Source organism: Bidens hawaiensis, unplaced genomic scaffold, assembly GCF_021521415.1.
Source record: "Bidens hawaiensis isolate Kalapana, Puna unplaced genomic scaffold, B.hawaiensis_p1.1 tig00028040_1, whole genome shotgun sequence".
Taxonomy (NCBI): domain Eukaryota; kingdom Viridiplantae; phylum Streptophyta; class Magnoliopsida; order Asterales; family Asteraceae; genus Bidens; species Bidens hawaiensis.
In genome coordinates, this window is record NW_027494556.1 from 207,230 (window position 1) to 279,318 (window position 72,089).

Genomic DNA, 72,089 nt, shown 5'->3' on the forward strand with positions numbered 1-72,089 from the left:
CTTCAGTTTCTTTAGTAGAAACTTTGATTGGAACTGTCTGACTAATCTCAACATTCGCAAATTGTTGATCACTAGGATCATAAGTATAGTTATTGTTATACGGTGGTGGAACTTCAGAAATCCAATTCCTCCTTTGTTAACCAGGGAACGTTGAACACTTATGATGTGATCTAGCATTGCTGAAGAATTTCTAAATTGTTCAATTTTCCTGTTTAGTTCCACCACTTTACCTGGTAATCAACTATCTGTTTATCTTTTTCAGCAATTAGTTTGGTCTTTTCTTCTAACATTTCATAACTAAGATCAATTACTTGTATTTTTTCAGCTAGACTGGCTTTAAGACTTCTGATATCCTTTTCACTAGCTTTTATTTTTACCGAGTAACTATTTTCTTTAGTTTTAGAGTAGTGATGTTCTTCTTTCAGGTTTTTAAATTGAGTATCCAAACTAACAAACTGATCAGTTCATGTTTTTAATTGTTCAGACAGATTTTCACATTGTTCACAATGAAGTTCAGAACTTACCTCAGAGAGCTGATCGTTCACTTCTGCCATGTATGCCTGATCTTCTCCCGTCTCTCTCTCACTTCCTCCAGTTTCGATGTTTACCAAATTAGCCTGTTCGAACACTTCCTCAACTTGTATATTCCAATTGTATCCACCATTCTGTCGAGATACCATAGCCCTATTTTCACTACCACCCCATTCTGTTGTGCAGGCCCGTTCTGACTTCGTTCGACTCTCTCATTTGTACATTCCTTAGCAAAGTGTCCATTTTGTTGACAGTTGTAACATCGAACCTTTGATTTATCAAACCCTGGTCTTTCTCCAATGAACTTTCTACCCGTTTTCTTCATGAATCTCTTTACCCTTCTTACTATCATAGCCATCTGCCACTGCAGATCCATCTCTTCTAAATCATCAGCATCGATCTGATCATAGTCTTCATCCAAAGTTGCAGGGTCTACTATTTTACCTTTGATATAGTTCTCATAAGATGAAATGAAAGATGCATAGAGGGCAAACTGTTGTTCAGCAGATTTCACACTCATAGGCATCTGTGAGTAGTTATTGTTTGGAGCATTGGATGAGAAATTTCCAGTTGTAGTTTGAGGCTTTGAGGAATTACTCCCTCCTGCTACTAAACATACGTCACCATCCATATTGAGAATCACATGACCATCTGGAGTGGAGTTTGATTCCCCCTTAGAGTAGTAGGCAGTGGATTCTAATTTTGAACTTGAGTTCGGAGTGACTTTAGCACCATACATTCCCGGATCCTGAACCTGATCAGTTGGTGTCTCCTTTCGAACCATGTTAAGTTCAAAATTTTGTAACTTATTGACCACTGTTTCAAAATCAATCTTGTCAAAATCTTTATCTTCTCTCATCAGTATAGTGTACATTTCCCATTTCGGTGGAAGTGCATCAAGAAGTTTCTCTACTACCTCTTCTTCCTTGTATTCAATGGAGTAATTATTTAGTTCGGTCATCAAATGATAATATCGTGTGATGATATCATCAAGTGATTCATTTTTTAAATACTTGAATACAGAGAATTGGGTATTTAGCAGCTTTGTCTTGGAAGTACGTATCCCCACATTACCTTCATATCTATTTTCTAGTGCTTCCCATAGCTCTCTAGTAGTTTTGTATTTCTTGAAGGTATGAAGAATCTCTTGTGGAAGAGCCATTGTTATAACTGCATGAGCTTTACTCTCTGCCTCATACATTTTCTTTTTGTCCTCTTCCATCTTACTGTACTTCTTAATCTGTTCACGACCTTTAAACATGGATGTTGGTGGAATGTACCCGTCTTGAATGCAAACCCACATCTTAGCATCTTGATACTTCACATACTGTTCAAACCGATCTTTCCATGCAAAGAAATCGGTACCCTTAAGCAGTTTTGGAGCTTTAGTTGCTGAACCGGCTTCAACCTCCATCTTTACCAGTTCTGTGATGTTTATTGAAGTCATAGTTGAAAGAAACAACACTCAATTTTTTTTTTAAATTAACCTTCTGTGAACAGTGAGCAAATAGCGAAGTTGATATAACTTCGCTTGAAACTTAAGTTCGCTGAACAACTTCGCTAGCCTACAACTTCGCATGCTTCTTAACTTCACCAATCACTTAACTTCGCAGCTAATCAACTTCGCTAAACCTATATCTTCGCTTAAACCCTACGTTTTGTGTTGGGTCAAGAGTTTGACCCAAATGAGGAGATTTGACCTAAATGAAGATTATGGAAGATTGGAATCTTCTCAACCTCCTCAGAAAGTGCAAAGTATTGAATCCGAGCACACCTTGGGAGCCGAGCATGCTTTTACTTAGCCGGGTATGAGATTTTGCTTCCCAGGCCAGGTTTACTTCAATTAGTCTTCTTAAGTGGATATCCGGGCAAGGTATACTAATTTAGTGCATTCCCGAGTAAGGATCACTGATTTGGTATCTCCGAGCAAGGTTCACTTTGTCAAGCAGGTTTATTCTTCAAGACCAAGTATTTTACTCTTCTGAGTAAGGTTTGGTCAACCAAGTCCATGAAGCCAAGTGATTGGAAGACCGGGCAAGGTATTCTTTAATAATTAAGGTCCGAGCAAGCTTGATGTATAAATGAAATATATCTCTAAGTAACATCAGGCAAGGTTCAACTCAAGCAAGGAACTATACTCCCGAGTACGCTTTGCTAATAAGTTATATATGGAAAAAAGTTGAATTGGATCATCGAAGAACAAGGTTGCTCGTAAGGGATTGTCGGGCAAAGTCTGGCAAAGTCAAGAAGACTGAAGTCTACTCGGTGAATATTTTACTTGGTAAAATATTCTTTAAGTAAAGTCTACCCGAAAACTGATCCCGAGTACACTTCTATGTTTACCAAGTCTGAAGGAAGGCCGAGTACACTGCGTACTCGGAGACTGAAGATTAATGAAAAGCCTACCCGGAAGACTTGTTTTATACTTAGTTTATTTTGAATATGTAATTTGAATATGTATTATCGGATAGGGTTTCTAGAAGGAATGACAGCTGTCCTATGTTGGCAGGCCTATAAATAGAATGTTTAGGGCACGCCGCCAGAGGCAGAGAGAGGCATTGAGAGGCAGAGAGAGGCAGAGGGAGGCAGAACACACAATACGGATAAGACTGGGTCATTTATTGAGATAATATTGTGTGATGGCTGTCTTAGGATTCATAGAAAACCCTAAATCGATTATCCTTTTGTATGATTAACATTATATAAATGGAAATCTTTTGAGTGAATCTTGAGTGTGCCTTCTACCTGTGATTATTTATTGCAACCGTATGTTTGTTATTGATTCCGCCTTTAACAAACGGATATCTTTCTAAATATAGAACCCGTCATTAACTCTCTTGTCAACACGATTAATCTGTGTGAGTTATGACTTGATTGATTAAGATCCAGCTGAAATCCAAGGGACCGACAAGTGGTATCAAAGCTTGTTTACTGCTATTTTAGAAAGATTGTTGCTGATTGAAGATTTGAAGAAGAATGACGTAAGCAGACCACTGTTTGATTGATTTGTGACGTCAGCAACTCTGTTTTTCATTTTTTCTTCCAGATCTACAATCTACCGGTGTTTTCTCTTCCTTATTTCAATTAAAGTTCTAATCTTTATATCTAAATCTTGTTCTAATCACATCAGACACATCAGATCTAAGCATTCTGTTTTCAGATCTGATTATTTTGAAACTCTTTTTAAAGAAACTGATTTTTGATTTCTCAAAATGTCTGGATATGAGGAACAAGAGGTGTCTACTAAAAAGATACCTAGGTTATATGGACAGGAAAACTTTATCAAATGGAAGGTAATTTTTGAAGCAGCCGTATGCTACAATGATATTGACATGTGGAACTCCATCAAGAGTGGTCCACAAACTGCTGTTGAAGAAGGTGCAAATGCTACTGCAACTACTGGTGTAAGGGAAAAAATGAGAAAGGTGGATGACAAAGCCTTAGCTATGATTAAGCTAGGTTTGTCTTGGGAGATTCTGACCAAGGTGGCTCATCACACAACAGCCAAGCAAATGTATGATGCCATTCTTGAAATGTATGAAGGGAATACTGAACTAAAGAACATAAAGAAGCAAAGATTGAAGCAACAGTTGGAAAGGTTCAAGTATAGAGATGGAGAAAGGTTGAAATCAATACTAGAAAGATTTCTTAGTATTGTGAATGAGTTGAGAACAACTGATTATGTAATGACTGACTTTGATTTGAATACAAAGTTACTCAACTCAATGCCTAAAGAATGGTATACTGCTTGCAAATTCATCCTTCAGAAGCAAAATTTCAATGAATTGAAATTGGATGATGTAGTATGCTTTCTTCAGGCTGCTGAACTTGAAAATGATGAGTTGAGAAGAAAGGTTAAGGAGGTTATGGATGAGAATGTTGTGGTGAGAAGAAGGAATAAAGAGGTAACAAATGAAAATGTGATGTTATTGAAAAAGATTAACTGAGGCTGAAATAAAGATTCAAACCCTGGTGCAGGAGGTTGAGAAGACTTCAGCTGCCCCAAAACAGGGGGAGACTATGAATGATACTGATGTGGGCATGACTGATGTTGTAAGTATTGATAATGTTGATGCTTTGAAGATGATCATGAATAATTATGATGATAGTGATGAGAATGAAGGGGAAGTGAGTGGAGAAGAAACCAATAATGCTGAAAATGAAAAGTCAAATGATGAAGAGGTTGTGCTTACAGAAGAATTAACTGAGATTGTAGATGAGGAAATGAGTGTTGAGAATGCTGATATGAATGCTGATACTAAGGAACTGGTAAACACTGAGCCTGAAGATGATCAAGAAGTTAGTTCCAAGAGGGTAGAGCATGACTCAGAACTAGAAGCACTAAATGATGAAATTGATAATTTCCCTCCAATAAGTCCTCCTGAAACTGAAGAAGAATTAAAGAAGAGGATGGATAAGGGAAAGGATATATTAACAGAAGAAGAGCCTCTTAAGGCATATCCTGAAAAGGATGTTTTATTCAGAGATGATGCTGCTGCTGCCTTAGAAGAACAAGAAAGAATTATCAAAGAGTCAATGGAAAGGGAGAAAATTGCCCAATCCTTAACTCATGAAGAATTAGCAGAGCAGGAGATCTTGATCAATGAAGCCAATGTAGCAAAAGAAATACTTGAAGATGTCGCCGATCAAGAGGTTATAGAAGAACTGATTAAGATGAGCAGAATTGAGGAAGTAGACAACTCTTTGGCATTGGTAGTCAGCATGTTTCAACCTAAAAGTCAAACATCTGAAACTGCTACTGAACCAGCCGTCTTGAATACTAGTATGATTAATGAAGAGAAAATTGGTGAGTCAATTGCCTCAATGTCTGCCAAGAAATGGGCTGAACAGGTGAAAGAGGATATGAGGAAGAACCCTACTGACAACTGGTCAGAAAGCATAAAAATACCTGAAACTCAAGATCCAAGATTTGCCAAGATATATCAGAGAAGAAAAAGGGCAGCTGAACAAACTGAGCAAGAAAAGACTGCTAAGAAGGGAAAGTGGGATGAGAAAAATTAGTATTTTGTTGAGACCCCTGATAATGAAGCAAGTCCCATAAGGGCAACACCTTTGCAAAGTCTAAGACCTGATGAATATAGGCAAGGTGTCTCTGATGTGCCAACTAGGGATGAACCAGATCATCCTGCCTCTGATGAACCAAGAATAGATGCCATGAATGATCTATCTGAGGAGAAGGATGGATCTGAGGAGTCTGATGATGAAGATGATGATAATCCTGATAAGGATGAAAGGAGAGTTGGTACAAGCACAAATGTTATGTCCCCACAAGTTGAAATAACTGATGTACACAGGGCAAACATTAAGCTGAGTATGTTGGAAGCCAAAAGGCTGATGGAACAAAAGAGTAGAGATGCCAAGAAATACAAAGATTATCTGAGAAGACATGGTTACTCTGAGAAAGATTTGGCACATTTCTCTGTTGACAAATTGCAAGATTTGTACAATAGTGAAAGAGAGAAAGTTGTAGAGAGGTGTGTTAAAGAAAATGAGGAACTTGAGCTAGAAGAATTGAAAAGAAAATTTAATGGAATGTGTGGATACTTATTGGAAAAAGGCATGAAGCCTGAAATTGTTAAGAATTTGGACAAACGGTTAGTTGTGGATCAGTATAACAAAAGGAAAAGAAAAGAAAAATCTAAAAGGGTCCAAGCTGAGAGCTCAATTCAGACTGAAACACCTAATGAGCCACCAAAGAAGAGAAGAAGAATCAGGACTGTAAGAGAGAAAGAGAAAGAACAAGAGAAAACTGATGAAACTCCTATCCCCCCAGCCAGAACAGCCTGAACAAGAATCTGATGAAGAACAGTTTTTACCTTGGGAGAATGAAGAAATGATAAACATTCTCAGGAACATAATGATAAATCAAAGAGGCATGACTGCAGCTAATTTCAATGCCTTGGAGAAAGTTGATTTGAAAACTTTATTCTATATCCAGAAGGCAGAATGGAAGAAGGCAATAAGAGAGGGTGAAAATACAAGATACTATGCAGATGGCAGGTTTGTACCTGCTAGATCGGCAAACACCCCTCGCATGGCCAAAATGTTGAATGAGCTGCATAAGGCAGGCTGCAATGTTGATGAACTTGGTGGTCTTCCTACTGAAATGGTAGAGGCTGTTTATGTTAATAAATTTAACTTGGGTCCTCAGAAGCCCAGAAAGTCTATTCCTCTCAGACCTCCATTTCATCAAAGATTTCCTAGAGGAAGAGGTCAAGGTGGAAGAGGAGAATCAAGTGGCTCTGCACAACAAAGATCATATGGACCACAGTCTGGTGGGGATCTACCAAGAGAGATTTACTATGATTTTGTCACTGACTCTCTAAGAGTTATTATGGAGAGCAGACAGCTAAGGGGAAATAGTAGTGAGAAGTGACTTTCGTGAGTTTAATGAACAACAGTTGAGAAGGATGGCCACACTCCATTTGAATGACTACAGAAACAGGGACAGATCTGCAGGTAGACAAATGAATGATTTATCAAAGTACCTGCATGAAGAAGCTGATAAAGGATTCAAGTTTTTAAAAGAAAAGAGAAGTTGGAGAATGATACAACTCCACAGATCAAAAAGGTCAGAGAAGTTAAAGAGAATGGACAGAGCTGAGCTGAACTACCAAATGTATGTCCGAGATGAAAACCCACTGTCCAACATGAATACGTGTATAAATTTGGGAAGAAGAATGAGAAGGCCAAACTACACAGTACAGAAGAATGGTGTCATTGCTGAGGTGGAGTACAAAGAAGACACTGGTCATTATCTGCTGAGGAACTCCGATGGAAAAGTCTTGGCCATAATCAAAAAGGATGCAGATTTGACATGCTTACACAATGATGATCTCATAGATATAAGAGACTTGGTGATACCAGAAGAACACACTCACTACCAAGTGCTCAATATCTTCAGAGAAAGAGCTGCATCAGTAATACAGCTAAGAAGACAAGCAGCCTACAATGAAAGGAAAAGACAGAAAAGATAGAATAGGCTTTGCTTTGTAATGTCTTCGGACACTTTTGAATATGTAATTTTGTTTATGTAATTTGATTATGAAATTTGACTTTTAATTTAATGTGTATTTTGCTGAGTGTAAGTAACCATAGAGTGTTTTGGGCCAGCTGAGGTGTTCCAATCTAGGGGGAGATTGTTGGGTCAAGAGTTTGACCCAAATGAGGAGATTTGACCTAAATGAAGATTATGGAAGATTGGAATCTTCTCAACCTCCTCAGAAACTGCTAAGTATTGAATCCGAGCACACCTTGAGAGCCGAGCAAGCTTTTACTTAGCCGGGTATGAGATTTTGCCTCCCAGGCAAGGGTTACTTCAATTAGTCTTCTTAAGTGGATATTCGGGCAAGGTATACTAATTTAGTGCATTCCCGAGTAAGGATCACTGATTTGGTATCTCCGAGCAAGGTTCACTTTGTCAAGCAGGTTTGTTCTTCAAGACCAAGTATTTTACTCTTCCGAGTAAGGTTTGGTCAACCAAGTCCATGAAGCCAAGTGATTGGAAGACCGGGCAAGGTATTCATTAATAATTAAGGTCCGAGCAAGCTTGATGTATAAATGGAATATATCTCTAAGTAACATCAGTCAAGGTTCAACTCAAGTAAGGAACTGTACTCCCGAGTACGCTTTGCTAATAAGTTATTTATGGCAAAAAGTTGAATTGGATCATCGAAGAACAAGGTTGCTCGTAAGGGATTGTCGGGCAAAGTATGGCAAAGTCAAGAAGACTGAAGTCTACTCGGTGAATATTTTACTTGGTAAAATATTCTTTAAGTAAAGTCTACCCGGAAACTGATCCCGAGTACACTTCTATGTTTACCAAGTCTGAAGGAAGGCCGAGTACACTGCGTACTCGGAGACTGAAGATTAATGAAAATCCCCGGAATACTTGTTTTACACTTAGTTTATTTTGAATATGTAATCTGAATATGTATTATCGGATAGGGTTTCTAGAAGAATGACAGCTGTCCTAGGTTGGCAAGCCTATAAATAGAATGTTTAGGGCACGCCGCCAGAGGCAGAGAGAGGTGGAGAGAGGCAGAGAGAGGCAGAGGGAGGCAGAACACACAATACGGATAAGACTGACTCATTTATTAAGAGAATATTGTGTGACAGCTGTCTTAGGATTCCTAGAAAACCCAAAATCGATTATCCTTTTATATGATTAACATTATATAAATGGAAATCTTTTGAGTGAATTTTGAGTGTGCCTTCTACCTGTGATTATTTTATTGCAACCGTATGTTTGTTATTGATTCCGCCTTTAACAAACGGATATCTTTCTAAATATAGCAACCCGTCATTAACTCTCTTGTCAACACGATTAATCTGTGTGAGTTATGACTTGATTGATTAAGATCCAGCTGAAATCCAAGGGACCGACATTTTGTGGTGGCAACTTCGCTTGACGAACAATGAGGTTTTGAAGGATTTGTTAGGTTGATTGTGAATGATGTGAGGGTGTTTAGAGGGAGTATTTGATGGGGGAAGATGGGCAAAAGACAAAAACAAGGTATTTCAACGTAAATTCGTTCCGGAATGGTCAAACGGAACGATCTTAACACCCATGTGATAATCCCGAACCACACAATCACGAGCAAATGCTCTGATACCAATTGTAGGTTCCCAGCCTGATCTACACAGGAGTATCTCGTAACACGAGGGTGTGGAATCCCCACGTAATACGATACGAGTGTAAGATAAGCAATATGTTAAATGAGTATGTAAACACACGAGATAATACTTGAAAATTTGATATACTTCTATTGCCAACACATGATGCACAAGATCACCAAAACACTCGTTCTGCCAAAAAACTTAACCTAATATCCGAAGTTGAGGTTTAAATAGACCTCGACAACTTCGCCTACAAGCTTGGCGAAGTTGTCATAACTTCGCTTGGTCCCCAAGTTCGCTTATACATACCAGCGAACTTACATAATCAACAGTATTCGACACGTAACAAACAAACTAAACAATTACAAACACAGGCAAAACACAAGATACTGAACTACTGACATCATGCACCAACAACAATTTATCTCCTTGAATGGTAATGATCTTTCCCGTTGGCGTGCGAATTTCAATAGAAGTTGTATTACATAGGATTCGAGCATGATTGGTTGATAACCAGTCCATTCCTAATATGACATCGAATCCAACCAGATTCACTAGGAGTAAATTTGCTTTAAACTTATGGCCTAGTAAGTTTAGTTTTCTTCTTGAAGTACTTCATGATTATGAATAGAATTTTCATCGCTCGTTTCTACGGTGCAGACTTGATTAAGCTTGATTAATGGTTGCTTTAGAGCTTGGCAAAACTTCGTGTTTATAAAACTTTGATTTGCTCCGGAATCAAACAATACTTTAGTGTAAACATTATTAATTAGAAACGTACCCGCAATGACGTCTGGAATTATTGTTGCTTCTTGTGCAGTGAGCTGAAAAGCTCGTGCATTCTTTTTAGGTCCATATGTGTTCTTTGCCTTATTGTCAGGCACCTTTATCAGCTTTGGAAATTCTGGACGGATGACCAGGTTCTCCAAAGTTGTAGCAAACACGGATTTCTTTTCTTCTATATTCTTCATCCGTATGTCCAGCCATTTTGCAATAATTGCAATACTTAGTTTTCTTAAAAATGCATCTCCCCGAATGCCTTTTTCTGCAAATTCTACAGAAAGGATGAGCATAAGATTGCCCCGTTCCTTTCTTTCATAATTCTTGGGCAATCTTCTGGGCTAGATCTTTCTTTTGTTTTCTTCCTGAGTTTGGATTAATCCGTCTGTCATGGTATTAGCCAACTCAATTGTTTCTTCAATAGTCTGAGGTCTAGCTGACTTTACCAGATCGCGGATGTCACTTACTAATCCCCAAATATAACGAGAAATAAGTATTGGTTCTGGCGAAACTAATGCTGATACCATTCTTGCATATTGGAAGAGTTTTTTCATATACTCACGACACTTCACACCTTCCATCTTGTGGTTTAAGAACATAGTAGCAATCTTTTCTCTTTCATTAGGAGAAAACAATTTTCTTTCTACTATTTCTTTAAATTCTTCCCAGGTCATAGCATAGACTATGTTGCTTCCCTTGGACTAAAGGACGGTGTTCCACCATTCTATTGCTTCATTAATGAAGAGGTTAGAAACATATAATATTTTATCTTCTTCAGCAAATTTACTGATTCTTATGATAGCTTCTGTCTTTTCTAACCAGCGTAGTGCTGCAATAGGTCCTTCATTTCCAGAGAATTCAGTTGGTTTACAGGCCAAGAAATCCTTGTAAGTACAACCCTGAACTTTTAACTTTTTGGGTAATGGGATTCTATTTCCTCCATTCATACTGTTACTAGCCTCAGTGTTAGGCTTTCGCTTATTACTCTCGGTCTTATGCCTAATTATAGAAACGAGTTGCTTAGTGGCATTAGCAATTAAAGGAATTGCTTAAGTGATTTTTTGAGCTATCATATTTTCAATAGCTTTCATATTCAGAAGATTTTCTTGATTGAAAATTTGATGATTATGCTCGTTTTTGTGATTGTGCTTGTTTTCGTGATTGTGCTCGATTTCGCGATTGTGCACATTTTCGCGATGGTGCTCGTTTTCGTGATTGTGCTCGTTCGACATCTGAATTACATATAAGAAAGTGATTATTAATATCGTAATTAAATAATAAGGTAAGCAAGACATTAATAACACATAGGTACAAATAGCACATAGACACCGAATGTCAAAATCGTCGATCTTTGCAACATTACTCTTTTTTATATATATCTGTCACTATAATTTACATCTACATTTCCTTTATTTATTCTATATACATACACACCTTTTTTTACAAAAGAAACTACGATAATGAGCATACAGATATTATATATATGGTTTATATGTAGGGTTCTCGGTCATAGTATTTTCAGGTCAGGTTCTCCCCAATGTTTCTCAGTCTATTGCCAGTATCCATTAATTCCTCCCCGTAATGACGAAGCTATGTCATCATTTCCGGTGTCATAGTGGGGTAGTTTGAAGTTTCGGCCTGGAATACGGGTTTGTCATCATTGTTTGATACTGCCAGTCGTTCATCCACCATTCCTCTAGCTAAGCTTGGATGATAATATCATCAGAGGGAAGTGTAGTATTCGGGTTCTAAGATGGCATGTTCAGGTTGCTAGAGTTTGCTGCACCTATATCATTGAATACTGACTAAAAAATTTCGCACTCACCTAGGCATCTGCTTAGTCGCTCCTGCATTGGTATTGTTGAAGGGGGTTGTGGTTGAGTTGGTTGTGGTTCAGCTGGTGGTTCAAGTTGTGGTGGGGGTTGTGTGACTATGGTTCTTCCTTTCTTACCTCTTCTCATTCCTCTTTGCCAGTCTTTGAGTCTTTTTCTTCTTTTGGGCTTTGGTTTTTCAACAGGTTGTTCCATTGGTTATGCTTGAAAGATCATGGGTTCTAGGTTTTTTCACTAGATTCTCCTTCTTCCATGTCCATAGGGTTCACGGATATGTTTGCGAATGCTTCTACGAGCTCACTTATGCTGTTAATCATAAACAATAAAACAAAGAACTCAAAAAGAAAATAGTATTTATTTTCACGTGTGGTTAAAATCTTATCTGTATGGTTAAAACATAAGTTAATGCATGTATTTTGTAACTCTTAATTTTAAGATTAGATATTATTAAAATACCCATATTGCTTAAACCAGTGGCTCTAATACCACTTCAGCTGTCACAGCCCCCGATCCCTATACCCTGGGAGGAAGCCGTGAACATTAATCGGTGGTATCGGTGTTTATTAAATTATTTTGCAGCGGAATATTTTTATCGGAATCATAGTTAGGAAAAATGATCAGAGTTATAAAAACATCATTATTATTATTATTATTATAAACTGAGAATTTAATTCATTTTGATACAAATATAAACTTTATAGGATTAAACCTTAATTTACAAAACACGTTTGTTTATTCTGGTGGCAAAACACATTTTACATTTACAGCATTAAGATGTTTTTACATTTGCCTGCTTACAAATTACCGCAAGGTACTTGTCACTCGACCATATCTATGACTGTGATCATATTACTTATTCGCTATCCCATGTCCAATAAGTAACGTGTAATATCCCAGTAGGAAAGCCTTGTATATGAAACCCCACAATACCAGTAGTAACCATCCCGTAAGTCTACAGAGACGTAATCACTATAATGTATTTAAAACACCTTAAAAATATATTTGAAAATATTTAGGCTATCTGTCATGAGTTTTATAGGTTTTGAAATTATCATGAAAGTGTCGAAAACAGTTGTTTCACGTAAATGTGAGTTACACAAAAACTCGAATGTCTCACATTGCAAGTTTATAATTAAAGAATGCTTCCTGGTATTAAGCACCTAGGTTAAACATAATGTAGTATATCTAGATTAATATAAAACCAATAATCATAACGATAATCACGAAATTAGAAACTTTACACGATGGCACAATGTCTTACCTTAATAGGCAGAGCTTTTGGATTCGTTATATAAGTTTCTTTCGATCGGATAGGATATCGCTACGATCACCCGGGTATTATACCATCTTCTTAATATATATATATATATATATATATATATATATATATATATATATATCATAAGAAAATTCAGAGAGAATGAAAGATGTTGGACGAAGATCAATGCCCCGTTTCCAACCTATTTATAGCAAATATTGGAGCCCGTCGCGATACGCGAGATCATAAACAAAGGTCACCGCGTATCGCGAAGAATCTTATAGCATTGTCGAGTTAGCCCTAGGCATGCTACGTGGCACGCCACGTCGCATGTTACATGTCTCGTCTGCGTAACCTCCACGTCACGTAACGCGATGTCTTACTTTTGTAAGTTGTCGCATATCGCGACGCTGCAAAAGTTTCTGGATAATTTGCACGTCATCGCGTAACGCGATGAGGCTAATATAAACCTGTTGCGTATCGCAATGGGAGGATTATTAGAAATCTTAATTTTCCACAAAAATACTAAGGCGACCCTTAAGCGGCTCGCGGCGATGCCAGCGAAGTGCAAGTGCGCGCCCATCGCACTTCGCCCGAGCCCGAGCCCGTGCCCGTGCCCGTGTGCATTTGGGTGCTTCGCACCCTTCGCTAGGACCACTGGGTGTGATTTGTCTTATAAGAATATTAACATATGAGTTTTTTTTCTTATAAAGAGCTCACTAGTTTATAATCTAGCGATGTAGGACAAGTACTTACACTCCTATTTATACCATGGTGGAAGCCTCTCCTTTTCTTTCCTCCACCAAAGTGGGATGGAATTTTTTGCATTTATTTCTTTCCTTTTATTATGTGGTTTGTTATATAAACCATCGCGACACGCGATGGACTTCCACACAACTAGAAATTAGGGCGGCTTCGCGATACGCGATGGCCTAACCTATAGGACCATCGCGATACGCGATGACCTCGTTAAGCAACCGGGTACACGTGTCCAACCACTTGTAAACACGTGGTATGTTTTGACAGGCCACGTGTCACTACGTGGCATTCACGCAGAATTGCGGCGTCGCAATACGCAACGGCCGGCTATATACTCTATCGCGTATCGCGATGGAGTGTAAAATCTGCCTATAAATAGTTGGTTACGGGATTGAACCCAATTCATCCCAAAAGCACTTCCATATCACACATACTTAACCTAGGGAATCGAACCCGATTGCTACGGCGAGCCGATGATCTTTTTCCTCGAAATTTGTGTAATTTTTGAAGTTATAAACAAGTTATCAATCGTATAAGCGTGTTAAGATCAAGATCCTACCCGTCAAGTCCACTCTTTTATTCTTAGTATCATTCTGAGTGTTCGCGTTAAGGTAGGGGTTATGTTTAAGATATTTAAGTTATAGCTTAGACATTAAACGAGGTTATGACCTTTAACCTTGGAATATTTTATAACATTCACAAAGAGTTTTCATAAACGTTACTTCTTGTTGAAGTAATATAAACAAAGGTATATTTTGATGGGCATGTAGTAAACTGTAAGGGGGATATCACTAGTAGTGAGTTTCCTGCCTAAGGAAAAGTAATTCGTATAAATCCCAATCAACCGCGAAACCCGTTTACTTACCTAGAGAAACTCACCAATGTGTTAGAACCTATGAAGCCAAAGCATGCTATAACAAGTGTTTTCAATCAAAGACAAAGTATAGGTTAATATCATTCTCAAGGTTAAGCTTATGGTCAAAAAGCTTTATCAAGAAACACAATCCAATCTTTATATGGACCTACTTATGTATAAGCTAATATCATTCTCAATCAAGAAAGGTTTCAAACGCACCGACGGAACAGGTGAATGAACCTTAACAAACAGTCAAAATATATTTACTCTATAAGATGAACGGGTTGTTTGTCTTGAAGAGTCAGTCAACGTTTACATGAGATTACGTGATCTCTAAAACGTTATAATACAAGATAGAAAATAAAAACAACTCAGACCGAATACACATGTCTAGATCAATACATAACTGTCTAGCCTAAACAGTCAAATGCTACGTGGCCACGGACTGACAGTCATAACTAGTTCTCTATTAAGTGTTACGTGGCTCGGGGAACACTTTTGTGTGTAAGGTAGTGGTACAAATCCCAGAAGTAGAAATACTTCTGCTGAGCTTGTGCAAAAAACTATATTTGTATTGTAACTATTATTTAATTATTTTTGTAGTTATACGTGTTCACCAGCACATGACTGGCGTATTTTTCCACCCCAATGCAGGTAATTAAGTACTTATAAGAAGTAGCAAGGATTGAAGTCGTCATGGAGTTAGAAGCGCGTTACAAGATGGCTCAACTTTTTCTAATTAAATCCTTGTAATATAAACATGTATATTGTAAACGAATACTTGGGTATTTAAATCCCAAGAAAGTTTTCAATGTAAATTAATACTTTTAAACAACTTAAAGTCTTCCGCTAAAATCAACCCATAACTCTGATATATTTACAAAAATAGGTACCAACTATTGGTCAAACTTCTAGGCCTTAAGTTGGGGTGTGACACACTTGCTGTTGCTGATGATTGAACAGCCTCATCATCCTCAAGGTCAATGTAAGTACATTGAGTCTCACTGACATGTGTCGCGCTTTCATCTACTTTTTTTATTGACTTCAAAAAGCCATTTTAGAAATTGGATATGAAATAGAACAGTATGTTTGTGAGAGTGAAATGTCACTACAAAAAAGAATGGTATTTTGGACTGAAAATTTAGTCTTTGATGATCCTCAATCAGTATCTATTGATTATCAGACTTATTTGCTAGTCCCTAGCCATTGACGGATGGCTAGTCCTAGATAGTGGCTTTAGTAACTAAAAAACAGTCTACATTATATGGCACCAACATGGACTAATGGTCAGCCCCCAATATATGTAAATTCAGTCCTCAATTTGGCCCCTATTACCATGTCGTTTCAGTCTCTTATATATCTTTTCAATGACTACAAATCAGTGTCGAATATTATAATATTTTAGTCCCTAATGTATAACCATAGAGACTGAAAATCATTTTTCTAAACACGACTATATTGTCCCTAATACACTACATTGGGTTTGTGTTAATTGGACTCTAACTAATTTTCAAATAAGCCCTTATTCGCTCACTTGACCCTGTTGTGGATAAAGTCCCTGCTCTCGAGCCGCTTTTCCAAACATTCCCCTCCAACAGTCAATAGTCAAGTGCGAGCCCGCTCGTGCTAGCCCGTCAACGCCCCCGTAGCTAGATAGTGTTATGGTGTTCACGAATGATGTGGCAACAAGAAGGAGATAGTGACCGTCTTCATTGCTCGACAATGGAGGGTAATTTTTTTTTTTTTTGGATAGTACATTTTTAAGAAAAAACAAAATTTTACGCTTATTGAAAATTGATCCATTGCCAAATTTAAAATATCGAGATCACAAACAAATTTTATGGGTGGATTATGACAACTTTTATCGTGATTCTTCCTGGAGGGTTATCCCAGGCCCGGGCCGTATAACAAATAATAGTGCGGAGTATCTTTTGCCTTATCTATACTATATATAATACACTAAATAAGGGTAAATTAAGACACTCATTTTTAAGTAATTTACAACACTTAAAGCATGAGATACATGTGTTAGTAAGAGTAAATATGTCTTTTTACACAATCCATCCAACTTACAAGTTTGGTCCTCATGTTTAACCATATTATGTTTTTAATTTAACTTGTAAACTAACTTCCCACCCATGATTTTTAAACGACTATAGCATTTTCATACGTTAATATTTTTATAAACAAAGTGCACCATAAAAACGAGCATTTTATTCTTTTTAATTTGGATATGATATTGTTGTAATTTTTTTTTTCATTTTAAATAAATTAATATGTTACGTGTGGGTGTTCAGTGTCGGTTTTGATGATTTTTAAGTTAAACTTGTGAGTCCAACCGTTAATACTGATTTTTTGTCGTCCAAAACCAAACTCAACCATTGAAAGTTGAAACTGAATCGTTACTAACGGCCTGGTTCCAGTTTGATTTTACAGTTTAAACTTTAATAATAAATTTAGTTTAAAATAATTAATAATTTAAAGGTATCATCAATTTTAACTAAAAACCAACATAATATGATACTTGAGATGATTATAAATAAAAAATGATAATTTTAGCCACATAAATGATAAATATTAATGGAAGATCTAGGACGTGAAATAACAACAACAAAGATTACAAAGTGAATCATATTGCAATTAGGTTAATTTACATTTTTTTTCTGGTTTCATATGGTCGGTTGCCGATATAAACCGCGAACCAACCGTTCACTACGTTTTGAAAATTTTGAAACCGACCAACAAAACGAAAGTAAAAAAGAAAAAGAAAAATAAGTCAAACCAATGACCGATTTAAACGATTTCAAGGTTTTAACCGAACCATAAACATTTATATTTGTACGTGATTAACAGGTTCAAACACCCGCTGCATCGCGCGGGCACCCGTCTAGTTCGTTAATTATAAACGATAAAGAAAAATGATTCTTTTATACATAAAAGGCGTTTAAAATTGAATATCAATTCGTAACGGATTCGTTTTGTTTTAACAAAAATTGTCAGTCTTGATTTTTAGTATATAATATATTTTCTCGAAATGGTTGGACATGATCCATTATTGAAGATTGAATATCAATTCCTAGTTATTCCGTTTGAAAAACACGTCGAAGACATAATATCACTCCTGAATAAGTTTGTGAAAAAATATCTATGAGGCTAATTTCCAACAACTAATGTTTCTCATCGAATGATAAATATGTGTAAAACATAATATGAGACTGAAAACTAAACCCGTAATTTCTTTTACCAAAAGACAGTCAAGACTGAATATTAGTCCACAATTCAGCTTGTTTAGTAAGTATGAAGGACTAATATTGAGTCCTTGATGCATTCCCTCTATATTAGAGATGAAATTTAGTCTTCAAGAAATTTGCATCACTTTTTATTATACAATGAACGTATTTGAGACTGATATTTAGTAGCCAATAAGTTTTCCATTAAAAAGCTTTATGACGTACATACATTTGCAACTTAGTTTTAGTCTCCAATAAGGTGTCTTAATATAGCGACTGATTATTAGACATTAGTCATTAAAATATAATGCGTCAAAACTAGTCCCCAATGCTACCAGCAACTGAAAAATCAGTCCCGGATACTATTTTTTTAAGACTAAAACATTAGTCCCTAATACTATAGTCTCTACTTATCACTTTTTTTGTAGTGTGTAACAATATGTTTGGATGAAACTAGAGATGACACTGGAGGGATTTTATACATGTTATTGGATGTTAAAATATGCATGTTATAGACTGTAATTGGTATGAAATTGAAGAGACGCAGACGCAGATTGGTTTGGAGCGACGTTCCAATATTCCCGCCAAATAAGGAGCGCGCAAATTAGATTGATTTTCAGAACCCCGCCAATTGATTTGGTCCGGTGTACCATCAATTCCGATACTCGATTTCTTGTTCAATTGGAGCGACGACCATCAATTTCTAATTCGCGAATTATGGTTTAATTGGATCGAAGGTATCAGAAATTGGGAACACGATTTCTAGGGCGGCTGGAACGAGAACTAATTCGAATTGTACCAATACGAAATTTGTAGGGGTGTTGTAGCGATTCATGTGACTATGCTACATATCACAATTCACACAAATATTTTTAGTAAACCATTGAGGAAGGTATTTTGGGGTTACTTCACCGCACCGTCACAAGATCAAAAGAGGCTGTATTTCTTAGTGAATTATATCAATGGCGTTCCACGCCCCATGTCACAGGTCCTTTTGTTAACTTATGATGAGTTACTCCCTGCTCTATTGATGCAAATCATTTGCTTAACATCCAAATAACTCAACAAAGAACATGAGTAAAAGAAGGAATTTTTCGAAATGGTGTATATTTACAAAAAAATTGGAAAACGGGGAAAGTCAAAAAAAAGAGGTAAACGGTGTATCATTTCCTGCCACCAGAGGATTAGGAACAATGCGGATTAAGATCCACCATTGGCAGGCGAGGTTCAATCATTGGGGCATATTCCTTCCACGCCAATGGAGGATTAAGAGTAGCAACTTACAAACCCCGTTTGTGTTCCGTTATAAAACTTAGCTGACGCCTAAACTTAGCCAACTTGTCCTCAAAGCTGCCATTTGCCATCCATCTGCCATCTGCCATCTAAATGCATGCATAAATCCTTTCAAAGCTTTAACTTGTCCTCAAAGTTGCACCATCTTACAAGTTAATACCACTTTTCGCACGCCTCCTGCCAAACACCATCAATATATTAAAGACGACTCAGAATCCAGCCAACCACCTCAAAGCTGCCAAACACCTTCAATATATTAAAGCTGCAACATTTCACATGCCATCTGCCACAGTCAAACCCGTGAATGCTGATTTTAAACCTGCACAATTGTAGGTCTCGTGAATGGTGATTTTAAACCTGCACAATTGTAGGGTTTGGAGGAAGAAGACGAGTTCGAAAAAAAAAATTTCTTCCTAATCCTCTGGTGGCAGGAGAGGAGTAGAGTTTTACTTTTGGTTCCTAATCCTCTGGTGGCAGGAGAGGAGTAGGGCTTTTTTTTAATTTTTGTTCCTAATCCTCTAGTGAAGGTAGAGGATTAGGGTTTAATTTTTTTTTTCCCTTTTAGCTTCTAAGTATTTAAATAAAATCCAAATGGTATTCTAACGCACGTCGCTGGTAGCCCAGCTGGTAAGTACATTAGTTATAAAAAGGGAGGTCCCGGGTTCAAACCCCTCCCAACCCGTTTTTTGGTAGCATTTTTTTTAAATCAATTTCCATCATTCACTACATGTGTAGGTAAGAAGGTAAAAAGGTGACAACATCTAAGCTGCCACCACATGCATTATTGATTCAACATTATTAATTTTTTTACCTACCCAACTATTAATATTTTACATACTTATTAATATTTTACCTACCCAACTATTAATATTTTGTTTTTTACCTACTTATTAATATATTACCTACCCAACTAAACCTAATTGATTTTTACCTTCTTACCTACACATGCCTTCAAAGCTACCAAAGCTGTATAATAAATAATCTCAAAGACCCGTGAACAAATTTTTTTTTCCTAATCCTATATTGTGGAAAGAGGATAGGGTTTTTAAAAAATTCAAATTTGTTCCTTTGTTGTCATCAGAGGATTACGTTTTCAAAGTGGTGTATAAATAGTGAGCGCAGTTTATAAATTACTTGGTAAATCACAATCGACTCTAATGGATCCTAACGTTGTGTATGCTAGCAGTCCAACAAGAGTCATTCCCAAGGAGTTATGTTACCTTTGTGGTGCTCCTACTTTCTACCGTATGATTTGTGATACGTGGATCCTACATTGTGTAAGTGTTTATGTATTTATTATCTTAATCAAATATGTATTTTGATTGAGTAACTAAATATCTGTTTTCTTAGTGTCATTGTGAGCTTCCTCAGCCTAAAGCAAAAGTACACCCTCCCACACAACCCCCCTCACCGGAGTTAACTTTTGACCAGTTGAATCCAGATTTGTTAGAAGACCCAGATGTGTTGAAGAGTATTTATGAAAAGGAAGGGAAAAAAGAAGTTGAACCGGAGTACCACCATGACCCGTATCCTAGAGAGCACTCATCGGATTCGGAGTGGTCAAATGATGATTGCCATTGGAAGTAATCTATGTTTTATTATAGTTGTTATGTGTTTTTTAATAAAGATGTTATGTGTTTCATGCATTTGTTTTTAATCAACTTGTTTCTTAAGTATTGTATGATTAATTATAGTTTGTTTCATTCTAACACTTAAAAAATCTAGACTTATAACTCATAAAAGTTGCTTTATGATAAGTGAGAAAACTTTTATGCCTAACCTGAAACGTACACCCTATTTTAAGTTTGTCATATATGAGACTTAAATGATCCAATGACCACCTTCATGTGTACTTTTATTTAAAATTTATAAACTCACACCCACCAAACGTAGAGAAAGGAATGTTAACCTGGTGGTCAAATTAGAATGCAAAAAAATGCCTAAAATGCTAATCACTGTTGATCTAGATAAATTTAACAAACTATCAACAAATCTTATTGAATACACCATTATGATATTAATAATGTAATAGATCTCGTGTTACATCAGAGTGAGAAATGGATCATTTTTGTACTTTGATTAAGACAAGACATGCATGGTGGTGGACCCTAAAATTTTGTTGATAGTTTATTAAATAAGTGGCAGCCTAAAATTTTCCAAAATAGCATATTTACTTAAAAGAAAAGACATGCATGGTGTGGACCCTCTCCCTCTGGTTATACACAGATTAATGAAAACAAAAACTATTTCCCATAAAATTATATATATATATATTTATATAAAGGACATTAGTAAACATACATGCATGGTGGTAGACCCTCTCCCTATAGTTATAAATAACTTACTTATACTAAATACTGTATATATATCACCCCCACCTTCATTCTCAAACCCACACTTCTACAATCTCACACTCAAACTGTAAGGCCCCGAACCCGGTGGCCCTACTTTCGTGTCGGATTTACTCATAAACACAGTCCTTCAAATCAGAGTTTATTAAAACTTTCCGCGGAATATAAAACATCAATCATTTGTTACAAAACATTAAATCTTTTCTTTGATACCATAACACAAAACTTTATATTTAAAACATCTTTACTTCTTTCTTCAGATGCCAGCCGTTCAATCCATGCCGTGTGTCATCCTCATGCTAACTCTATAATCAGCTCACCTGCGTGCATACTAAAAGTCAGCTACGCTGAGTGAGTTCTAGTTAATCAGGCAACATACAATTTTATTCTCATATATTTCTTAACGTATCCGAAGACACATATTTCTACCTTAACCTCGTATAAATATCCATAGGAGGATCATCACGTAATATCTATTAAAAGAACCTTTACCATTACCATACTATATAGAATTTCCATAGGAGGAACACTCTGTATACTTTCCATAGAAGGAACACCTTGCTATCCATACTAAATAGGATTTCCATAGGAGGAACACTCTGTATACTTTCCATAGAAGGAACACTTTACTATCCATAGAAGGAACACTATACTTTCCATAGAAGGAACACTATACTTTCCATTGAAGGAACCCTATACTTTCCATAGAAGGAACACTATACTTTCCATAAAAGGAACATTATACTTTCCATATAAGGAACTCTATATATATCCATATAAGGAACACTATCTATAAGTTGTTATTTATTATCCATGTAAGGAGCTAATCACTTCCCTCGACGATACGTGCAATATCCGAAGATCGTTCACGTACCGTCAAGCAATCAATCGTATCTATCACATATACCATACACGACATACACATGAAATTATATCCTTTCGTTCGTACTTTCTTACTTTCTTTTGTATTAACTTACTTTCATATCTTATGTTATAAAGAGCATTACGCCCTACATTCCTCGAGTATTATTAGGGCTCGGTACCCTCTTTCCTCGAGTATTATTAGGGCTCGGTACCCTCTTTCCTCGAGTATTATTAGGGCTCGGTACCCTCCTTCCTCGAATATTAGTAGGGTTCGGTTCCCTAGTTCTCGAATATTAGTAGGGTTCGATTCCCTCTTCGTTACCATACAACCATACATTATCATTTCTTTCTTCTATTATTTCTATCATGTTCATACACATAAACATACATAACATACTTACCTTATACATAGCGTTACAACCTGACAGTACGTGCAATATCCGAAGATCGTTCACGTACCATCAAGCAATCATTCATATATTTCACATTATCCATATAAGGCATACACTTATCTCTTAGGATAAGTGTATTAACAAACATATTGAGTATGCACACAGCCCCGAAAACGTAACACATAAATGGGGCTAGAAACTCACCTGGACACGGTAAGTTCACCGTTAATCGTAATCCCTTTCTTCAGCTGTGCACGGCTGACTGTATAACAAGTACACGTATCAAACAACTATCACTACTCATATCATCTTTCCAGTCTTAACTACTACCCACAACGAACGGGGGTCCGGGGGGGCAGCGCCCCTGGCAGCGGGGTCTAGGGGCGGCAGCCCCTAGCAGGGTCCAAGGGGCAGAGCCCCTGGCTGGGGTCGAGCTGCCAGGTCAGCTTGGAAAAATTTTATTTCCATTAACTGTCTTAACACATTTTTCATTAGGTTTTAATTTATTTTCTAAACGAACTTCACTTTAGGCGAAGTTAAACCTCGGGCGAACTTGGCTTCAGGCGAAGTTAAACCTCGGGCGAACTTGGCTTCAGGCGAAGTTATCCTTAGGCGAACTTGGCTTCAGGCGAAGTTATCCTTAGGCGAACTTGGCTTCAGGCGAAGTTATCCTTAGGCGAACTTGGCCGTAGGCGAAGTTATCCTTAGGCGAAGTTACGCTTGAAGGCGAAGTTCATCAGGCGAACTTAATCTTGCAGGCGAAGTTATCGTGCTGCAGATCTGTTTGCCCATAAATCCTTCGTTTCTTAGCCAAATAACTCGATTTTGGTTCCCACGGAATCGTATGATCGGCGCCTACAAATCCCAACCATCAAATCGGCCTAAAATCGACGTTTTAGGGGTCCGATTTGGGCAGTTTGGGTTTCGGGTCCGGTTAACCCATCCTATCCTAACAATTTTCAATAATATTAGCTTTGTTGGATTTGTTCTTACCTTACCAACTCAGATCTATCAACAAAATCTCGGGTCTCGGCTTCGAATCTTGATCGGTTAGAATGTGTGTGTTTTGAGTGTGTGAAGAAATAGATGTAAATGAAGATATTTTTGGGATTTTGGGGGTATTTATATCCCTGAAATCCCATTCTCATTTAACCCATCTCAATTAATCCAAATCCATAACCAACGTCCATTACCCGACACTAGCCCGACCCATACCAACTCCTACTCTTTTATTTATTTCCTGATAACCCGAGTAAACTTTCCCTCTATTATTAAGTAATATAATTAATATTACTTTGGAAATTTCGGGATGTTACACAAACCTACACTAAATTTCACAAACCATATCCAACACCTCAAACCCACACCCAAATTCACCCAAGAAAATGAATTCGAACTTGCATCTCAACCCGGGGCCAAGCGATGATACTCTCTTGTACCTAGGAGCCGAACACCGGGCCCGAAAGTTGTTCCTAAATCCATGAGAGAGGGAGATTTCTACATTGGATTTTAAACGGGGGGATGGTACATTTTGGGTGCGAGCCATGGAAGGTGGCATACGACTAGAGGGTAGAGTTTTGTAGAATATTGATTCACTTGGATTTGGCGATATTGTTTGTTGTGGTTATAGGAAAGTTGACCAAGCGTTGGTAGAAGCTCTGGTTGAAAGGTGGCGCCCCGAAACGAACACGTTTCACCTGCCATTTGGCGAGGCGACTGTCACCTTGGAGGATGTTAACGTTCTATGGGGGTTACCCATAGAGGGTGAGGCGTTAGCGGGGTTCGAGGAATCGTCCGACTACAACGAACGGAGGCACATGTGCTATACTTATTTGGGTTTTAATACAAAAGAATCTGATTATAAAAATCAATTTTTAAAACTCAAATGTATAGTAGATTTTATGTTAGAAAACCCAATATACGAAGATTCTACTGATATAGAATGTATGCAGCGTGCCCGTTGTATCTGCCTAATAGTTGCTTCTACTAACATGTTAGCATATACAAATAATGTGTACGCCTCATTACATTTACTATCTCATTTAAAAGACCCTCAAGTTAGTGGGCGACTTAGTTGGGGTTCTGCTGTCCTAGCGTGTTAGTATAGAGAACTCTACAAGGTAACCAAACCCCAAAAAATGGTAGTTGGCAGCCCAATGTCACTGCTACAAGTATGGGCATGGACACGGATTCGAACAATGAGCCCCACAATTGTCGATCAACAAATCAATTGGAGACATCCATATGGAGCAAGGTATTAAAAGATTTTATAATTTTTTATAATGTTTGGTTGTAATAAATTTTCGGTTGACGGTTTAATATTTTGAATCACTTTTTATAATATTGGGTTGCATTAAATATGTCACAAATTAGTTGAACCATTTTCTTTTGGTCACAAACATAAATTTTATTTTGTGATTATTAAGAAAAAAACTAAAAACAAATTAAAAAATTGTAAATCAAATAAATTATGTATTGACCCAAGACAAACCGTAAATTTCGACAAAATTTATGTGATAAAACAAATTATGAAAAAATCAAACAAATTATGTATTGACCCAAGACAAAAGTCAACGGAAAAAAAAATTATTTTTAACTTAAATTGAAAAGCATGCAATTAGTTTTATAGAAAAATTTAATTATCAAAAAGGTATCTTTGAATTTTACTAAAAGAAAATGGTTAAACTAATTTGTGTCATATTTTATACAACTTTTGTAACAAATCAAAAGGATTATATAACTTTATATTTTTTAAGAACATCATACTTTACAAATAATTCTAAAAAATTGTTAAATGATAATTTAACTGTGATGTTCTAACGTTATATTTGGTTCACTAAATCGAAGATTATATAACTTAATATTTAGATGTGGTAATTGATATTTAATTTTGACTCTATTTTTGTCAAAATTCCATATTTTGTTTGAATTGACATTTAAGTAACTGTTCAATATACAAAGGGCGTGTTGATTCGAGTGAAGAAACCATTACATGAAAATAATAATTACGCACACTTTTATTTTATTTTATTTTATTTTATTTTATTTTATTTTGAATATCCTATTGATAGATATTTAATCTCGATTTATTATTGTATTTTTGAAGGTAGACGGAGCATCAAATGAGTAACATGGAGACTCCTTCACACGTGCTGAAGGCCCACCGGACAACTCTACAAAATCTACGACAGGACGATGTATTTTTTTCGTTTACCATATAGGTTTTTTATAGAGATTGTAAATACTAAATATTAATAATATTTTTGTTTTAACAGTTTGATTGGATGCTTTATCGGGACGTGATGATTAGACTCCCGCAAATGTGTCTATCAGGCATAAACAGTTGGAGGTCATCATGTTGTCTAATTTATTGGAATGTTATTGAGTATCATCTGGTGGAACGGGTGATGAGACAGTTCAGATTTCTTCAGGAGATCCCTAACCCTATCCCTTTCTCACGTGAAGAGCTCCGGAGACTCCGTAAGATAGCACAGAAAGGGAGGTTGGGCACAGACTGGTATGTCGAAAATTGGAACCAAAGACGCCAAAATGTGGTGCAAGGTATACCGACCATCACGGCTACGACAATCCAAACTTACAATGAATGGTTCCATCAACATACTGTGTTATACAAAAGGACCCGAGGCACGACCCCGGTGTTGCACATAGTGGGTTCGATGATCACGGTGGAACGGCAAGATACTTGGTTAGTATAATTACTAATGTAAAATTAAACTTAATAAATAAGTAATGCGTTTGGGTTTTAATTAATTTTTCATTTTTTAGGTGGATGGAATAGGCCACATTAGTCAAGAAGCCATCAGAATGCAGAGTATGGGCTATGAAAATTTTTCAGGGTCCAAAACATTGCTTCTCAACTAATTCAATCTGTTAATCATGTGGATCAGCCATCCAACATACAGACTACTGAACCGGATTTGAGACACGATAACACGCTCCCCGAACATGCTCCGCGCCCTAGGGGCGGCGTGGTCGGCCTAGACCTCGAGCAAACGCTGAACCCACATCCGCATAGGAATTAAAAATCAATTCAGCATGTGATTATTTGTATTTTTATTTATTTTGTGTAAAACATTTAATAATTCACCATGTGGATTGAACGTAGATGCTTTTCTGTGTATAATATTATCTATATATTATATGTCCAGGTGAGTCTTCAAGTCCAACGTAAATACATTCTACAACTTACAACTCACCATTTTGCCTATATTAAAGAGTGTGTTAATTGTAAATAGTTTTTAAAATGTGTTTCTATTTTACTCACTTAATTGACTCCTTAATTTTCACAAAGTAATCTTTAATTATTGTTATTTTTTATATAGTGCATATCTATGGGTAAAATAAAGCATTTGAATGATGTATTTTATTTTTATTAGTAAGGCGATATTTTTATAAACGAGATTATGTTAGTGTTGACCATCAATTGCTCTACGTTATACTTCTTTTTTCAAATTTATCAACAAGGTGTATCTTAAATTATAGTGGTTGTAATAAATTACTCTTATTATAGTAGTATGCCCTAGAGACAAACTTTGTTTATAAACAACCAACATGGTGTGGAATAGTGAAAAGGTAATCAATCTTTTGGAATATTGAAAACTAAGTTATACTTAACACATAAAATAAAACAAACAGAAACTAGAATACATGATAAAAGACACAATAATTAATGTTGTCGATTCGGACAATTGTTGATCCTGTGACCTGTTGATTTACAACCAGAACACCTACGACCCGTCGTTTCTTCAGCGTAACTAGCGTCCATCTCGTTGTACATCCTCCTAGCACGCCGTCTTCCCCTTAAGATGGTTATCTTCGATGGGTCCTCTTGAATTCGCCAGCCGGCGTACAACCAATCTTCTTTATGAGGCACCGGAAAATACTGGTAACTGTATTGGGCACGGTAGGTTTGTGTGTAATACCTCGGATCAACCATTTGTCTTTCATTTCCACTGATGTGGTGGCATACTGCGATTGCATGGCTACACGGGAAACGATAAATTTGCCACTTACCACACGTGCAGGTTCGTTCTTGAAATTCTACCGTGTACGGACTGAAGCCAGATTTGTCTGATATTTGTAGGGATGACTCCACCTGGTACCGTCCATGACGTGCTGAATAAGGAAACACTCGGTGTTGTCAATCCCTGATTCACGATTATGTAGACTGTCCACATGCGGTGAGGATAGTCTGTTGAACAGTTATACGCGGTTGTGTAGTGTATGGCGTATTGCTCAACTTCTCTTTTAAAGGTGTGTTCAATTAACGCCTTTATTGGGAGCATCCTAGCACCACGTAACACATTGTTCATGCTTTCCGATATGTTTGTGGTGAGGTTACCCCATCGTCTATTCCCACTGTCAAACAGGACTATCCATTTTTTTTATCTATGGCACGGAGGTACAGCCACGCTTCTTTATTTGTTGCCTTACGCTCATCCATCAGGCGATCATACTTTCTTCATTGTGTTGTGCATCCGATCTCCCAACACATCCTTTTCAAGCTCACACTCTTGAACTTCGCCAAGAAATTGCTTCTTACATGCCTTAGACAAAATCGATGGTAGGCGTGGGGTTCCTTCCATGATTCTAAATTATCCATGGCGTGTTTTATGCCCGCATTCCTGTCAGAAATTACACACAGCTTTGCCTTGCGGGGTCTTCAACGTTGTCAGCAAATTGTTGAAGAAACCACTTCCAGCTCTCGTTTGTTTCCTCATCCACCAACGCGTACGCAATCGGCAAGATCATGTTGTTTACGTTTTTGGAAATCTCCATCAATATTTTTCCCTTGTAAGTGCCCCTAAGATGGGTGGCATCTATAGAGATCACAGGAATGCAAAAACTAAAGGCTTCAATACTTGGACGGAATGCCCAAAATACATACTTGAATACTGAGCAGTCACTTGGACTATAGGGATGATGTAACCACTGGACAACGGTACCGGGGTTTGCTTGTTGTAGTGCCATTATGTAGCTTAGTAATTCATGGAAGTTTTCATCCCAGCTACCGTATATGTTTTCGATGGCTTTTTTCCTGGCAGCCCAAGCTTTGCCGTAAGTGATATCAACATTCAGTTTCTCTTGGATCAGGATTGAATTTGTTTCACAGTATACGATAAATTTGCAAGAACTTGTTGTTGGATGTGGGCTGCTACAACTTTTGATCTCAGGGCTCGGTTATTGTTGCAAGAAACAGTGGTGAAACACGAGTGGCCGGTGTCCATGTTGTCATTTTGAAACAATTGGAATCTTTTAATTTTCTTGCCATGCATGTCCAAATACATGGTTGAGAGGCATCATGCTGGTTGTTTGTTTGTTTGATACTTTTACATTTTGCTGTGAAAACTTTGGGGTCGGGTTTCTGCCATAAATATCTCTCTGTTGTGGTTGATATTCCACATTCTAACGGCGTAATCAGCTTGGGCTTTTGAAGTGAAATACATATTTAAACGTATTTCTGGATCTTTTTCGTCCCAAAGATCCATTTCATCTTCCGCAAAATTATCCATGGAAATATAGTCTTCATCCATTCCTCTACCAACAACATTAAGGTTGGGAAAATGGGTAAGTCCCTGACTTTGTTGTTGCGGCAAAGGAGGGAGTGGCTCATCATCCTCCGATTCATATTCTGAAACAGATGGTTCACTCTCTGATGTGTCTTCAACTTCTTCAGCAAGAGAGTCTTACAAGAAAAAAAATTAATTTATTACTTTTACAACATCTTTTTGACAAAAAAAATAATTAAAAGGGATGTAAAAAAGGAAGTATAAAAACCTTCATCGTGGTCTTCAATGATTGAGGAACTACCATGCTCATGTTGTTGCAAATATGGAATTACCGTCGTCCACGCCACATGAATTTTACAGGTGTAACCAGGAACAAGGTAAGCTAGTTGGTATATTAATAACATATCACTTTCTTGGTGAATATGTGCGGTATAAGAACCTCCATTGAAGTCGTAGTAGAGTGTTAACTCTAGAAAACAACATTGACGGTTAATTTGAACACATCTACATATGTTGTCAACCAACTCGGAATAATTAATCTGTTGAGAAACTAAGAAGGTAGTGCTATGAGTTCCTGGAGCACCCATAACAACCCCTTGTGTGTATGACACTTCACCACCATAATATAACTGCACGACAAAGGTGTTGAATGGCAAAGAAGAAGCCATTTGATGCGTGAATGAGCAAGTTGTAAGAGGAAGTTGAATCAGAAAGTGGTTGGATTGTGGTCTATTTAATTGAATGAGGGTATTTATAATTGAAGGTGGTTTCCCTGGTCTCAATTAGGGTTTGAATGAAAACCACAATCCTCTATTGCCAACAGAGGATTAGGAACAAATTTGAATTTTTTTTAAACCCTAATCCCTCATTGGCAGCAGAGGATTAGGAAGAATTTTTTGTAAAAACCCTAATCTGCCAGAAAACCCTACTTGCAGCTTTGAATGCATCTGATGCTTAGCGCACTCACGGGTCTTGACTACACTCACGGGTCAGCTTTGAAACACACTATTGAAGGTGTTTGGCATGAGCTTTTAATGTTGCATGTGAAATGTTGCTGCTTTGAAGGACATGTTGCAGCTTTGAAGGCATGCACTATATTTATGCATGCAAACATTAAAGTTAGATGGCATATGGCAGCTCCTTGTATTTATGCATGTGTAGGTAAAACATTAAAGTTAGTTGGGTATTTGATGTACATAGAAATATACATCTTTTTGGCATCAAATAATCTCTAAAAACTGCAATTTCTATCAAATAACATAGCATAAAAGACTACTTATTATAATAAAACATAATTTCAGGTAAAACCAAGCCCCAAACGAAGAAACAAGCAAAAAGACGAAGAAAAACAGAAGAAAACACAAGAAAACAAAGAAAAATGCCCCCATGTCTCAAGAAACACGCCCCCATGCTTCCAACACAAGAAAAGACAAAATCTGGAAACAAAAGCACGGGGCCGTGCTCATCATGCACAGGGCCGTGGACGAGAACACAGAAAAGACAAAGAAGAATTGAGCACATGTCACTAAAAACCACGGGGCCGTGCCTACCAACTACGGGGCCGTTGCCACCTCACAGAAAAGACAAACAAATCTGGCACATGTCATAAAAATGCACGGGGGCGTGCTCATCAAAGCACGGGGCCGTGCCTCACTATCCAAATTGCCTATAAATAGTGGCTCATGTTGCACTCATTTGGTGTGCCTTGAAAAGAATTATATCCGGTTTTCACTTATAAAAACACACACTAACACTCACATAGAAGACTTAGTGAAGAGTTTGAAGGCTTGGAGGTCATCACCATCAACCATCATCATCATCCTTCATTATCACCATTAAGAAGGAAGATTCATCTACATTTGGTTAGATTGTTCCAAGTTTAATCATGTATTTGTTATCATCATTCATCTTAATGTTCATCATCATGCTCATTATGAGCTAAACTCCTTTTACCATCTAAAATCTATGAAGAAGCTTTATTTTACTTGATGATTAATCAAAACATGTGGTGTAGTCTAGTAAAGTACATGGTTATATTGCAATTATCTTTTGATGAGAAATGTTTCACCATATTATATCACTAATTCAAAGTTGGTGGTTGTCAATCCAATTGGCAATCGTTCATGATCGATTCATGTTCTTGAGAGATAGAAATACTTTGATACATTATCGAAACATGGATCCTTATATTGTACTTAGAAATGATGAGATATAAGTTATGATGTATTTTTCTAAGTCTTGGTAATCCGAAAATAGCTTTGCTCAGAATATCATTTTAGCTAAAGAAATCATATGTTAATTGAATGTGTAATTATAACCTACATAAATCAACCCAGGGGAGGTTGTGTGACTAAACTACAACCACCCGAAGTTGTTAGAATTGGTATTTGAGAAATCAGAGTCAATCCTAATCTTTCTACTTTACGAAACTACTTTCCAACTTAAATTGACATCATTGAGGTGGCGTGACATTAGGAAAGGGTGGACTTTAAAATGCGCACGTTACCTCCTTAGTGCCAAATATGCTCACTTAAGGTTTAAGGAGTTATCTATCATATATTTCTACGGAAAGTTTATCACATGTTTAAATATTAATTATCAATGCTAAAATGGAGTGGATTCTTGATCTTAGATGGTAACCTTCGCATAATTGAACAACTCGTTTAGAATCTCTTGTCTTGGTCACCTATATATTATATATAAGTATTTATATTTTATAAAAAGTTCAAAAATTAACCCCAAAACGATTAAAACCTCTGATTAAAGTAAAACAACGATCTATCATTAGAAATATTTGTGTCCACGGATCGATACTTGGTTCTTACCAATACTATTCTACATATACGATAGGTACACTTGCCTATTTTGTGTGTGTTTAGTCTTTGTAGAAATCACTTTTATAAATTTAAAACACGATCTTGTGCAAAATCAAATCATTCCATCCATCATATTTTATACCACACGCACGCACGCATCAGTATTATTAGTAGGTAAAAAACAAAATTTAGTTAGGTGGGTATTAGTAACGTCGTTAGTAGATGAGTGGTATTAATTTGTAAGAGATAAATACATCTTGTTTCAAACGATACATTACCCACTTTCAACTATAAATACATACTTCATATTTAACATTTTCACATCAACCCTACCATCTTTCAAACACTTAATTTTCTTTCAAATGGCGCACCGAAGAGACAAAGAAGAAAATGAAGAATTTTTTTCCTCACAATCAGTTTCCAAATCGGCAAGATGGACTGATAATGTTTGGAGGCGTTTAACGAGGCCTTGTGCAATAACTTCGGCATCTTTTTCATATGTTCCCGAAAACCCCCACCCTCACGAAAAAAAGAATTTTGCAGTTTCTAATCCAGCGAAAACAAGTTGGTCAAAATATGTAGTTGAGTTTTATATTAACGGAGACGCCCCATTTTGCTATACAAAGTTTTTACCCATGAAAAAACTCAATCGAAGTTTCTGGGGTACTTTGTTAGGGTACGAGTCCAATGGTTCCCTTTCTGAAACGGTAAAATTCTAGAATTTTATATACTTTTATATAAAGTTTTATATACTTTTAGATATATGCTTCATTAAATGACTAACTAATATTTTTGATAAATATGTTTTTAGCACATCGAAGCGTGGACAACAAGATTGATGATCGTTCGATACGCAAAGTTAAGGACTAATCCAGATTTAAGATTACGTTGGACGGTGTTGCCCTCGTGTTTTTATGACGAAATGCAAAACGAAGACTCTATAGTTTCAATAGAGCTAGCCGAAAAAAAAGACCCATATCCACGATTTTGGGAGGTTGACCAAGTGTATATTCCGTTTTCGTTTCATTCTGGTGGAGATTGGTTACTTGTCCGTATAGATCTGCGAACGATGGAAATTACCCAATACTAGACAGATAAAAGGTGGAGAAATTAAAAACTTCAAAGCACTAAAATGGAGATGTTATCATTGTTTTTCTCATGGTTTCTTGATCGTATACGTTACTAGAGAAACTCGAATATTTCATACGAGAAAAAAGAAATGGTTATCGGTTTAAGTGAAATTAACGTGCCTCAAGACAAGGGTAACACTTCTAATTCAGGGGTTCTGGTTGGTATGATGATGGAAATGTTGGTTAAAAAGAAGCCCTTAGTGATTGAAAATGACGTTGATGAGGTATGTGTTAACTACCGACGTCAGATGACTCTTGAATTATATAAGTGGCGCGTGGAACCCGACCTTGTTTAGCGTTTGTTGTATTGTCATCATATTGTACCTCTGTTTACTTTATGTTATCTAGATTTTGTTGTAAGTCATGTCATTTTCCTTGGTTACTTGTAATATTAATCTTCAATTTATATCATGTTATCATGTTGGTTAAAGTTAAAAACACCCCTAATTCATTGGGTTGTATGATACAAGATTTATAGTTATTGAAATATCAATATGAAATACACATATTTATCTAAAAGTGACACCTATAATATTTAATTTAAATTCTATTAATTTGAAGGTGAGGGATCGGATGACCCACCGTATCTTTAAATTTATGTCAAGAAATAACTTTTAGCATCAACATTAAAGTCCATGTATAAATAAGTGAATGATGGAAATTGATTTAAAAAAAATGCTACCAAAAAACAGGCTGGGAGGGGTTTGAACCAGGGACCTCCCGTTTTATAACTAATGTACTTACAAGCTGGGCTACCAACGACGTGCGTTAGAATACATTTGGATTTTATTTAAATACTTAGAAGCTGAAAGGGGAAAAAATTAAACCCTAATCCTCTACCTCCACTAGAGGATTAGGAACAAAAACTAAAAAAAAAAGCCCTACTCCTCTCCCGCCACCAAAGGATTAGGAACAAAAAGTAAAACCCTACTCCTCTCCTGCCACCAAAGGATTAGGAAGAAATTGTTTTTTTTTTCAAACTCGTCTTCTTCCTCCAAACCCTACAATTGTGCAGGTTTAAAATCACCATTCACGAGACCTACAATTGTGCAGGTTTAAAATCAGCATTCACGGGTTTGACTGTGGCAGATGGCATGTGAAATGTTGCAGCTTTAATATATTGAAGGTGTTTGGCAGCTTTGAGGTGGTTGGCTGGATTCTGAGTCGTCTTTAATATATTGATGGTGTTTGGCAGAGGGCATGTGAAAAGTGGTATTAACTTGTAAGATGGTGCAGCTTTGAGGACAAGTTAAAGCTTTGAATGGATTTATGCATGCATTTAGATGACAGATGGATGGCAAATGGCAGCTTTGAGGATAAGTTGGCTAAGTTTAGGCGTCGGCTAAGTTTTATAACGGAACACAAACGGAGTTTGTAAGTTGTTGCTCTTAATCCTCCATTGGCGTGGAAGGAATAGGCCCCAATGATTGAACCTCGCCTGCCAATGGAGGATCCTAACCCGCATTGTTCCTAATTCTCTGGTGGCAGGAAAGAATACACCGTTTACCTTTTTTTTTGACTTTTTCCGTTTTCCATTTTTTTTTTAAATATACACCATTTTAAAAAAAAATTCAGAAGCCATTTTCTTCTTCGTTAAGAAAACATGATGCATGTAATAATAATAATATCGTGAGAGGGCCCAAGCTGAATCTGGGTTTTGTTTTATATGAAAAGGAAAGTAGTCAGCCTATTTTGTTTAGTTTTAAACATTTATAATACATAAAAAAAGACCAACCAACGAGAGGCTACGCCGGTGACTGAGTATGAGTATGGCTTCCTTCTCCTCCCTGAGCCTTCTGACCAGATCGTTCCTCCGTCCAGCAGCTTCTTCGCTTCACAACATCAACCGTCTGCAGCATCACTACCCCTATTCTTCTTCTTCTTCTTCTTCTTCTTCTTCTTCTTCTTCGTCCACCCCAAAATCATGTACTGCTACTTTTCTTTTCTTCTTCACCTATTTATCTACTCACCTTAATTAAGTTACCATCCATCTCTCTCTTCACTCAATGTTTAACTATTTTATGTATATTCTTCGCCTATGCTTATTTCTCATTTGATACTTAATTCGTCTCCTTTGCTTCACATTTATTTTCATTAATTACTAAGGTTTCAATTTGAAATTACGCCCTTAATGTTTCATTATATTGCAATTTCAGATGCACTCTGCTTAATTAACTCTTAATAGGTTTTCAACTGCCAATTATGCCTTCAATATTTTTATTACATTTATTTCTTCCCTTTTAAATGCAAATTTCTTCCGATTGTATCTTGATTCGATATCGTTTCATTATAAACAACACTACCCGTCTCTAACACGCCCCTGTATAATTCATCTACTAAATGTACTACCATCTTAAACCAATGCTTATTATTTTACCATTTCAGTTACATTTATTTAACCTATGATCTTGTATGTTAACTCCTGATTATACATAGCCTATTTTGTTATTTCTGGTCAATATTTTCATTATATACAGCTGTACATGTGCTTTGACTAATTGACTGATCACACATGTATTTTGATTATTTGTGGATTTCAGTTGCATTTGATGAGTCACTTGTCAAGACTCAAAAGGAAACCATGGCAGGAATTCCTTCCATGTTTTTCAGCATGATGACTGGAAATATGCCCGGACTGAAAGAGAGTGATGAGCGCATGTGTGTATCCTTACATATGCCCGGAGTCAAAAAGGAAGACTACAATGCAATTATTACTGAAGACAACCAGTTGTTCGTCAAATGCAAAACGCATGATCGTCAACATGTCTACATGGGGGGTTTGAAGTTACCTGACAATTTTGACAGGACCCGTGCTTTCTACCATGACTGGGAACAAAACGGAACCTTTAAGTTGACCCTTCCGTTAGTCAAAAGGACCAACATCCTCACTAACGATCTCATGGATACGTTCTTTAACACCAACGGCTGTACTACCTTTTATTATGGTACTAATGTCTATGCCTATATATCTTATTATAATCTGTTAAAAAATAAAATTCTTTCTTTGACAGTAATTGGTTCATTTCAGCTATGATGGATCGATCAATTGAAGAAGAGGATATTCATGTAGCAATGGCCTTGAGGGCGAAAATGAAGTCCTTCACGCTGTATGAAAAGGAGACTCTTGAAAGCATATACATTGAAGGGAGTACACCTGGATTGGAGAAGATGGAGGTGACTAGTGAAGCTGTGTGTGTATCCTTAAACATGCCCGGGTGGGGTTCGAGATTGAGGACGTGGGGTGCCATTTTGTTGAATACAACACTTTGATGATTAAAGGGAAAAAGAAGAAGGGGGGCTGTATTGAGCATTTTATGACGGGCATAAGGACACCCGAGGGCTTTCACGGGGAGGATCATATGATCAAGAGAGAGATGGAAGATGAAGTGTATAAGGTAACTCTACCTCATGTTGATGTGATCAGTGAAGAGGCCAAAAAGATGACTGGCGCGTTCTTTTTGGAAGTACGTCGCTATAATTAACGGATATGGTTCCTAGCTATGGGCTAATGCTAATGATAGTTCTAAATCTAACTACTTAGTTGGAAAATCAAACTGGTCCTAATTAAACTTAGTTTGTGATCTATTTGTAAGGTTTATTTGGATCTTGGTATTTTGTGTTTTGCACTAATGGATGGTCTATATATCTATGTAAGAAGTGGCTTGCTAATTTGATCTTAATTGAACCAACTTACCGACTCTTGAGAAGTTGTCATATTCATCCATGCCAAGTGCATAGGCTTCCACATAACGGTGAAGTTTTGTTGTGGATTTTAGATTTCTGGTGGTGTTAGTTGATAGTTAAATATCAGTGTCAGTTGCGTGTTCTGAGTTAATGCGTTTGTTCCTCTTTAAAATCTGTGCATCCCTTAATTATGCATCAACTGTATTTTGCATGATATGAACATTGTAACTGGTTTGAGATTTGCCCATTTTCGTAAGAAGCCACTTTTGTTGTGTTTTGGTCTGACTCAACTATTTATCCATTAGTTTTCTAGGTAACAGGTAAGCCCATACTGTTGATGGTACAACTTTGACATTTTAGGTCAAAAAGACTAATATGCTTAAGGTTGCATATGTTATGCCGTCTTTATTGCTGACAGTTACTTCGGTTCTGTATGTTTCGTTTCCACTGTTACCGCGGCAATCATCATAAACCGATACATGATTGAGAAGATCGACACATTCGTCTCAAGGTAAACATTTAGATATTTCTATTTTGGAAAAACGTAATAGACAACCTGTTTGTCTTGATTCCTCCTTTCTAAACCCATGGCATGCAAAGATTTTTATAGCTACTTTACATGAATTGGTTTTATATAATATACCCAGCAAAGTTTTATAACTTTTATCAATATGTATTATAAACTTAATTTGAGAATTAATTCATATAATAATTAATTTTTGACAAAAGATGTACCCTAAATGGCCTCTCATGCTCACTAAAGCACTTGTGCTTCCTTCGCGCCCCTTAACGCTCACACAGTTGGGGTGTTCCACGCACGCCCAACAAGTTGATCTAGCTCCACACTACATGACACATGTTCTTTTGTTGATTCGAGAGGCTTACTCCCTACTCTATTGATGCAAATCATTTGCTTAACATCCATTGTAGACGAAGTACCCAAAGAACACGAGTCAAAGAAGACAGTTTTCTTCTTCATTAGAGAACACGATGCTTATAGGCCAACGATGTTACGATTTACAAGTGGAAATCAAGAACTACAATCGAACACGCCCAAATAAAATACCAACTCACGATTTGTGTTCAAGGAGCTTTTCTGGTATTATTACTTAGACTCACGAAAACCAAGATACATAGAAAACAAAAAAGAACTAGAGGGTTTATATAGACCCATACAAACACAATTCTAAATCAACACAAAGTGTTGAATTTGACTTTCAAACGAAAATAACTTTATCCAAAAACTAATAAAACAAATAAACTTAAACTTATTCTCCAAGTAAGCATAAATACCCCTTGGACTTTTATGATCTCCTCCTTCCACCCCTCGAGATCGGACCGTACCTCCCTATCCAACATTGCACATTTTTAACACTCCCTCTCAATGTTGGTGTTCTTCATGTTCATTGCCTTACGGAATCCTTTGAGCTTCACACTCGGCAAACTTTTTGTAAAAACATCGGCTACTTGCTCATGAGTAGTAACATACTTCAAATCGATCTTGCCTTCTAATACCTTCTCTCGGATGAAGTGGTAGTTGAAGAGGTAGGTCCCAGCAGAGCCCAGTTGGACCCGCAAGACTCACCTTAAAGAGGGACGTCTGCGCAAGGACCAACTGCTTCCGCAGGACCCACCATGCTCAGAGAAGACCTTACGCGCAGTACGCCAGCTGTTCCCGCAGGGAAAGCCTCCCAATGGTGAAGTACCCCGCTTGTTCCCGCAGCTGCGGATACAAGCCATCAGGGAAGACTACCCGCACTGATAGCAAGGCTACACGCACAAGGCACTAACTCGATACTTCAGTAATGTCACCTGAAGGAATGAGCAAGGCGGGAATAGTCCCGCCCAAATGAGCCAGTCCGTATGCTTCTGGAAGATCTTTTGTACTATACCTGCCAAGGTATGGGCAAAATAGACGATCTGACCAAAACAGCCCATGAACCAATCACAGGGTGACAGCTCACCGACAACAGTACGAGGAGGAGCACCCTCTAGTACTGTTTGTCACTATTAGCCGCTGCCTACTCACCAACCCTCACTGTGGGATGTGCGTAGCCTACAGTTGGTGGAACAGTGCATAGCCGGCAGTAAAGGAACAGTATATAGCCGGCCTTGTCACTATCGGCCGCAGCCTATCCACCAACCAGCATGGCTTGTGCGTAGCCCACTGTTGGTAGAACATGGATACTATTCAGCCGGCTGTACCTTCTTGGAAACCTACCTTCGGCTATAAATACTCCAACACCTTGGAATGATAAGGACATCATCGGATATCTCATTATCTTATCTTCTATAGAAATCTCTTAATATACACTTATATTCAGAGCAATCTAGTCTGATTCTCACGCCGGAGGGTGGTCACAAGGAGGAACCCCCCATTCTCAGTGACGAGCTTACGGTGTCTGTTTTGCAGGTCACCTGTAGAACAACTTTCTTTGCTGGACCTCATCCTCGTGGGAAACATCTATTTAACCCCCAGATTGTCCGTAATCTGCCCGGGGGTCGATTAGTGTTTCTTCATTGGCGCCATCCGTGGGTAAAAGCTAGAACTAATTCTTAGTTTTTTCAAAATTTCTAAAGAAATGGTTAACGTTACTCCGGTCCCAAAGCCAGTAAGTGACCAAGAAACCCCGGTAACCACAACCCCAGCAACTGGGGGGAACACCGGCGGTTATACAAATTTTACGAACACTACCCCGGTTACCCAAGCCGGGACAAGTGCAGTAAACAATATTTCACTGGGGTTCACTGATGCCCAGTTGGAGAAACGGATGAGGGTCCCTCGCCAAACACTCGATCAAGTTAAGGCGTGGGCCGAAGCACGTCAGAAAGAGTTCCAAGCTGAGTTGGATGAACGCTTGCGTTCACTTCAACAGGCTGACGAATTCGGCAGTACTCGCCAACATCTCAAACATGAACAGTGAGTGCGAGTACTCGGACGATGAGCGGGAAGAATCCGATACCGACGCAAACCCTCGCCATAAGGCAAAAGGGAAGCGTAAGGAAACGGACTTCCAACCGACAAGGAATTTTGGAGAAACCTTTAAACCAACAAACGCGGGGAGAAACCCACGTGACTTCTCCAAAACCTTTAGACCAACTGCTACAAATGCAGGAAAGTCCAAGTTTGCAAGGGACATTGCGGAAGCAATCGCCCCGAGAAGTGCCAAACAAATGTCCAACATCGGCACTTATGATGGTCTATCCGACCCAGACGATCACTTAAACAGATTCATTGCGGGGGCAACCGTCAGTAACTGGACGGAACCCACGTGGTGTTATATGTTCCAGATGACACTAGTTGGAGCGGCCAGGGCATGGTTTGATCGTTTACCAGTCCACCACATCTATGATTGGGCGGACTTTCAGAACAAGTTCAGCCAACACTTCAGCCAACAGAGGAAATATACTGAAGAACAGTGGACGATCCTCAACTGCGTTAGAGAGGAGGATGAATCTTTACTAGACTTCATCACTCGCTTCAACTCCAAAAAGCTGAGTCTGGGCAACATAAGTGAAGATCTTATTCGCGCCGCTTTCATCCAGGGCGCCGAATACCCAGAGCTTATCCGCACGTTGACGGGTAAGGACGGCATGCCATCCACATGGGATGCCATCATGACGGCGGCCAAGCGCTTTGCCGAGACAGAGAAGCAACTGGGTAGGGATCTTCCCCAGAGTACACACCTCTACACGCAGAGGACCAGAGAAAACAATCTTCGGATCGCCCGGCAGAACAAAAAGAGGAAGCTAGGTATGTGGCAGTCAAGGGTAAACTTTGACACCTCATCCAGCTCTCGCCCTCTTGTTGGCGGAAGGGATAACACACACTCTTCAAGCCGAAAACACCGGTGGACGCCACTCACCAAAAGCGTCACGGAGATATTTGCCACCGAAAAACTACCATGGCCAAAAGCTCCAATGATCCGGCAGCGACCTAATGCGGATCAAAGCAAATCCTGTGACTTCCACGGGACAAAGGGTCATAGTACGGAGGAGTGTACATCCTTGAAGGATATTGTCGAAACATTCGTCAAGGATGGAAGACTTGCACACCTTGTGGCATCAATCAAGAAGGGAGGAAGGAATGATAACCGGTACAGAGGCAACGGACGAAAGCCCGTTGACATCAGCATCAACATGGTTCATGGCAACATCAGAGGAAGAAAAAGGCGAGCGACAGAACCATGCGCGTGGAAGGAAGCTGAGGTGCGCTTCCCGCGAGTGCCAGGAGGACCCAGCAAAGAAGGCCCTATCGTCATCAAAAGCCAGCTGGGGCACTATATCACTTCTCGCACTCTTGCTGATAATGGCGCCTCGTCAACGGTGATGTACAGGCAGTTCTTCGACAAGCTAGATGACGAAGACAAGGAACGCCTGGAAACGGTCTACGCCTCGATGGAAGGGTTAGACGGCAACACAAACACCCCCTGGGTATCCTATCTTTCCCCGTCACTCTTACGGACGGGAATCACTCACGCACAGAAGATGTGGATTTAGTCGTGATGAGGAAGCCACACCACACATACGACATTCTCTTCGGAAGAGACGGGATGGCAAGATTCAACGCCGTGGTATCTTCAGTCCACGGCATGATGGGATGGCCAACAGCTGAGGGTGTAGCGATGATCACCGGCATTCCCCAGGTATGCATCGCATCTGTCTCATCTAAACCCAAACCAAAGATGGCTAAACCAACCATCACCGAACCGGAAAGATGGGCCTTCAATGGCAAATACCCTGACCAGGCCGTTACCATTGGCCCAACAGTTGTTGATCCCACACGCACCTTACTCAAACGCTTACTACAGAAAAACGCTGACATCTTCGCGTGGACACCAGCTAACATGACTGGTGTACCCCGAAGTAAGGCAGAGCATAAGCTCAAGTGCGATCCGGCTGTTACGCCCGTCGTACAAAAGCGCAGAGTAATGGGGCCAGAACAAACTAACGCGTGTAGGACCCAAGTCAAGGAACTCCTTGACGCAGGCATCGTACGCGTTAGCAGATATCAAACATGGGTTGCAAATCCCGTTATTGTACCGAAGAATAACAAACAATGGCGCATGTGCATAGATTTCAAGGACTTAAACAAAGCATGCCCCAAAGATTGTTATCCGTTACCCGAAATTGATCTCAAGGTGGATTCGTTAGCACCGTTTCGCCTTAAATGCTTCCTGGATGCGTATAAGGGGTACCATCAAATCCACATGGCCGTTGATGATCAGGACAAAACCGCTTTTCGGACGCCCGATGGCACATTTTGTTATCAAATGATGCCATTTGGACTTAAGAATGCCGGGTCCACATACCAACGCCTGATGGACAACCAGTTTCATGCCCAAATTGGGAGGAACTTGGAAGTCTACATGGATGACTTGGTCATCAAAAGCCCTGACGCAGAAGCGATGTTGAAAGACATCGAAGAAACCTTCAACACGCTCAGGAAGATAAACATGAAGCTTAACCCGAGCAAGTGTGCCTTTGGAATGGAAGAAGGGAAGTTCTTGGGGGTCATCGTCACTAAAGATGGCTTCAGAGCGAACCCTGAAAAGGTCGAAGCCATTATCAAAATGGAATCACCTACTACCATCAAACAGGCTCAGACACTGAATGGACGACTAGTCGCACTTAATCGCTTTTTGGCAAACCACGCAGATAAGTCGTTTCCTTTCGTGTCAACGTTGAGAAACTGTTTAAAGAAAACGCACTTCCGCTGGACACAAGAAGCGGAAGCAGCTTTTCAGGAGATTCGGTCACGGTTGATCGAACTCCCAACTCTCACAGCACCAAAAGCGGGGGAGGAGTTAATCCTATACCTTTCCGCAACAGATAGAGCAACCGGGGCGTTCCTGCTAGTTGAACGGATAGGCATCCAGATGCCAATCTATTGTCAGCCGTATCCTAACAGACGTAGAAACCCGGTACTCTACCCTCGAAAAATTAGTCTTAGCACTTATACACGCTTCACGCAGGTTAAGACGATATTTCTAGGGTCACCCAATCACCATTCTCTCCAACTTCAAACTTGCAAACGTTCTACGCAAACCCGAGTTATCGGGACGCCTAGCCAAATGGGCAATTGAGTTGGGGGAGTACGCGATAAAGTATAAGCCAAGACCAGCCATAAAAGGACAGGTTTTGGCCGACTTTATTGCTGAAGTGCCTGCATCGCGGGAGAAAGAGTGCCAGGAAGAGGCTCAACCCTCTCCAGCACAAGACATCAATGATGTCTGGCGACTCTACACTGATGGAGCAGCCAGTAACGAGGGTTCAGGCGCAGGGCTGAAACTAACCAACCCAGCAGGCCAAGAATACACTTACGCTATTCGACTGGATTTTCCAAGTACGAATAACGAAGCCGAGTATGAAGCATTCTTGGCCGGGCTGAGAATTGCGCGTAAGATGGGAGTGAAACACTTGGAAGCCCACGTGGATTCCATGTTAGTAGCCAACCAAATCAACGGGACGTACACGGCTGTGAACGACACAATGCCCTGTACCTCGCACAAGCAAAAACCCTTATGCGCGATTTTAACGATTGCAAAGTCATACACGTCAAGCGTAGTGAAAACAAATCTGCGGATGCGTTAAGCAAGCTTGCATCATTAGCCTTCACCCACTTGGGAAAGGACATCCGCATTGAACTCCTCGAGGCACCTTCAGTCCTGCACAAGGAAATTTGTGTCATCCAAACCTGCACAGAAACGTGGATGACACCAATAATAAATTACCTTGCGGCAGGTACACTACCAAAGTCAAAAACACAGGCAAGAAAACTACGCTGTAAAGCACTGAATTATCAACTCATCGATGACATCCTTTACAGACGTAACTTTCTTGGCCCACTCTTAAGATGTGTGGACAACCAAGATGCTGACTACCTCCTAAGGGAAGTACACGAAGGCATCTGTGGAGTACATGCAGGTCCACGCGCTGTTGTAGCTAAGCTAAACAACGCGGGATACTTTTGGCCGGGGATGCATACGGATGCGCTGGCATACATCAGAAAGTGCAGGTCTTGTCAGCTCTACGCACCCAACACGCATCACCCGAAGAATGAACTTGTTCCAGTCACCTCTTCATGGCCATTTCAGAAGTGGGCCATCGATGTGACAGGCCCATTTCCTACAGCAGCAGGAAATGTTCAGTTCCTAGTGGTAGCCATCGACTACTTCACCAAGTGGATAGAAGCATAACCCTTAGCCCAAACAACCGCGAAACATATCAAAAAATTTATTTGGGAATTTATTATTTGTCGTTTTGGACTTCCACAGAATTTGGTGAGCGATAACGGCACCAACTTTGCTGACAAGAAGCTACAAAAGTGGCTGTAATAACTTCAAATCACCCACACTTTTACCTCAGTGGCGCACCCGCAGGGTAATGGTGAGGTAGAAAGAGCAAATAAGAGCATCGTCGAAGGTATAAAGAAAAGACTCTTGGAACACAGATCCGGCTGGGTGGACGAGCTTCCGCACGTCCTTTGGGGAAACAGAACGCTGAAAAAGGCCAGTACGGGAGAAACCCCATTCAGTCTCACTTATGGCACTGAAGCCATGGTCCCGGTCGAAATTGGTTTACCCTCACCAAGGGTCTTAATTCAGCCAGGAGACAATGATGCGGAAAGACGGTTAGACCTTATGTTAACCGAGGAACGCAGAGACTTAGCCGCAGTGCGTGAAGAGAACTACAAGCGACAAATGCAAAAGTACTACAACACGCGGGTAAAACTCTGCAACTTCAATATAGGAGACTACATACTGCGTAACAACGAGGCTTCGAACCAACAACGCCCAGGAAAACTGGCCCCGGTCTGGGAAGGGCCATACATTATCAAAGAAGTTCTGGGAAAGGGCGCATACCGGCTCGAAAGGCTCGATGGCACTCCCATCCCAAGAACATGGAATGGAGCTCAATTACGCAAATGTTATATGTAGATCAATTCCAAACTTGTAAAGAAAATGCATAGAGCCACTTCTAATGGAAATGATTCTCCTTTCACAATGTGTTGATAGCCTTACCTTTATACTTATGAACTTCCCACACTGATGTGCCAGTATTCACCGCATAAATATGGGAAGAAGTAAGTCGTTACGTGTGGAAGGCGGCAAAACCCGCATAAACACAAAACGGTAAAAATTTCAAAAGAAAAGGAAAACCTTCACGCAGGTCAGATGTAGGCAAAGTGTAGCCATCCTACTAAGTGCAAGTGACGGTCTTACCCGCACAATCACGAATGAGGAAGCAAAACTTCAACCTATTATCTACCACGTTCAAAGGTTAACTTATTCTAAACACTTAGAAAATTTCAAAGGAAAAGATGAGGAAAACTTCCACGCAGGTCAGATATAAGTAAAGTTAAGCCATCCTAAGTGTAAGTGACGGTCATAACCGCACAATCATGAAAGAGGAAGCGAAACATAAACTTATAATCTGCCACGTTAAAAAGTTAACTTATCTAAGTACTAAAGAAATTGCTAAGTTAAATCAAAACATGCGTAAAATAAACAAGGCAAGGAATTAGCACATAATCTTTATTCCATCAAAATTCAAATATTACAAAGATTGTTGGGTGCATACCCGCATACAAAAGAAGCTATACAAAAATAAAAATCTACTCTAATGGTGGAAAGGGATCTTCAGGATCAAGCTTCAGGACCACTTCCACTTGGACCCGCACCATCAGTAGAGCGTGGCGGTTCAAGGAAAGCTTTAAGGATAGCTAGCCCATCATCAGCAGCAGCAACTTCGTTCACCTTGTCCACCACCGGATGCGGGAAGGCGGCATACTGGTTCACTGCTTGGTCATAAACAGCTTCAGTATCCACATCATACAAAGGGAAGTTGGAAGGCGGGATGCCTTTCTCAACGAACCCTAGACCAAGTAGGAAGCCGGCCTTTTCCCCATCCTCGTGAGAAGCGTTGAGGGCTGCGCTCATGGCATCGTCGTATGATGTGTCCGTGAAGACTCGATGCACAACCTACAAGAAAAAATACAAGTGTCAGAACCTTTTCTATATGCAAAGAAAATTGTAAAGATATGAAATTACGCATACCTGAGACAACGCTTCTCGAAGAAGCCATTCCTTGGTAACCAGAGCTTCCTGGAGGGCAGCTTGAGCTTGGTTACGGGCGCGTTCGGCTTCACTTTTGTTGAGGTTGGCAAGCAACACTTCTTTAGCCGCAGCCTCTTCAACGCCCTTTAGCTTCCGCTCAGTGTGGTCAAGCACCCCCCTCTGGTCCAAGATCTCTTGGAGCTTCTTGGCGTCTTCCATCGCCAAGGCATCATGAGCTTGTTGGAGCGCCTCTAGTTTGGCTTTAAGTTCCTCATTCTCGAGGCGTAGAGGCTCAGCAACAGCTTCAGCCTTGTGGCCCTTTCAGTTGCGTTCCGAGTAGTTTCCTTAGCCAGCCGAAGCTGTTCGTTAACAGCTTGGGCAGCCTTGGAACGGGCCTCGAGACGGGCCTGAACTTCAACTTCAAGGGCCTTGAAGGCCTTCTCCTTCTCCGCAGCAACGGCGGAGAACATCCTATTCTCCTCCCGGACAGCCCGCGCCTGAGCTATTTTTGGATACGAGCTGCTTTTAACTTGTCGTTTTCACGACAAAGCAGCTCGACGCGCGGCTGCATCCGGGCCAGGAGAACCCGAAGCTCATTGGTTAGCCTACCCTCCTGGTAGCTAGCCATGGCTTCCCCCAACGCACCACTGGGAGCCGCGTGACGAGCCCACTCCACGCACTCCACAGGCGTGCGAAGGGTTGTTCCTCGGCGGATGTTCCATCGTGGAACATACACTTCATTGGAATCCGACACTGCAAAAAATAAAAAGCAGTTAGGAAAAAAAAAAAAAAAAAAAAAAAAAAAAAAACCCTACGCACCTGTAGGGTCGACAACAGGCCGATAGCCGCCAAACCCATCACCTGAACCCAAAGGAAATCCATCCAAGAGGTCAGGCAGATGGGAAGGAGGCAGAGGTTGGCGAGAAGCCCCAAGCATACCTGAAGGATCGGCCGCAGCTGCCGACGTCGGAGGAGGCATGGGGGCCGCCGCTGTAGAAACCAACGGAGGTGAACTCACCGGAGGTGAACTCACAACCGTGGTCGCCGCTGCGGAGAAGACCGCAGAAATAGTCACCGCCGGCTCAGCGAAAGATTCAGTAAATATGGCACTGACAGCCGGCGGAGATGTCATCACAGTTGGAACAGTTGGCTCAACTGGGTGAGCAACTGAACCAACTGAAGCAGGCGCAGTCGCCTGGGTCACCGCCTTAGGTAGGTTGACCAAGCCTACCGTCATGGGTCCGGAGGTGCTCCTCCCTGCTCCACCCTGGAATTCGGTAGCATCCACGCCTGTACAAAGAAGATATAAGTATAATGGCGGAAAGATATGAAGTTAAAAAGTAAAGTTTATACTTACGGGTTTTCTTGAGCCTAAAAGTGCGAGCAGGCGGGGACGAACCCGATGGAGCCGGCCTCTTCACGCCGCTCACCGTCGTTATCCTGGGCTGCTCGGAGGTGATGGTCGTCTCAGCCTCCGGAGCAGTGGTCTTATCACCACCAGGGTTCCCCGCCACCTCCTCGCTCTCGGTCTCTGAATCAGACCGAGGCACCGGATCGGCAGTGGAGGCAACCTTCGCCTTCCCCTTCCCGCTGGCAGCCTTCTTCTTCCGCACCAACGGAGGACCATCTGCGGATTCCTCATCAGAACACAAGATTAGAGGAATTCCAGCAGAGGTTTCAGCATTGAGGGGTCGAGGGTTGAATAACTCCTTACCTGGCCGCCTGGTGCTCAGGATCTCGTGGCCTGGCGGGTAGACCTCCACGAACCGATCCGCCGTCTGTTCAATGATGGGCAACTCGTTCTCATCTAGAGCACGAGTACCCATCCGAGCGGGACTATCAGCCTCCCGCGGATGCAGGAGCGATTGCAAGTCGTTCCCCTCTGAAACAAAAGAAACAGTTAGAAGACAAACCTATATAAACAAAGAAGATAGAGCATTGTAGGTTCCCCGGACGGATCACACGAGATATCCCGATATACACAGGTGCGGAATCCCTGTGTAGATCGTTACGGACGTAGAACACAAACACACGAACACACGAATACGATACGAACAAACACACGTTATATTAATAACTCAACACGTGATATAATCACAGTTACAGACTCTCGACCTCACGTCACTTGACTCACTGATTTACGCTCACTTCAACAACTAAGCCGTAACCTATATAAATACACGACAACTTCGCCTCAGGCGAAGTTGTCCATAACTTCGCTTGGTTAACAAGTTCGCCTAAGCGAACTTGTCAACAACTTCGCTTGGTTAACAAGTTCGCTTAGGCGAACTTGTCAACAACTTCGCTTTAAACAAACAAATACATAAACAATATTACAGACTCGATTACAGACACTAGACATATGAACTACTGACATTTATGCACCAACAAGCATACCGTAAGGGACAGAGTTCAAACCGTATTCGAGGACGATGGGAACCTGTGACGCCTCCTTCCACACCCGGCTCATCCCAAGCATCACCATCCCAGACTCCGCAAAGCGGTATGCCGGAGTCTGGACCCGGGAGATCTTGGCGAACCACTCCGCCTCCTGGTAGTTGAGGGCGTGAAGGGCGGGGAGTGCTCTCCCATTCTTAAAGGTCATCGCAAGGGGGATGACGCGAGCGGAGATATAAAAAAACTCACGCTTCCACGACCGAAGACTGCGCTCGGTAGCGCAGATCTTCAACCCCTTGATCCGATTGACCAAGGTGTACCACCCTTGGATGCACCTCCAAGAATAGAAGGTCATCAAGCGGTCAGCATGGGGCTCCACGCCCAGAATGAGGCACACCCACTCAAAGTGGCGGATCTTGGAGATCGCCATTGGGTGTACCTCCATCAGATGCACGCCGTGCCTCTCCAAGACACGGTATACAAACTTCGTCAATGGGAACCTGAGATTCCCATAAACGAAGAATGCGGCGTACACCCCTATCTTGCCCTGGGGGCATCGTACACCGTCTGGTGTGGCTCCGGAAACTCAGGCTCGAACGACTCGAGCATGAACTTCCGGACGACGTACCGATAGAGGTCAGCCGGAAGAGCACACTGGCACTCGCCAGCTGTACTCTTATCGTCCTTATCAGAAGTGGACGAAGGATTCTCGACGAACACGTCAGACTCCTCGGCAAAAGAAGACATGTTTGGAGGTACAGAAAAACGATTTCAGAAGAATGCTCGACGGAACAGTGAGTATTCGCCGGAAATCGTTTAGAAGATGAAGAGAAGTGAAAGTGTGGATTGCAAAGGACCCTCTCCCCCTTTATATACTCACCGCAATTAATGCGATGAATTTAATGCGGAAGAGAGAGAAATCGCAGGTGCAATGAAACTATGACACGTGGCAATGAGCAAGCTGGCAACAGCTGTTGAAAGGACGCGTGCCATTAATTTCGCGGCCACGCGCCCGAAAAATCGCGCCCACGCGCCTGAAAAAGCGCCTGGAATGACCATATACTGTCACGTCGCCATAACTTCCTGCACGTCCTGACACTGTCAGAAGAAACCGTCGGATGACGTTTCAACAGTTTGGACTGTTCTTATCCTTTCACCAACTCTTCGAATTTCAAAATTTCAAAAAGATTCAAAAGTAAGCGGGAAAATACCCCTTAGCTTGGCAACCAAGTAACTGTAAGACGAGTGCGGGTACAGTGTCAAGGCAAAACCCTTCACATACTTAGCACCCGCAGGGAATTGACGCCAGGAATACCTTGGAAGTAAAGTAACCGTAAGACGAGTGCGGGTACAGTGTCAAGGCAAAACCCTTCACATACTTAGCGCTCCGCAGGGAATTCAAACCAAGAAGGATCTTCTGGGCCATGCTTGCGGAAACGGGAATAACATCCCCGCATAGCGGGAACGTCGAGAACTATATTGTTTGAAACTCCAAGATGGAATTGGCGGTTATAACATAATTGATCACTATGTTCAAAACTTCCAAAACCTCATGGAGAATCCACACAAGTAGGAATCAACGCTCCTGACTTGCGAGGAGGTTACAGACCTACCCGCTTCATACCCAAAGATCAAGCAGAAAAGTCGGGAATTTCTGCGTGACATTAGGAAAACCGCGGGAAGAATCCCCACGGAAAACCTTAAAACTAAAAACCCTTTTCAAAACCCCTTGCTAAAGTCCAAAAGTTCACCTCACTTATTAATAATTCATGAGAAGAACATTGGACTGGGGGGACTTGAAGAGGTAGGTCCCAGCAGAGCCCAGTTGGACCCGCAAGACTCACCTTGAAGAGGGACGTCTGCGCAAGGACCAACTGCTTCCGCAGGACCCACCATGCTCAGAGAAGACCTTACGCGCAGTACGCCAGCTGTTCCCGCAGGGAAAGCCTCCCAATGGTGAAGTACCCCGCTTGTTCCCGCAGCTGCGGATACAAGCCATCAGGGAAGGCTACCCGCACTGATAGCAAAGCTACACGCACAAGGCACTAACTCGATACTTCAGTAATGTCACCTGAAGGAATGAGCAAGGCGGGAATACTCCCGCCCAAATGAGCCAGTCCGTATGCTTCTGGAAGATCTTTTGTACTATACCTGCCAAGGTATGGGCAAAATAGACGATCTGACCAAAACAGCCCATGAACCAATCACAGGGTGACAGCTCACCGACAACAGTACGAGGAGGAGCACCCTCTAGTACTGTTTGTCACTATTAGCCGCTGCCTACTCACCAACCCTCACTGTGGGACGTGCGTAGCCTACAGTTGGTGGAACAGTGCATAGCCGGCAGTAAAGGAACAGTATACAGCCGGCCTTGTCACTATCGGCCGCAGCCTATCCACCAACCAGCATGGCTTGTGCGTAGCCCACTGTTGGTAGAACAGGGATACTATTCAGCCGGCTGTACCTTCTTGGAAACCTACCTTCGGCTATAAATACTCCAACACCTTGGAATGATAAGGACATCATCGGATATCTCATTATCTTATCTTCTCTAGCAATCTCTTAATATACACTTATATTCAGAGCAATCTAGTCTGATTCTCACGCCGGAGGGTGGTCACAAGGAGGAACCCCCCCTTCTCAGTGACGAGCTTACGGTGTCTGTTTTGCAGGTCACCTGAAGAACAACTTTCTTTGCTGGACCTCATCCTCTTGGGAAACATCTATTTAACCCCCAGATTGTCCGTAATCTGCCCGGGGGTCGATTAGTGTTTCTTCAGTAGTGCACTTCAATATGTTTCGACCTTGCATGAAACATCGGATTCTCGGCTAAATGAATTGATGACATATTGTCACAAAACAATACTATCTTCTCTTCCACTAGTTGCTTAAGTTCACCAAGTAATAATTGTAACCAAACCACTTCTTGGGCTGCCATTGCAGCGGCCCGGTACTCCGCCTCGATTGTCGATAATGAGACGGTTGGTTGTCTCTTGCTACACCATGTCACCACTCCTCGTCCAAGCTTAAAAACATAACCCGTAGTCGATCGTCTTGTATCCAAATCGCCCGTGTAGTCGGCGTCACAATAACTCGTTAACTCCAACTTCACATCTTAATCAAATTTAATCCCAAAACCAAGAATTGATTTCACATATCTTAGAACCCTTCTAATCGCATCAAGATGTGGCTTCCTAGGTTGTTGCATGTATCGACTAAGCACTCCGACTTCGAACGATATGTCGGGTCGGGTTAACGTTAAGTAAATTAAGCTTCCTATTATTTGCCGGTACATGGTAGGATCATCTAACTCCTTACCTTTATCGGCGCATAACTTTGACGTGACATCCATCGGTGTATCAATCGGTTTACAATCTAGCATACCGAACCGAGTTAACAAGTCGATGCAATACTTCTGTTGATGTAGAACTATAGCTCCCTCTTCATACTTTAATTCTAAACCCAAAAAATGACTTAATCTTCCAATGTCTTTCATATGAAATCTGACACCCAAATTTCGTTTAAGCTGCTCAATCCCAATTATGTCGTCTCCGGTGATTATTAAATCATCAACATACACCAAAACTACAACCAGTTTAAACCCGTTTGCTTTGACAAATAAACTCGCATCAGCTTTAGACATCTCAAAATCGTTATGCTGCAAGAACTCGCTCATCTTCCCAAACCACGCCCTCGGGGATTGCTTTAAACCGTATATTGCTTTTTGTAACTTGCATCCATAGTCGGGATGCTCGTTGCTTACAAACCCCTCTGGTTGCTCCATATGTATCGTGTGATCGAGAACCCCGTAAAGAACGCATTCTTTACATCCATTTGATGTAGACCCCAATTCTTTCTGGCCGCAACCGAAAACAACCCAAATGGTTGTTAATTTAGCCACGGGACTAAACATGTCTTCGTAATCAATCCCGTATTGCTGGGAGAAACCGCGCACCACTAAGCGGGCCTTATATCGATCAACCGAACCATCCGCTTTTCGTTTAATTTTGAAGACCCACTTACACGTTACGGGTTTTAGGTTAGCGGGTTCCGAAACTAGAACCCATGTCTCGTTTCTTTCCATAGCTTTTATTTCCTCTTGCATGGCATTACACCATTCAACACTTTGCATGCACTGTTATAACTTTCAGGTTCAATATCATTAGCTTCTGTAACCACCACATTTGCATAATACTTTGCATTTGGCATTCTAACTCGAGCAGATCTTCTCTGTACTTTTTGCGGGCTGCTTTCAGAATTATCACTCGATGATTCAACTGACCGGTCTTCCAAGGTTGCTGTGTCAGTCTCGGTTCTGATTGTGGACTATTTTTCGGGCTCGTCTCGTCCACCTCGATTGTTTGACTTTCTTCATTAATAACCAGATTAATTTTTGAACTCTCTAGTTTATCTTTATTAAACTCGGTGTCCGGTAACGCCTCTTTTCCAGCGGACCACCATGACGAGTTCTCGTCAAACACTACGTTACGTGACACGTAGCACCGATTTGTCACCGGATCACAACACCGCCAACCTTTTCGTTCTGAGTCGTACCCAACGAAGATACACCGTATTGCCTTCTTCTCCATCTTGTCTCGTAAATGGTTCGGCACGAATACATAACAAACACATCCAAATACTCGGAAATACGACACGTTCGGTTTTATCTTAAATAACTTTTCATATGGTGATTGGTAATTTTGTTCTTGTTGAGGTAACCGGTTTATAACATACGCCGCCGTACGCATTGCTTCAGCCTATAAACGACCAGGAACATTTTTAGCATGTACAATGCTTCTACACGTTTCGCCTAGATGTCGGTTCTTCCTTTCGGATTCGCCCTTCTGTCGTGGCGTGTTTGGGCACGTTAGTTGTATTCGGATTTTATTTTCTCTCAAGTATTTGTCAAAAACAAACGACAAATACTCCCACCGTTATCCGATCGCAAGCGTTGAACCGTGCACTTCGTTAGCCTCTCGGCCTCTTCCTTGAATAACTTGAACTTCTCGTATACTTCAGATTTTTCCTTCATAAAATCCACCCACACATATCTAGAGAAGTCATCTATGAATGTAACCATGAACTTGAGACCTTTTACAGAGGGCTTTTTCACCGGACCGAACACGTCCAAGTGAATTAATTCTAACGGTTCCTTAGCTTTATAATTTAAGCTTTCATATGGTTGCTCGTGGGCTTTTTCAAACTGACACCCGGCACACACCGATTCTTTCTTTACTTCGACTTCGGTAAGCCTTCGACCAACTCGTTTTTCACCATCAATTCTAGTTTGTCGAACCCAAAGTGGCTTAACCTGGCGTGCCATAAATCCGCAGTTTGACATCCACACGTTTTGTCAATATACGCGGATTCAGCAGATAAAACATAAACGGTGTCAGTTCGTTTTCCTTGCAATATTGGAATGGACGAAGTTTCAAATTTATCAAAAATCCGCACGTTATCTGGTCCGAACAGAACGTACTTACCAGTTGAGGTTATTTGTGGTACGAAGAATATATTCTTCTTCATTCCCGAAACGTGGAAAACATCTTGCATCACGAACTCCTTTTGATTACCATCGGCTGGAAAGTGAACCTCCCCTATATTAGCAATTTGATGCCTCGAGTTATCGGCAATAACAGTTGAAAAACTTGTATTATAAATTCCAGAAAATTAAACGAAAATAAATGAAATAGTAAACCGGGCTTGTGTTTAACACAATTCCCTTAAACAGATTCTCGGTCTGTTCCCAGGGTACTCCGGTTCGAAACAGAATCGGTGCTCTGCCGGACTCGGACACTTGTTTGAAACGAAATTGGAAATAATATTGCTGCAGAGAAGTAGAAGAAGAAATGTGTTTGATTTTGGTGTGTCTACAAATGAAGAATGTCATGGTATTTATAACCAAGAGTTATAACCATATAATCAACTCTTAGTTATGACCATTAAAGAATATTAAATAATAATAATACTCATCTAATGACCGTTATAAAAAAGAATTGAAACTGAAACACAATAATCATAATGATTATGATTATTAATGGTATTGACTAGATTAACATATTTTGAATTTCAAAAACGAATTCAAAAAATCGTCTGATGCGGGCTCGGGTTTTCGGAGTTGCATTCGTGTCCGCGGGACGTGCGGGCACGCACGAGTTCGATGAATTTCTAGTCCAGAAACCCAAATTTGCACCCACCCCCCTGCGCGCGCGTAGAACTTGTGGTAAAACATGTCACAAAGAATGCAAATGGGTGTAAGGGCTATACCTTATAAACCATTAATTATTTTGTTCCCAATCCGATGTGGGACAAACATGTTACCACTTCCTTCATTCACACACTTAAACTTCCAACAATCCCCCACATGAATGGAGGTCGAAACAACATTATTCCAATTAGATTTCAGCAGTTGAATCTTGCATACAATAGGTAGGTGTTATCCTTTGAACCTTTGCTTATAAAGCATACTTATCCCACTGGCTCTAAGTAGACAGTGATGTCTTTCAACTCGTCTGCCGTTTGTGTAGACGACAATATATTTCACACAAGACTCTCCCTGAAAAAGTCAAGTCCTCATAGTTATGTTCATTATGGTCATGAACATGCGCCTGGTTCTGCAAGAGCTATTAAGTATTGTGCCCAACAACACCCTTCGAAGCGACCCCACTTCTCTCTCACATAGGTGATTCACCATGTATTACTACCTTGGTCGAATCATTAAAAGCCATATGCTTAGCCTCACACTTGTCACTTTTAGGAATGAACTAGGAAGGTTACCTTGCCACGTGGTAAACTCCCTCTTAAAATTGTAGGGTTATCCCCCCCCCCACCACAGTGTCAGCACAAATTCATACAAGTAGGTTTTCCTATTGAACTCAACTCTTGGGATCTCCAGTCTGTTGAGTTAGGTTTCCCTATCTTCGTCCGTACAACCGTCATAAGATTGATTTTCGGTCCACTCCATGTGTCTTTCTTGGATATAGCCATGTTCACCATGGTTACCGGTGCTTTGACCCGTCCACCGAACGAATATACATTGCCCGACATGTTCGTTTCAATGAACATGCATTCCCATATCATACCCCTGTACCTACCCAACCCTCACCTCGACCCGAACCACCATATGTCTTTATCTTTCCTGAACTCCCACCTGGTTTTCCAACCGAACCCACACCCCCACCCCCACCATTTATGGATCCCCAACCAACCGAACCCACCTCAACATCCACCACCTCATCTAAAAATGAACCAACATTGTCACCCACCACTTCATCTTCTTCAACTGAACCCAATCTGAGCACAACCCAACAGACCACAACTCCAAGACCCCAGCCTCCCAACTTACGCCCCAATCCTAAGCAAACCACCCGCTATGATCCCGCTGCTTACACTGCTACCACCACCTCCACTTTACCCGTTGAACCTACCTCTTTTACCGTTGCTAACAAGTCTTTAGCATGGCGCCAAGCCATGGCTGACGAGTTGGATGCACTGTATAGGAATCGAACCTGGACATTAGTTCCCCGTGCACCCAATACTAACGTGGTTGATTGTAAATGGGTTTACAGATTGAAAATAGATCAACATGGAAAGATTAGCAGGTACAAGGCACGACTTGTTGCTAAAGGATTTCACCAGCAACATGGGGTTGATTATCATGAAACCTTCAGCCTAGTAATCAAACATGCCACTATTCGGACTGTCTTATCACTTGTCTCTACGACAGTTGGATGTCCAGAACGCTTTCCTACACGGTGATCTTCAAGAGACAGTTTATATGAGGCAACCACCTGGTTTTGTTGATCCAGCCAGGCCAAGTCATGTGTGCTTATTACACAAGTCTTTATAAGCCCCTCTTGCTTGGTTTACAAAACTGTCTACGGCTCTTCGTCAGCTGGGTTTTTACGGGTCCAAAACTGACCCGTATCTATTCATTCTTAACTCGTGTGGAACACTCGTCTATCTTCTCGTGTATGTAGACGATATTATCATCACAGGTAATCACCCTGAGGCTATTAGTGCTGTTATTGATCGTCTTAGTTCTATGTTTGCAATTAAAGATCTGGGTCAATTACATTATTTTTTGGGCATTGAAGTGGTGCATCATGGTTCAGATTTTGTGCTCTCTCAATGCAAATATATTCTTGATATTCTTCACCGAGCAGGTCTTGCGGACTGCAAACCTGTATCTTCTCCTATGAGCACTTCTCATGTCTTATTACCTGATGACAGTCCATTACTTGATGATTCTTCCAGATACATGCAGATAGTAGGTGCTCTTCAATATGCAACCTTATGCATGATCCTACTGAGAATCATTGGGCTGGTGTGAAACGCATACTGCGTTATTTGAAGGGCACCGTTAATCTTGGCTTATTATTTCGTCACGACACAGGGTCTAAGCTACACGCCTTTTCTGACTCTCATTGGGGTACTAATCTTAGAGCATTCTCATATTCTGATTGGGCTGGTTGCCCTGTCGATCGTCGATCTACGGGGGGATTTGCTATCTATCTGGGCTCCAATCTTATTTCATGGTCCGCTCGTAAACAACGAACTGTCTCTCGGTCTTCAACAGAATCTGAATATAAGGATATTGTTGATACTGTAGCAGAACTGATTTGGTTAAAATCTCTCCTTCATGAGCTCGGTCTGGTTACCAAGGCACCAACGCTTTGGTGTGATAATCTTGGTGCAATCTATCTCTCTGCTAATCCACTATTTCATGCACGCACGAAACACGTTGAAGTAGATTACCACTTTGTTCGTGAACAGGTTACTCAAGGAAAGTTGAATGTCAAGTTTATCTCCACTGACGATCAAGTCGCTGATGTATTTACAAAGCCCTTGTCTTCACAAAGATTTGAGTTTCTACGGTCCAAGTTGCAGGTCGTTCCCCGCCCTCAACTTGCGGGGGAATGTTAGACTAAGTTATTTTAGATAGACAAGTTTATTATTATTGAGGGTAACAAATTGTAATTAGTTTATCTATATATAAGGTCTTGTATTCATTCTATAATCATTAATAATAAACGTATTCTGTACCAAGATTTAATTTACATAATAAAACGTCGCTACTACTAAAAGCTACTCGTTGAAACTAGCTAGGACGACATAAAGAAGACAATGAGATTTTTTTTCCATGAATACTACGTACTCACCATGGAAAACCCGAAGCCGTCCATGAGTACCACTCACCCCAAGCCCCACCCCCCACAAAATTAGGGGTACAAATGAATACACATGATCGCATAAAACCTGCAACCGTAATAAAAGAGCATGATGAGGACGAAGAAGACGGCACCAGTAATTTCTTTTTTTAGGATATGCCTGACGTTAATAAACATCGATCAGATAACGAAGCACAGAAGCACCGACTCACGTCGTGTTTGAAAGAATATAAGGAATAGCTATTATATTTTTATTTTTCTTTTATTTTCAAAGATTTAATTAATTAATTAGTTAATTAATTAAAACACAATTAACAGATCAATGACTGCAAGGACTACATACAACCTAAATACATAATTACTATTTTTAACGTAAGTTCGTTTTTTTTTTAGCTATTTTTTTAATTTTTGTGTTTTTTTTTTTACTTTTTTATGATTTTGCTCATTAGAAAGGTTCATATTAGCGTTAAAAAAATACCTCACAAATATCATTCAAATTACCCGAAATTTTCACACATTTCTACTCTCACAACTCTCTACTCTTCATATTAAAAAAAAAAGAACTTCACATTAACATGTACTTTCACACAATGGATCCATTTCAAACTCCGTCAGTTTTGTACATTTTGTCAAGTTCCGAGGAAGAAGTATAGAAACGAGTAGGCGTAACTTTGAATTTTAGACTAGTATGTCCGTTTTAGCGGTTGATGAAAACCAAGACATCGCTTTTTCGTCAAGAAGGTTTTATTGTGTTTTTTAACGTTTTATTATTGATTTAACTTTTTAATATTTTTAATGCTTTCTCATTTATTTAAAAATATGTTGCATATTTTAGTTAGGTATGTGCATAGAGACAACCGTCGAGAGTCTCAATGACAATCCAAAATTCACCCCCGAGATATTTCGAAGAAAATTTTGGATGAAAAATGAACTAACTTTAGGAACATTTGGTTACTGAGGGAAATTTCAAGCTCTTTAAAATGGGCATTGATGCTAGAGAGGAAATCAAAGATTTACAGCACTACAAAAGTGCACATCAACTATATGATAACAACCTTACGGGGATTTTCCTGACTCCTTCGGTAAAAATTTAAATATAATTGAGAGGACATCATGTGAAAGACTATGACACTTTTGTAATGGTATTATTAGTTTGTATTCAAAAGAATATCATTCCAAAGATGTTTAACTTATATACGTCGCACAAGAGGAACAACATAAGAGGAACAACATGGTTTTCAGACGTGAACGTCCACGTTCATGGGGAGAAGATATGTTTTCGATGTCTTTGTCATCCATCGAGATGGTGGAAATAAGAGACCAGATGATCGAAAAAAAAGAAGAAAAGACAAATTTGTCCGACAAAAAGGAATGTTGGTGGTGGTTCAACCAAGGTCGGGAAGAGCGGCAACCAAAGAAATTCTAGGGTAAAGAACGACCACTTTGACACCACTAAAGTAATCAAACGTGTTAATGAACCTAGATTTAAAGTCTATAATACAAACATAACACGATACATATGATAAGACATTCTAACAGCAAGGAGATATTTGTACTCTATATACGTACGACACAATATTTATATCACATAGTCTAACGCATTGAAGTCTTACTTATGATAAATAATTTGGGCGTGTATGCCAATGCATCTGATGGCCATGTGTAAATATTCTATATTGGTGTACTAATTGTACACTTTTAGTTGGTTTACTGTACGAGCAATAATACTTCATACGTGCTTGTTGTGTTACATGTCATGGGACATTAATACAACTATTTTGGACTTGTATGAGCACGAGATGGAGCCCCGAGGTGATTGGCACGCAACACAGAGCATGATAGCTGAATAAAATAATATTTATTGTTGTTGAATCCTGTCACACTACATGATGGACAAATATCTGAAGTTTTATTATTTTCGTCCATTGCGCTACGCGATGTAGATGTCTTGAGGCTATCACGATATGTGATGAACATAAAAGCAGGGAAAAACGGGTTTTGACCGATATCTCCGAGTTGACAAACCCTAGTTCATTATCATCTACACAATAGTTTCTAGTTGATTTCGGACGATCTTGAAAGCTTCCAATCATATCTCCATCACTCTTCATACTATTTTACTCAAGAATCGGAGACCCGATGATTACCATTCGCGAATACTCTTACACCCCTGGTATGACTCAAAAGGACTAGCCACACATGGCAATCATCGGGTCTCCGATTCTTGAGTACAATAGCATGAAGAGTGATGTATATATGATTGGAAGCCTTCATGATCGTACAAATTTGTCCAGAAATTGTTGTGTGTACATCAAAATGAACTAGGATTTGTCAAATAAGAGATATAGATCAAAACCCATTTTTTCTCGTCTTTTATGTCCGTCGCGCATCGTCACGGCCTCAGGACATATCCATCGAGTAGCACGATGAACAAAAATAATAAGACTTCAAATCTTTGTTCGCCGCGTATTGCCCGGATCCCCTTTCATCCCGTCAAGTATCGCGATGGGCTTCAACAACAACAAATATTATTTTAGTCAACTCTCCTGCTCCGTGTTGTGTGCCAGGGGCTCCATCTCGTGCATATACAAGTCCAAAATAGCTGCATTAAGAGTATTCTCATCCCATCCACCATTTTTAATCCTATAATTTAACTAAAATACATACTTTTTAAAATTTAATACTCATTTTAAAAAATCTATCACAACCCATCCATCATCTTTATTCTTATCTTACTCACAAACAATTATTTTATTATATATCTAGTTTTTATACACTTACAAAAATTTAAAGAATGATGAATAGTAACTTTTAATATGTAAAGAGTTGGTGTATCAATTTTCATAATTTAGGGTTGGATTAAACAAATGGTGGATAGGATGGAGTTAGTTTTTAGCATAATTTTTTAGAATTTAAAGATTGAGGAGAAAATGATGGATGGGATGAGAATGCTCTAATATCCCATGACTTGTATAAAAAATAAAGACATATGAAATACCATTGTTCATTAATAAACGAGCAAAAATATACAATTAATACACAAATATATAATATTTACACTCGACCATCTACATCAGAAATGCAATTTATCATTATTTTGAATATGCATAATTCTAAATGTGCTATATAAAAACTTTAGAATTTTGGTATACAAAAACTAAATGTAAGTTTTTACTTAGACTAGAGTCTCTTGTTATTATATAAAGTTATATAACAAGATAAATTAAATACTTAACTAATTTGTAAATTCATATATGAAAATATATTTAATTAAATGATTTAAATCCATCTCCAAATCACTTCACACTTTCACAGTACTGGCCTGCTTCTAAAGTTGCGTACATTGTGTTGACCCTAGATGGCTTCTGTTTACACGCCATGCCTTACACTCCATCACTCTGCAAATCGTCTGCTTAGCATCCACAGCAGGCGCCAGTACTCCGAGAACATGAGTCATAGAAGACCGTATTCATCTACGTCTGAGAACACAACTTCAAAATGTACTTGTTTTCTTCTCAGCCTATGATATCTATTTTATGATCTTGTATGTTAATTATATGGATGTTTTCTTTATGCAATGTGGAACATTTTTGGTTACTAATATGTTTTGATTATATGTTTTGGGTTTCAGTTACATTTGATGAATCATTCCTAAAGGCTCAAACGGAGACTATGGCCGGAGTTCCTTCAATGTTTTTCACTGTGGTGACTGCAAATGTGCCTGGACTGATGGAGAGTGATTGAGGCCTATGCGTGTCCTTCAACATGCCTGGAGTAACAAAGAGGGATGTACATTCACGTGTTACTAAACACAACACTTTGCTCGTCGAAGGCTTAACACATGAAGCAATCTACGTGGCGAACATGAAGTTACCGGAGAATTTTGAGTACAAGAACCGTGATTTGAACGTAGAGTTGACCGATGGAATGTTGAAGTTAACACTTCCGATCTTGAATAGTACTAATTACATGTCTGCTAATATCATGGATAACTTTGTTGACACCTCCTTAAAGATCCATTATCCTAAGTTTGGTTGTGGTAGTTATTGCTATTCCTCTCATATCTTAATTATATGTTAAAATGAAAGTATTTGATAGTTGTTTATATGCATATCTAATTTATTATTTTTTTGTTCTATTTTCATGCACGATTTCAGCTATGATTGATCGATCATATCTAGACCGGGATCTTTCGAAATAATAGCCCATGTGAGGGTGAAATGTAAGTCGTTCACGGTTGAAGAGGTAGGTCCCAGCAGAGCCCAGTTGGACCCGCAAGACTTACCTTGAACAGGGACGTCTGCGCAACGACCAACTGCTCCCACAGGACCCACCATGCTCAGAGAAAACCTTACGCGCAGTACGCCAGCTATACCCGCAGGGAAAGCCTCCCAATGGTGAAGTACCCCGCCTGTTCCCGCAGTTGCGGATACAAGCCATTAGGGAAGGCTACTCGCACTAACAGCAAGGCTACACGCACAAGGCACTAGCTACTTCAGTAGTCACATGAAGGAATGAGCAAGGTGGGAATACTTCCGCCTAAATGAGCCAGTCCGTATGCTTCTGGAAGATCTTTTGTACTATACCTACTAAGGTATGGGCAGAACAGACGATCTGACCAGAACAGCCCATGAACCAATCACAGGGTGACAGCTCACCGACAACAGTACGAGGAGGAGCACCCTCTAGTACTGTTTGTCATTATTAGCCGCTGCCTACTCACCAACCCTTACTATGGGACGTGCGCAGCCTACAGTTGGTGGAACAGTGCATAGCCGGCAGTAAAGGAACAGTGTACAGCCGACCTTGTTACTGTCGGCCGTAGTCTATCCACCAACCAGCATGGCCTGTGCGTAGTCCACTGTTGGTAGAACAGGAATACTATTCAGCCGGCTGTACCTTCTAGGAAACCTACCTTCGGCTATAAATACTCCAACACCTTGGAATGGTAAGGACATCATCGGATATCTCACTCTTATCTAGCAATCTCTTAATATACACATATTCAGAGCAATCTAGTCTGATTCTCACGCCGGAGGGTGGTCACAAGGAGGAACCCCCCCTTCTCAGTGACGAGCTTACGGTGTCTGTTTTGCAGGTCCCCTGAAGAACGACCTTCTCTGCTGGACCTCATCCTCGTGGGAAACATTACTTAACCCCCAGATTATCCATAATCTGCCCCGGGTCACTTAGTGTTTCTTCAACGGTGTACAAGAAGGAGAGCCTTGAAAGCATATACATAAAAGGGTGTATGCCTGGATTGGCGACGATTGAGATAACTAAGGAAGGCATGTGTGTGTCCTTAAACATGCCTGGACTCGAGATAGAGGATGTGGAGTCCGGTTTTGAAAAAGACACTTTTCTCATTGAAGGGAAAAGAAAGAATGAGTGCTATATTCAGCACTATGTTGAGAGCATAATAATGCCGGAGGACTTCCACACAAAGGATAATATGATCAAGAGAGTAATGAAAGATGGAATGTACAAGGCAACTCTTCCCCATGTTGATGCGATCAAAGAAGAGGTCTAAAATAAGTCTAACCGGCTTGAGTTAGTCTTATATCGCTAAATACTTGGTAGATATATGGTTGCTAGCTATATTAATGTTAGTTCTAAATCTAACAAGCTAGGAAGAAAATCAAATTAAACTGGCCGGCCCTAAAGTTATCGTGTGATTTGTAAGGTTTATGTGGGTTGGAGTCTTTTGTGTTTTATAAACTAATGGATGGTTAGTTGTATATATGTAAGAAGTTTATTACGTATTAGTTTGATCTTGTTAAAATGGTTTTTTATTAGTTATTTATTCACTACATATATACTTGCATGATGAAATGATATAGGTTGGGTCTTGTAGATTTGTCACAGACATCCATGCAGTGAATAGGCTTACAAATATATTGTTAAATCAGTACATACATTCTGTCACAAGGCTGCGTTGAAAGATTGATTTTGACAGCATGGACGAAAAGATCTAATGATGGAGATTTCTGGAGGGTCTGATGAGTCATTGACATTGACTTTATTGAGCATGGCTTGACATCACTTACACAATGTGTATTGGGGCGTTTTAAAGGATCATAGCGCCTCCAGAGCTCCCGAAACACCGCCCCACGGACACAATGGAGAGTATTTTCTCGTCTTTGGTGTTATACAGATAGCGCCACTCCCTTCACCAATTTCAAAACAATCAACCGTTTGATAACGGATTATATGTAGTCAAAGATTGAGAAGAGAAGTTGAAATGGAGGTGCAGAGATGTGATTAAGACCTTATAAGGAGGTACATGGAGACGGGGCTGCTAAGGAGGGGGCGGTTGTCTATGGTTAAACACTAACCCACAATCTTGTTCTTTTTTACAAAGCTTGGGTAGTTGTATATTGGGTGTATCAACACATTTTGAGCTTCTTTAGATTGTATTTATAGATGAAAACGAATTTGAAGATGAAGCCGAAGACGAAGATAGGTAGTTTTTATGTATTCTTTTAGGTTTAATTTCAAACTTAAGATTTTATTGTGCTTTTAGTAACTTTTAGTTATTGAATGAAATTTTATTTTATTTATTTTTATTTAAAAAATGAAAAAGATAATAATAATGTGGTAATGATTGGGAGCGGCCCCTTCCACTACATTTTTTTTTGTCAAAAAACTCCTATGGAGACATGACGTAAATATCTTTCATATGGCTCCATCCACTATACATGATTTTAATAACTAAATATATATCGTTAGTTGTATTTGGTCAGATATGAAGTAATCGGTTTGATGCTTGTCTGTTTCTTGTGGGCAGTTAATTCATTCTTATATTGTTCAAGAACACTAAGTAAAAATCTTGTGTTTTGGTCCGACTGAATTAGAGTTACAAGAATGTTGTTCAAGAACACAAATGGATGGATGAAGATTGAACAAAGAATCAACAATTAATTTGCAAGGTGTTAAGATTTATATATGATGAGTAAATATACATATATACCGAATAGACATGTTGAAACGACATATTAAAACACGATGATAGTACCCGTGTTACAAACGTGCAAAACATATTTAGAAACATAATATATATCTAACATCACATAAATTTAATGAAATGCAAATGATGTATTTATAAATAAAGGATAAATTTACATGAATTATATGATATCATTACTTATTTGAATTAAATATAAAACATATAAAGACTAACAAATAGTTACCATGCAAATGTTGCATTTATAAATAAATAATAATTTTACTTGCTCATATTGTAATATTATATAGCAAATTGTTATCAAGCAAATAACTTTATTATTACCATACAGAACAAACGAATAGAAACAAAGATATTTTGTGATTACATTCGTTACTTGCTAATTCAAACCAATAATAATAATAATAATCTGCGATGTGAATTCCAACCAATATATATATATATATATAAAATAAAATGTTTGAAATGAATTAACAGTGTGAGAAGTTTATTAGTGAAACTAATATTGCATAAAAAAACGGTGACTTAATATGAGAATGTATAAATCATGGAAAATACATGATTTTATATATTAAAAATTATACAAATTGATGTAAAGGTTAATATTTTAAAAATGAAAATAATAATTACTATAGCATAATATATATTAAGTCATATAATACATCCGTAAAATTAGTTGGTATACCAGTATGGAGATGCTATACAAATTAATGAAAATGTTAAAAACGATTTTGAATATTTAGAATTGGTTATTGAAAATATGCGGGTTTTATTTAATGAATGAATCTTGAAATTTATACATAATTATTTACATTTACATATAAATAAAGTGTAAATTCTGATGATATTAGAAACTATAAAATCTTTTAAATTTCGTTGAGATTGGTGAAATAATGTTCCCAATTATTAAATGTAAATTATAATGATTATTTTAATTAATTTGAATTTTTTAATAAAACATTGATTATAATGACTATTATCATTTTAAACCGAAGTATAAAATTATATAAAAACCGAAATAAATAAAGGTTACATTTTATTGTAAATGAATTTTTAATTTAACTTTTGTTTTAGTGGCATTCAAAGAATTTTTAGGCAGATATATTAAATCAAAGGTTAAGGTTCATTTTTATGAATAATAAAATATATATCAAAACAATAAACTTGTGTTCTATTAATTTTACTAAATAATACAAAGATACAAAGATAATTACACAAGTTAAAATTAATTAAAAAACTTACAAAAATTATGGAAAATATTTTGATTTTTGAAACATTAAAATGGGATGTTTATTTTATACATTAATTTTGATATTCTTGTCTAATTACAAAATGGTCAAATATAATAAGATGGAAAACTTGTTGAGATATGAGACTATTAAAAACTTTAAAAGTTTGTTCCATGAGTGGTAAAATTCCGTTTTTAAAATTAGTTTAAATATGTTATCAATATTAAGCATAAATTCATGTGAGAATAATTAAATCGAAAGTTGGATCTACATTGGATCTCACCTGAATCACCCCATCTATCTTTCTGTATTTAAAAAATGGTCAATTATATGATTAAAACGTATCATTAAAATTAAATATGATGAATATTAAGCATAAATTAAGCAATTATAGTGAATATCTAATATTTTTATTTTAAATTTTGAGAGAGCCTGATTGAGCTTCTAACTAATCAATTCTTATTGATATATGAATAAGGATCTAGTTCTTGATATGTGTAAGGTGATAGATATGTTAGATTGAACGAAGTGTTTGTGTGAGTAGTGATTTGGGCATCGTAACGACTCACAAAAGATAATTAAAACACTTGATAAATTATGAGGCATGAATAGCCTATATATAGAATATGAAGTCCATTCGTTACACAACCTGTAACGAATGGATTCGTCTTCATTCTTTACATAACATAATAGTATAGCGAATGACTCATTTGTCAACATTCTATGACGAATGGTAACATATAAATAACGACTGAGTCTATTGGTTAAACATCCTTAACGAACGGACATTAACTATAACAAATAGGTTCATTCGTTAAACATCCTTAACGAATGAACACTTAACTTAACGAATGGGACTGGTGTAATTACCAAAATGCCCTTTACATTAATATATATAAACTACATTAAATACAAAGACCGAGACGACCAAAACGATGTACTAACAAACTCCCCCTCGTCTCGTACTCTTTGTCTTTAATTTAGCTGAACCACTTCGTCTTCTAATCCGCACAGCTATGAACTCCAAAAGCGTGGCAAACACGAACAGCACGCTGGAATTGCATAGCAAGATCATAATCTTTAGCGTCAGCAAAAAGAATTTGGTTCTTGAATAGCAGATCATTATCCGTCTCTGATAAATTAACGAGGCACATCAGATCATTGACTCGCACGAACTCGGTCTTCAAACCTGTACCTAAAACAATTATAGCTTCAGCTGTACGGTTGCCATAATACCACCTGTTGAATGTCTTGTAAAGACCTTATGGAAACGTCTTTATGTAAGGCTCCGTTACCGGTGCCCTACATTTGGTGTTGGATTTACTCATCGACATAGTTCTAGTCATCAGAGTTAATAAAAACATACGCGAAATATTAAAACTTTCATAAAACATTACAAAACAGGTCATAACATGTCTTAAAACATTCATCTTGTCTTTCAAAATCAAAACATAACATAACAAGTCTTCAGATGCCAGACTCTTATTCTTCTGCCATGTGCCCCGCTCAAGCCAGCTGCTTCATTCTACTCACCTGCGTGCATACTAAAAGTCAGCTACGTTGAGTGAGTTCTAGTTAATCATACAACATACCATACATTCATTACTTCATACTTTCACACATACTTTATATTCTCTTACTTCGTACATAGTATATATTCTTACTTTCATACTTTATTCTAATTTCTACTTTACATTATTCTATTCTGCCTCGAATATTATTAGGGTCCGGTCCCTTTTTCTGCCTTGAGTATTATTAGGGCTCAGTCCCTTTTCTGCCTCGAGATTATAAAGGGCTCGGTCACTTTTCTGTCTTTCTGCCTTGAGTATTATTAGGGCTCAGTGCCTTTTCTTCTACACCTGTCTACTTCTTACATTCACTCATGACATGCGTACATATCATTCATACATTATACATAACATTACCTTAATAATAACTTGACAATACCTGCAATATCCGAAGATCGTTCACGTACCGACAAGTAGTCAATCATACCCTTCACATAATTCACATAAGGCATACACTTATCACTTAGGATATGTGTATTAACAAATCACATCGAGTATGCACACAGCCCCGAAAACATAACAAGGAATGGGGCTAGAAACTCACCTGAATGCGGTTACGTTCTCCGTTTATAGTTATTCCTTTCTTGAGCTGTGCACGGCTAACTGTGTAGTGATTACATTTATTAATTAACTATTACTACGCATAACGTATTTCTATCTTTATATAATCCACAACGAACGGGTTTCCGGGGGCAGCGCCCCCAGCACCGGGGTCTAGGGGCGGCAGCCCCTAGTAGGGTCCAAGGGGCAGAGCCCCTGGCTGGGGTCGAGCTGGAAAATTTTATTTTTCATTAACTGTCGTAACACATTTTCCATTAGGATTTAAAATTATTATTTAATTCGCTATCTCAAAAGTTCAAGGGCTTATTTGTAATTAATTCCTTCTTTTCTAAGTCCAGGGTTCTGTTATGTCATTTCATTAAACTTCTAGTTCGCCTCAGTCCTTTAACGAATGAACCCATTCGTTACTTTATAACGAATCAGACCTTATTCGTTTGGTCTGGTTAACGAATTGAACCTTATGACGAATTGAACTCTCATAACAAACCAGTCCTCATAACGAATTAGACCTTTTATCGAACTGGTCATCATAGCGAATTGGACTCTTTATAACGAGCTGGCATTATAACGAACCGCTTTGCGAATGAGACTTAGTTCGTTATTCCTCCCTTAACGAGTCAACACACGAACCACTTGCTAATTCGTTATGCCTGCTGACGAACTAGGGTTAGGTCAGAATGTCAGGGAACATTCCCTGACATCCTTACCTCGTACACCTTTTCCGGCGTCGTCGCCGGAAAAACGCGGTTTCGTTAAAAAAACGAGTTTTGACTCATTTTTCGCCCCATTCGATCCAGATCTGAGCTAGGGTGACCCCTAAGCCCAACTTAGGTTCAGTTTATACTCGATTCCACCCGGATCTCGTGATTTAAACGGTTTAACGGTGCCGGCTCCTCGTTTTGTGATTATATCTAACGGGTTTAAGCTTATATAACATCAGACTATCATTACCTCAGGTCGGCGCTCGGTTTCTTTCTTGGTTTCGGCTAGAGAAGGAAGAAACTAGAGAGAAAGCTTAAGTGTGTGTTTTGGTGGTGTATGGAATATGTGTAAAATGAGGAATTTAGTGGTGATTATGGTTTATATATTTATGATCATGGGCTTAAGCCCATGGTCATTCCTTCTTTCTTTCATAACCAGTTTCCACACCACCAGCAGCAGATGACGTATTTGCAGATTTTTTCTGCTCACTTCCACCACTTCCACCAAAACTACATCTGGATCTTTATCATCATCTTTATTCTTCAATATTTTCAATGCATCATCCTTGCAAGTGAGTTGGAGAATGATGTTCTCTTGTTCATCCATTTCTCCCCCCTGAGCAGCAACAATCACTCGAAGCTCACGATTTTCCTTTTGACAGTAAGAGGTGTGGCTTACCATTCTTCACTGGACCATCCTCATTTGATCTTGTAAATTACAGTCAGCAGCCATTTGACTTTCCTGAAGGTGGATCAAGCTTAACAACATATCCATCTGGTGTGGAACAATCAATGTATGAAACGAGAGAGGCACGGGCTGAACTAGACCTTGAGGACGACTAAACCTCGTAAATGATTAAGCTATCGGCTGCTTTTGCATCGTAGTCAGAGCGGGAGATGTAACCATCGTAGTGATTGGAGATGTCGGCATAAGAGAGAGCAACGATTGTGGAATCGAAGCAAATATCAGATCTGTGGATGCTGTCGTTATAAGAGTAATAGCCGGGGTGCTAATAGTAGGCGACACCACCGACACTTGTTGAGGAATCGACGACCTTGGTACTTGAGGACCAATCTCCACACCATCTCGTCTCGTAACTCGTGTTTTGGTGGTTGTTCTTTCATTGGAGCCTTACCCTTTCTTTTACGTTGAGCAGCTTCAGAACTAGGTGCCTCAACCATGATACGTTTCCTAGATCCCCCATTTCCACCATTACCACCATCACCACCATCACCACCATCATCACCTTCATTCCCGTCGTTGTTCCCACCTTGTCCATCTTCACGTTCAGAATCCGAATCATCATGGATCAAACGATCATTAGATGAACATATATAATTCGGATTCGCCATATGACCAATCAAATGTCTAGCCCTCGGTCTATCCTCAGATGTTTGTTTGCGATACTTCTTCATGCTTTTCATCGTATCTGTTGTCATATGCCCCAAAACCAATACATCATCCATCAGAGTCTGATCAATCACAAGGTCAGGAATCAAATCCTGAATGATAAGCTGTAGAATGCGAGATACATTAGAAACTTGTTCTTCCGATGCTTGACCAAACAATTCTCCTTAAAGTGATAAAATATCAGCTCCGAGAAATTGAACGGTTTGTTCAATATCAGTGTGACGAACATAGATTGCAGCATAATCATGCATTATTTGAATCCACCCTCACGTCCCCCGAGGCAATGTATAATAGCATGTAGCAGATACTTGTATTGTTCGCACAAGTATGTCTTGTTGAATTGGGAACGATCAAGATCGCCATTGTAATATAATCTCTGAAATAAGCCTCATATAAACGTCTTGTCAAATTCACACGGGTGATCAATAGTGTCAGTAAAGCAAAGAATTCGACGAATCACACCAACAACAATCTTTATTGTCTTATTCTGTACCTTTGCAATGATAGTCTTCTTAGCATCGTTGTAATGAGCACTATCCTAGAATGGACGTATCACGCTGAAATGTACTGGGACATCAGAGGATATGACATAGTGAACGCGTGAGTGACGTAAGAATGCAATCACGTCCCCAAACATGTCACAACCTACAAAGTCATCTTGCAAGAATGCACAAATGTTGTGAATTTTGTCATAAGCAAGTTCAGCAACGGCTGGTGCAGCTGGTTGTTGTGATTGTGGTGCTTCAGCTTGTAGTTCTTCTTGTATAATAGGGGTTTCTTGAACGTCAGGGTTCTCTTGTGCCGCATCTGCCATAAACTCATCAACCATTTTTGTAACACAAACCAAAACATTAGTAACCCGATCGTTTTATAACTTAATCAAAACTTTCGCTTATACTTAGTGAAAATTTGATTTTGTTTAAAAATACATTAGCATATTCGTTATACCATTTGTTATGACGAATGGGTTCATTCTTTATAACGAATGAGGTGATTTGTCATCATTAGACTAACGAATAGCATGATCAAGAATGCCTTAGTAACGAATGAGGTCATTAGTTGAGTATATAAGAAGAATGAGGTTTCATTCGTTACACAATCAAACGAATGTACATATTCATTATCTAGGCATAACAAATGGGTTCATCCGGTCACTGTAGACGCGAATGAACCTCCATTCATTATCTATAACGATTAGATCTGAATACTATTATGGTTTGACTCACAAATAGTCCAAGTCAAAATTAATCAAACACATATAGTCAAACATGCAAAACCGAGAATGCATTTTGGACCTAAATGACGATGAATCGACGTAAAAACTGTAATACTAGGCTCGAAATTACATCGCTAAACTACCAAAATTAATAGATATATCAATTATCAAGTTTAACTAGGTTATTTGATTCAAGCAATGTTAGTTATTTAATTCTATTAATTAACCCATCAAACAATCATCAATTTTGAAGAAAAAGATCACGTTGTGATCGTCTATACCTTATGAGTATAGAAAGATTGATGAAATTTGATATAGTGAAAGTTTAATTTTCTGGGAAAAGTACGCAAGAGTTAGCTTAAGGAGTGCAATAAACGAGGTAGACGAATGGGTTATTCGTCTAATCACTTTGGGTTGTATATTATAAGATCTGCACGCATCCCTAGGCAAACGAATGGGTTCATTTTTTAATTCAAAATTAACGAATGGCCCTCATTCGTTGTCTCATTCGTTAACAATAGTTAACAAATCAACAATAAGTTAACAACCATCACGAATAGCATGTTATTCGTTCTTCATTCGTTATCACAATCAATAGCGAATGAGGTCATTCGTTATCAGGCCAGCATAAGCGAATGCGGTGTAATGAATGGAGACATTCTCTATCATTTCTCATTGCGAATGTCCTACAATCATTATCAATTATGATAGCGAATGGATTTCATTCGTTGCAGTCAAAGTAACGAATGGGGTATTAAAATAGCAAAGTAGAATTGACAATTTTCATTTTCAACTTTTCGTGGATTAAATATGCATTGAAACCCGTGTTTCAATGAACTTTACCTTAAAATGTTTACCACTCGGGAT

At 39.3% G+C, this 72,089-nt stretch overlaps 1 protein-coding gene across 1 annotated transcript; it reads left to right on the forward strand.

The window, feature by feature from the left end:
* Positions 1–35,168: 35,168 nt before the first annotated feature.
* LOC143576275 (uncharacterized) lies at positions 35,169–37,191 on the forward strand. The gene is made up of 3 exons (XM_077060403.1): positions 35,169–35,188; positions 35,803–36,207; positions 36,291–37,191. Exons 2-3 carry the CDS (start codon positions 35,844–35,846, stop codon positions 36,530–36,532), a joined length of 606 nt encoding a protein of 201 aa, XP_076916518.1. The 5' UTR covers positions 35,169–35,188; positions 35,803–35,843; the 3' UTR covers positions 36,533–37,191.
* The last annotated feature ends 34,898 nt before the right edge of the window (positions 37,192–72,089 follow it).

Bases quoted from the DNA above. Each gene is read 5' to 3' on its own strand.
- LOC143576275 (XM_077060403.1), top strand. From the start codon at position 35,844: ATGGCAGGAATTCCTTCCATGTTTTTCAGCATGATGACTGGAAATATG. The intron at 36,208-36,290 runs GTACTAATGTCT...GGTTCATTTCAG, and splicing joins CTGTACTACCTTTTATTATG to CTATGATGGATCGATCAATT.